This window comes from Microplitis mediator, chromosome 8 (assembly GCF_029852145.1).
Source record: "Microplitis mediator isolate UGA2020A chromosome 8, iyMicMedi2.1, whole genome shotgun sequence".
NCBI lineage: Eukaryota > Metazoa > Arthropoda > Insecta > Hymenoptera > Braconidae > Microplitis > Microplitis mediator.
The window spans coordinates 20,570,596-20,642,684 of record NC_079976.1 but is presented as its reverse complement, the minus strand read 5'-3'; the positions used below and the strand labels follow the sequence as shown (position 1 = coordinate 20,642,684).

General features: G+C 35.7%; 3 protein-coding genes across 5 annotated transcripts; 2 read left to right on the top strand and 1 right to left on the bottom strand.

The window, feature by feature from the left end:
* The first annotated feature begins 25,174 nt into the window (after positions 1–25,174).
* LOC130673007 (uncharacterized) lies at positions 25,175–34,609 on the top strand. Its single transcript, XM_057477852.1, has 2 exons — positions 25,175–25,667; positions 32,762–34,609. Exon 2 carries the CDS (start codon positions 32,772–32,774, stop codon positions 34,482–34,484), a length of 1,713 nt encoding a protein of 570 aa, XP_057333835.1. The 5' UTR covers positions 25,175–25,667; positions 32,762–32,771; the 3' UTR covers positions 34,485–34,609.
* A 21,685-nt stretch (positions 34,610–56,294) lies between these two features.
* On the bottom strand, positions 56,295–57,419 carry LOC130673917 (uncharacterized). The gene has a single exon (XM_057479133.1). The coding sequence runs from the start codon at positions 57,417–57,419 to the stop codon at positions 56,295–56,297; it is 1,125 nt and encodes a 374-aa protein (XP_057335116.1).
* Positions 57,420–62,394: 4,975 nt separating this feature from the next.
* LOC130672937 (uncharacterized) lies at positions 62,395–64,858 on the top strand. 3 transcript variants are annotated; one of them, XM_057477750.1, is made up of 3 exons: positions 62,395–63,970; positions 64,053–64,263; positions 64,628–64,858. In XM_057477750.1, the coding sequence occupies exons 1-3, from the start codon at positions 63,949–63,951 to the stop codon at positions 64,629–64,631; spliced, it is 237 nt and encodes a 78-aa protein (XP_057333733.1). In that variant the 5' UTR covers positions 62,395–63,948; the 3' UTR covers positions 64,632–64,858. The 3 variants fall into 2 exon arrangements, 1 of the variants encoding a protein (XP_057333733.1); XR_008990796.1 differs by having other exon boundaries at positions 64,107–64,263.
* The last annotated feature ends 7,231 nt before the right edge of the window (positions 64,859–72,089 follow it).

The following is a 72,089-nucleotide window of genomic DNA, read 5'->3' as shown; positions in this document are numbered from 1 at the left end:
AGGAGCTTGGCATTGAAATGGAAACAACTAGAAAACAATGCAGAATTTGAAAAAAATTTATCAATGATAATTTGTAGGAAATGAAATTGTCTACAAAAAAAATCTCACGACATTTTATGATAAGTCCGATAGTTTCGCCGGAAAAGTAAAAAGATCTCGAAATTTACTCTAACTTGACTTCGAGCTCCAATAACTTTTGAATAGATGGATTTATGAAAAAATGATAAGAGACTATTTTTGTAAAGCGTTCAATTCCCTACGAAAATATTAGTCCATCGGCTGAAGAGGAGGTCCCGTAAACATTTTTTTGGCACCGGGTAAATCCAACTGTTTCTTATGCATTTTGGGCCAAGAATCACGAAAATCGGGTCCATTTTGTTCAAAGGTGGTGCAAACAATTGTTTATAACAATTTAATTGTTTAAATCAAAATAGCTCCCGAACCACTGGTTTGTTGGGGTAGTGTACAGGAAAAAAAATGTTCAGAATAAAATTATACACAAAAAAGGAATCATATGTTTTTTTTTCATCTCGATATTTCGCGAGATATAATAAAAAAACGAGCCGGCACTCGGACCTCTCCCTCTCGCACTAGCGACTGCCTATGTGCGAGCTCTCTCTCCGCCAAATCGCGTCAGATGCTTAATAGGCCGGAATCTTCCGGTTTTCCTGTTTTGTTCACTACTGATATAAACAAATGGATTTTTTCGAAGTCCAGATTGAGTTCAAAAATCGATAAATTTTCGATACTACCAATCGACACTATTTTACCACCAATCGACAGGAAAAATGCTGTCGATTGGTAGTATCGACATTTTAACGATTTTTTTTTTTTTTTCTATGATTTTTCATGTAAAAAACTCAGGAAAATTCCAGCCTATTAAGCATCTGACGCGATTTGGCGGAGAGAGAGCTCGCGCATAGGCAGTCGCTAGTGCGAGAGGGAGAGGTCCGAGTGCCGGCTCGTTTTTTTATTATATCTCGCGAAATATCCGAGATGAAAAAAAACACATGATACCTTTTTTGTGTATTTTTTTATTCTGAACATTTTTTTTCCTATACACTGCTCCAACAAACCAGTGGTTCGGGAGTTATTTCGATTTAAACAATTAAATTGTTATAAACAATTGTTTGCACCACCTTTGAACAAAATGGACTCGATTTTCGTGATCTTTTGCCCAAAATACATAAGAAACAGTTTGATTTAGCCGGTGCCAAAAAAATGTTTACGGGACCTCCTCTTCAGCCGATGGACTATAATGTAAATAACTTACAAAAAATTTTAATAAAATCAATTTTATTCAATATTCAGAACTTTTTTTTTTCTACATTGTTCCGGGGGTACCCTGTGATCAATTATATTTTTTACAATATAATTTTCATCAAGTTTGTTCTTTAGTTTAAATCATAATGTCAGCAAAAAATTAAAAAAACCCAGTTTTTAATATTTTTCTCGGAAATTTCATATATTATTGCTCAGACCTAAGTCAAAACTCATTCGAATCCTCGTTGCGATCACTGACATTTATTTCTGCCTCAATACAGTAATTTCATAGAACATAAACGGTAATAAAAATTTAAAAGCCGCTTCTTAATTCATGATTTTCGATCCTTAACTTTTCAAACTCTAGCATAAAACGTAACTTGTTAAAGCTTATAAAAAGTTAATGAAAAAAAAATTACACGTAATAGCATTTTTGAGCTCAAATATATATTCACAACAATATTTTCAAGATCCTTGAGCTAGAAAACAGCGGGATGTTTTGGGGCTGGCCCGCAGGGCCAACAGACGCCTGGATTTGGTTTTCATATTTCGGATATATTCTAAAATCTATTTTATATCCTATTTTGTAATTAAAAGATTAAGGTTTTACATAAAAAAAGTTTTATTTAATTTTATCGCGTACGAGTTAAAATATAATAAAATAATTATCAAATTGTTCCAGTATTGAAACATTTACCTCAGCTTAATTGAAAACTTACGGTGGTAATAATATTAATTTATTTGGTGTTGTTTGATATATTTTCCTTCACACTTTTCCCAGGCTTAGGACTGGCAGTAAAAAGTAAGTTCTACTGGCGTGTTTAAAAATATTAAGAACCCAATGTTCTTGTTAGATGTTAATATCAAATATATCTCTAAAAACAAGATATTTTTAGTGGCCAAGCCGTCCAGTTGTCATTATTTCTTAAAACTAACATGCAATAATTTTACAAAGTTAAATTAATGAATAAAAATAAAATTACTTATAGAACATGCAAAAAAAACTAATAAATATGAATGATGTAAATTTTATACTTTTTGTTTCTTACCCTGAGAAGGATTAGTATCGACTTCTTTCAACGAGCACCTTTTCCGTTTTGGATGCCGTTTTACATCTTCATTTTTTACCTCGCTATTAATGGTGCCGCTGGTAGAATATAGTTCCTCCATCCATTGACTTCTGTTCCGGTTTGGAAACTTCCGGATCGTGACCTTTTTTTTCCCTCTTGTATCTACAACACTGAAATTATATTTTTGATTAACCTGCTGTACAGGCTGATGTCTTACCTCTGTCAATTTCAATTCCGTTGGATATATCGGCTGGCCGTATTTTTTGCAGATGTGCCTATATATATCAGGAAAATTTCGTTGAATTGATTTCCCAGGAGTTGGTGGTGGTTTTGACGTATCAATATTCTTCTCATCATTGACAAGTACTGAAACAAATGAATACGCTGAGTCAACCATATTAACTGAAATTCTTTGAATGAAATATCTAAAAAATATCAAAAAATATTTAAGGTTATTGTTTAACACTGCGATATACACGTTCACAAGTTTCACGAAGAAATAATAAAAATGGCCGCATGGCTATACTATAGACCAGTTTCTTTCCCCACCACCATAATATTAGAATGAGCGCATGCGCCATTAAATGTGCGCATGTGCCAAAGCCACCAAAACCATCATTCAGAAGGTGGGAGAGAGAACGTGGTGGGGGAACAATCTCAAGCTTTCGTCGAGACGACTGGATCAATGCGCCTTCATATAGGTGACCGCTTAATTAAGAACCTAAAAAAAACGTTAATGCTAATAAAATAAATTGAATCTTCCTTTATTAACTTTGTGTTTTACCATAATTTTACCAATTTCAATAAAGGTTTAATATTTTGAAAAAGAGCGATATATGATCGCTTTCGCGCTTGAGGTGTGCAATAGATAATTAAAACTTTTCTTCCTCGTAATTTTTGAAAACATATAAAGGTTAAATATTAATTGTATTATTATATGACTCAAAAAGATATGCGAGTGCAGGCACACCGTAGTAGCAATGGATAGAGCCAAGCTGTGAGAACCACTTGAGCTCGAGCAGCTAGCGTGAGTCGAACAATAAAGTAGCGCGGAAAACAAATCTAATATAAATTGTTATTTAATAAATATGATATTTGTAAGTTAAAAACATTAAAATTTGATTTTTTCTGAGAATTCTCCGGTTTTTTTTTTCTTTTATGTATCTAATATAATTAAAAATCATGAAAAACATTTAAAAGAATTAAAAAAAAAAATTGAATAAAAGAATTTCGATGTACCAGGTGTGCGTTACCAAATTCATTCGAGCAAAATCGATTTCACATACAAATTAATTTCTAATAAAATTGAAAGATATTCTTTCTAACCTTCCGCTAAGAAAATTTAAAATTAAAAAAAAAGAGGGAAGTTATTGGTTTCGGTCCGATTTTCGAAACTCCAGTTTAGACTAGATCTCGACGTTTCGACGTTCTAGGGAGTTATTCTGACTAATTTCAAGATGATGTCCGCGTGTAAGTATGTGTGTACGTACCTACGTACGTATGTATGTATATATTCTGTAACTTTTGAAGGGATAAACCGATTTAGATCACCAAGATAGCATTCGACGCGGCTTGTTAATTTCTACAAGCTATGAAAAATTGAGCTCAATCGGTATGCTGCATTCGGAGGTATTTCAAAAATAAGTTTATCTTTATTTTTTTTGAAATTTTTCAAAAACGACTCGATAAATCAATTCCATAACTTAATCAGTTTTAGAACTCAATAAAACGCGTTGATCACCACCTTCACTGTCTCAATCGGTCAATTCATTTAAGAGTTACCGTTAGCGAAAAAATGGTAAAAATCGTTTTTTTTTTTTTCGAAAACAGCAGCATAAAAAGCTTTTTCGAGCTCGAAGAGGTTGACAGCAGCGCAAAATATAGCGGCTGGCCCGCAGAGTCAACCGATAGACAGATTTTTTTAAATGTAGACACAGATACTTACACATAAAAACAAACTTGAAAAATGTTTTGAAGTTCCTCAGTTAATAAATACTCAAATTCGTGTAAATTTTTTCAAAACTCATAAATTAAATTGAAATTTTTCGATTATCTAATCAAAAACTCTTAAAATCAGTGTACATGAAAGTTTGATAATGAATATCTCTTAAACGCTTTATTTAATAGCCAAAACATAGGATACCATTTTTATAGAGCAGTTAAATTCCTACAAAATTTTTTAAAAACATTTTTTCGTACAATCAATTAATGATAAGGTATGAATTTCTTTCTGTTGGACTGAGAAAAAAATATAAAACTGCGATGCGAAGGATCTTTCGATTAAAATTAAGAGCTCATATTTGGTGAAAATTCTTCTAAGTTGTCAAGCAAACGATTTTTTCGTGGCACGTGTAAAAAAAAAAATATTCGATTTTTTTGACCCACCCTGGTGTAGGATTATAGATGTGGACATATAACCATACACGAACATGTCAAAAATTCATATGTTCTTTTGGATTTCTTATATTTCATTAATTTGATTATAAAGCAATCAAATTTATAGATATTTTCACTAAATTACACTTCTCGATGAAATAGTTGTAAAGTAGTAATGTCCCAGACAGCATTTAAGTTGGAATGACTGCTTTACGACGTCTTTTTGAAGGCGTTTTCAAAAAGTCTTATAATGACTGCTTAAATGTGTCATTTTTAAGAAATCTTAATTGAGAGTTCTTGAAGACTCCATAAAAAAGACGTCAGTTTTGTGAAGTCTGAATGTATTCTTCTTTTAACTTATTTATGAAATTAAAATTAGGAGCTCTTTAAGACGTCACAGTAAGTTCATACGAAACTCTTATTTGCGAAGTCAGAAATAAGAACTCATTTGAAAGACGTCTTATTATTCGCTAGGTGGCTTATTTGACATTTTGAGAGCTTTTTAAAGACTTTCTTATGATGTTAATGAGACGTCTTAATCATAAATAGGATTTCTTTCAGAACTTATCAAGACGTCATTTTGCTATCTGGGGAATTTCAAAAGATTGTTCGAGAAGAATTATCTTATTAGGTATTTACTCGAAATATTATCTGTTTTAATTTATTATATTGTCTAAATATACCTAGACATCGGGATAGTAAGGTTTACATATTGTCTATACGAATTAGGTTATTCCAAGTTGAGCGCGAGACCCAAAATTTACCTGAGCCATGTCCGACGTAAGCGCCGGATCATAATCCCCTTGCCTGACTTGAGCACAGGGTCGTAATCTCTTCGCCCGACTTTAGCGCAATTAGTCCATCGGCTGAAGAGGAGGTCCCGTAAACATTTTTTTGGCACCGGCTAAATCAAACTGTTTCTTATGTATTTTGGGCCAAGGATCACGAAAATCGGGTCCATTTTGTTCAAAGGTGGTGCAAGCAATTGTTTATAACAATTTAATTGTTTAAATCGAAATAACTCCCGAACCACTGGTTTGTTGGAGCAGTGTATAGGAAAAAAAATGTTCAGAATAAAAAAATACACAAAAAAGGTATCATGTGTTTTTTTTCATCTCGGATATTTCGCGAGATATAATAAAAAAACGAGCCGGCACTCGGACCTCTCCCTCTCGCACTAGCGACTGCCTATGCGTGAGCTCTCTCTCCGCCAAATCGCGGCAGATGCTTAATAGGCCGGAATTTTCCTGAGTTTTTTACATAAAAAATCATAGAAAAAAAAAAAAAATCGTTAAAATGTCGATACCACCAATCGACAGCATTTTTTCTGAAACGGATTTTTTAATTTTTCGTAAAAATTTTTTTATTCACATTGTTTTTTTTGTTAAAAAAAGTTTAATAAATTAAATAATATTGTTGTTGTTCTTTGTTGTAAATAAATTAAATCAAATTATTATTAGTTAATATTTTTGCATGCAAATAAATTAATGATTTCTTAGTTCTGTGATACATATATACGCAGCAAATAAATTAACATCGCTCTACAAAAAAAGTCTCTTATAATTTTTCGATATTTTTATTTCTTCAAAAGTAATTCGAAGTTAAAGTTAGATTGACGATAAATTTTCACATTTTTTAAATTTTTTGACGCAACCATCAACTTTATCCAAAAATTTTAGAGGACATTTTTTGTAGAGCATTCTATTTCCTACACCTTATCTCAAAGAAAATTTTCGATTTTTCACTCAAGTCGTATGTTATTTGCAATTAACTGAAAATTTTCTTAAATAATCTAAATTTTGTTGCTTAAAATTAATTACATCAAATTTACAGTTAACTGCGAATCACTTACGACCGATGAGAAATATCGAAAATTTTCTTCGAGATAAGTTGTAGGAAGTAAAATGCTCTACAAAAAATATCCTCTAAAGATTTCGGATAAAGGTGATCGTTGCGTCAAAAAATTTAAATAATGTACAGATTTATCGTCAATCTAATTTTAACTTCGAATTACTTTTGAAGAAATAAAAATATCGAAAAATTATAAGAGACCTTTTTGTAGAGCGTTGAATTTCCCATAAGAATATGTCTTGAACATTCAAAAGTATTGGTCCCACCGTGAGCTACAAAATTCCAAAGCTTAAAAAATAAATTTTCCCATGTTATTTAAACGGGAAATAGAAAATTGCCATGCGGCAGTTGTTTATATTAATATTAAGACCTCAAACTTTCACAGTATTTTTTTTTCGTCATTTCCAACAATATTTTCGATATAATAAAGAAAAAAAAAATTGGTTGATTCTTTTCAATCAGTCTAATATATATACTATTTTTCAATTGAATCTTACTCAAAAATTCCAATTAAATTCAATCAGAAAATAATATTTTATTGTTTTCGATTGAATTTAATTAAAATTTAATAGTATCATTGCAGTTAGTAAAAAGAGATCTTTGTATTTATTGTGATTTACATATCATGTTTTATTGTCATTATAATGTTTCATAATTTAATAGATTAACTAATACGAATTGTAAATCATGTTGATATTGAAAACAATGTCGACGTATTTTTGTTAGTTTTTCAATTATTGATTCTTCATTATCTATCTCAGTAATTCCTAAATACATGATTCTTTCATTTTTGAGTAGCTTTCCTTCTTTAGTCATCATATTATCAGGCTGGCAATAGCCTATCGAACGTGGTACTTGCTTACCAAAGCGTAGGACCAGGTTCGATTCCGGCATGCACCAATGAATTTTATTTTCACAATACTATTTATGTGCATTACATTGTCAGCTCCCTGGTGGTGGAATACCGACAATTTTTCGACCGAATTGAAGTGGCGCCGACTTCATTACAAAATGATAGCGGAACGCAAAAACTCGATCGAATCTGCAGGGCTCTGCTGCTTCTATGACTAGGCTGGTGGGTGGGGTTTCTTATCAAAGAAGAACACCTGTATAGGCCGAGCATTGGTGGCGGCAGAGGCCCATAAACATTCGCAGAACCTCTAGCTTTGGTGTAAGCCAACGTGTCAAAGCAACGATAGAGGAAGTCCTCCACCACCAACGTTGCCCTTGGATAACAGGCATCCTCCATTGTATAAGTGCCTTATCCTACACAGTGGGCTCTGAAGGATGGACCACAATAACACCCACATTAACTTCTTAGGAGACATAATTTCGGATGACAAGACCCCCCGATGACAAGGACAAGACGTATGATGGCCGCGGTAGCTGAAGGCTAGGGCTCATAGTGACGGGAGAACGACGGTGGGCTTAGCTAACGCCAGGTCCCGGTTCTTCCTGAACTAGTGAGGACTGCTGACAGCGGCTGTGTCCCGCGACATGCTTCCTTGGACTCGGGGCGGGGAATCACCGAAATAAAAACTATGTCTCCTCCACCTATAAACTCACAAACAATAGTATCTACAGTAGTCAAATTATAAATAGTTGTCAGAAGGACAGTGGGCTTAGCAAGTTCGTTGTTAGGTGGACTGGCAATAAGGCAAGGCCTAATAACAATGATCACCAGGACCGCGATCCTCTCCGATAACTATAAAATTGTCCTCACTGGGCCCGGGTACAATGGCTAACACAAGCTGAGTGCCCGGTTAAACCAACTAAATTCAAATTCATCATATTATCTATCATTTTTTTCATATTTTCATGTTCTTGTCTTTTTAGTGTCACGATTTGAGGCAACGTGTCAATAAATTCCAATAAGTTTTTTGACTCAATTATTCCAGGGTCATTTAAGTTTTTATCAATGGTACTCCATAAAGATTCAATATGACAATTACGTTCTATTGTCTCTTTTGTTTTTTCACGACTTTCATAAGTTCCTGATCGCACTGCCAAAAAATCTGTTCGAGCATGTAATGCTACTGTTTTAATAACTCCTGTAAAAAATATAAAAATTATATTGTAAGATATATCTATATCTGTGTATATGAAATTAGATTTACACTAAATGTAAGAAAAATTTATTTGGATTAAGAACATTTTTTCTTCAAAATAATATTTTTAATTCAAGTAGCTCTGTTTTTTAAATTTAAAGAATTATTTTTGAATCAAATATTTACGTCTTGTGAATTAAAAGTTTTATTATTTTAAAGTAAAAAACGATATCCCTTCACAAAAATATTTACCAAGAATTTTTTTTTATCGATGTAAGAAATAGTGACAAAATATTTTTCTTAAATGACTTTAATAAGATTGGATCAATGGATTTGAAAATCTATTTAGCTTTAAAATTTAATAAAACGCACCGATTGTTTCAAAAAAAGTGTATCAAATTTGTTCACTGCTATACCGTAGTATGATTTTTTGAGTATGTAATTATGAAATTTTAACTCACTATTTAGTATTTATACTCTTTTTTATATAACAAACTTTAGTTGTTTAGATGTTAGAGATTTTATTAAACATTTTATAGTTTCTAGTAATTTTTTTTGTTGGTGGATTATAAAATATTTAGTTGAAACAACCAAATATATGATTGGCAATAGGCAATCAAATCATTTTGTTGTCATAACTAAAATTCAGTTGTCAGAAGAAAATTCTTTTCTCAGTGATAGGATGCGTTTGGAGATGTCAAAAATAAAATTTTTTCAAAAATGTTTTTTTTTGGATAACTTTTCATTTTCCCAATGGATTGATTCCAAAATCTAATCATCTCTAAAACTTTTTAAGTCGCGTCGTATGTCACCTCAACCATCAAAATTGGTTCATCATTCGTTTAAAAAAAACTGTTAACGAAAAAATGAAAAAAAAATTTTTTTTTAAGTTCTTATGGAATTTCTTAAAAACGACTAGATAAATCAATTTCTGAATTTAATTAGCTTTAGAACTTGATAAAACGCGTTGATTGCCACTTTGACCATCTCAATCGGTCAATTCGTTTGAGAGATTATATTCCCATACAAAGTTTGGAAATCGGCCCTAGATTGGGCCAAGAATGTCGATTAATAACTCAGCAACGGCAATTTTTATCGGCCGATAAACGGCTTATAGCCGGGATGATGACCTCGGTCCATCAATGGCGCTTGACTATCGGTCGATTAATGGTAGCCAGCAATCAGCCCAGCAAGCAAATAAAGGCCCTAGGGGTATAAGCATGGTGAATTTGCCCCCGAAAGGTATCGGCTTGATACTGCGGGGATTTTTAGGTACTAATAAGATATTAAGATCCTGAGAGTTTCAGCTTTTGAAACCAATCGGTCTTCGAGAAAAAGCCAAATATGTAAAAATCAGATAAAATGAATATTCTCAGAGACTATTTTATCGATTGACTTATACTCGGGATATGTTTTGGGGGTCGATAGTAGCTCCTCGGGAAAAAATTGGGAGCTTGATCGGTCGACAACAACCTCGAAAAAAATGACTTTTTAGTTTTAATTTCGACTTTTCACGATGTTACGGTTCTGGTACAATTATGAAATAATTTTTTTTGGATTCCTCATCCAATTTTCTATAGACTTAAGTGCTTTTAAAATTTTTAAGAAAGGTACGCCATATAGAAAAAAAAATAAAAAACACTTTTTAAACAAATACTTACTTTATTTACATGCTTAAAGTGTGAATCATTATTTTTCTAGTTTGTATATGTTCTTGAATGTTATTTGCAAAAATAATCTCTGCATCAGCAGTTAAATTTTGTCATATCATATAATATCAACTAAAATATTATAAACATTATACACATATAAAACAGGAAATAGATTTTAGTTTGTAAATTATAAATACATAACAACAAATGAAAGATATACTTGAGGAAAAAAATGTATAATCATATTTTATCAGTCTTCATCACTATCCTCTTCAATCACAGGTGAAATACTGTCTCTATCAAATAATTTACTAAGTATTTACATCCAATTGTTCTCAGACCATTTGCACACTCACAACTATGCCTCAATATGCTTTTTGGACCAATAGCATTTTTTTTATACTCAATAAAACATCTATAAACCTTTCTATTAATGTGTCTGGATTGAACTTGAATTTTGAGTATATTTGACTGTTCTTTCACATATTGAATAGTGAAATTACCTGTTTCATCAAGCATTTCTGCTAAATAGGAAACAGCCTGTTTCAATATGTATAGTAAGCGTCTTACTTCCGACTCAGAGGGTTGGTAGCCATGAAACCCGATATATTTTAAATTATAAACACAAAATTGTTTCAACGGGTATTAACAATAATCAAAAATATAAATAATAATGTTTCACTTCACAATATAAATTGTTGACCAACGGTCAAGTAACGCAAAAACAATAATTATATAAAACAAATGTTCCCTTTTGCTATCACTCGCACGGGATAAATAATAAATATAAATAATTTATTATAATAATTTTTATGCGCACAATATAAGTGTATCACAATAGTAATCATTAACTCAAAATAAATTAGCACTGATAATAAATTAAATCGTTATCGCAACATAATAACGCACCTACTGGTGATATTACCATAATTGTAAAATATTGTCCAATAATATTCAAAAATGACAAATGAATAACGTAACTGTTAATAATTATTTACCGACAAACATATGAACGGTCACCAATAGTTATTAACTAATACCAAATAATACTTGTAACTATCAGTAATTATTTACCGTCAATCCTATACACGGTCACCAATAATTACTTATAATAAAATATAATACTTGTAAGTATCAATAATTATTTACCGTCAATCATATACACAGTCACCAATAATTATTGAATAATAAAATATAATAAATATTACTTCCCAAGTTTTGGATAAATTTCCGTTGGGACAAACAAGTACGCGATTATATATATGTATATAATGGAATTTACTATAAGTATTGCGCTCTCTCTCACTCACACGTGAGAGATATACGAATGGCCACCAACGCGGGACAAATTACACGCCAATGTATAGAGCACAAAGGTACTTACAGTCTTCGTTGTAATATAAAATGCGCACAGGTTCCATTGGCATCAATTATTATTTTGGCAATAGTTATTGCAACAACTGCAATCACGCCAATTGCCAAGTGTCCAATACACTTTATAAATTTTAATAATGGCCAAATGGCGTCCCAACAAAATATTTTATGGCAACAGCAACACACCTTGCTCTTACAATTGCTTATCCACGTCTGACCATGGCAGCACGTGAGTCCCATGCCGACACCTCGGCCGGCGCCATCTTGTAATGTTTTCTCATTTTAACCAATGGAGCACTATATCTGTCGCATGTTAATTTACTCATTCCCCAACAAGATGCATGACTTGTTTTTGGCATGTAATTTGTATATTCCCGACATTGACTGACCATTCCCATATTTCAGAGCCAATTAATAATATAATGTTATAAATAAATCTCCCATTGTTTTATTTATAAGACCCGTAAATAAATAAATTTACTGAGGCCAACTGTTGCGTTGCCGCGCATGCGTCAACCAACCAAAATAATAATAATAATAATCATATAATAAATAACTAAATACGCAATTATTTATCCCAGCGTATATAAAATCCATTTTACCGTTTATAACATTCAGTAAATTTTACTGAGGTGAACGCAAATTTTACCTGGGAAATTAAACAAATACTAGAAACACAGTAAATAAAATAAGATAATACATAAAATAATAATAATAATAGTAAGATAATAATAATAGTATATGAGACGTGTTGAGCAGCGTGTGCTGCCATCTGCTGCCTCATCCGACCTAATGCGAAGATGCCGCGATATCTAAATATCGTGACAGAATCCCTAATGAAAATTCCTTGAAAATTTTCGTCAAATGTCTGTCAACTTCAGGCTATTCCGTTTTCGACGAGAATTTGTGTACAAATTGCTGTAAAATTTGACGTAATTTGACTACCTGAATTCGAATGTATCTGGAGTCACGGCAGTGTCTCGTGCCAAGTACACGTTCAAATACATATGTGTATTGTGTATGCGTGTACTTGGGCGGCGCGAGACGACCGTGTCTCTAACTCCGATAACTGTCTTCCCAAATAGTTTATTATTAATTTTAAATTTACATTAGATTAGAACGATTATCAGATAATTTTGTTCAAGCTTTTCTCTGAGATAAAAGCCCTAAACGCAAAATAAAGACCCAGATCCGATTCTTTACTTTATGAACTAGCGAAGTGCACTCCGGTTTTTCGATAACTCCCATTTGTTTACGAGAACAACTTGGACAAATTTTTTCCTATTTACTATACAAGTGCAACAAAGATAGTACCGTTCATCAACTTCAGTACGAATAGGGAAAAAAATAATAACGGGTCTTAAGCGTCAAAAAGAAAACTCAAACAGAAATTTGTTTTGGGGGTATTATTATTACACTTTTTTTTTTAATACATGTAATAAATTTTGGTTACCCCCCCTCTCCCACGGCCGCTTCTGGTCCTCCGCCAATTTCCATTGGCACCACGACGGTTCCACACCGCCCGAACCCTGGCTACACCTCCAGCAGCTCATCGACGTGGATTGTCTGAAAAACATAATCAAATGTTTACATTTTTTAAATCTAATAAAAAAAAATAATATTATCCTTGTTTAGAAAATCTCATAAAATTCAATAGATTCTCATAAATTCCAATAGAAATTTTATAAAAATGAATGAATTTCATGATAAAATTGTAACGAGTAAAATAAAAAAGGTTTAATTAAAATTATTAATTAAAGATTAAATATATAAGCCGAATTAATTATGACTAAGTATTTTAAATACCAGAAAATCAGAACTCAGATGAATTCGCAATTCGTTATCAATGATATATCACCACATTGATAATTTCAAATAAACAGTTACCCCTTTTTGCTCAGTTTAGCTCGCCGGAGTCCAGGGTTCAAAAGGGGTCTTTAATTTATAGCCAGTTTTATAAATAAACAAATAATCAAAACTTTATTTAACCAAGAAACAAAACAAAACCTTTTTACATGAGCTCCGATGCTCATCTACTACCCTTACAATAAATAATATCCATCATTTTAACGCGGGTTAATAACAAAATGTCGCTGGTTATTAATATTTCCACGCGGTCCCGTAACACACAAAATACACACACACACACACACATATACCAAAATTTACGCGGCCTAACATCGCGGTCTACCCCTTCCCGGTTGTTTCAGGGGAGTCTGGTCGACTACCCCGTCGGCCCTACACACGTTCCTTCCCCCCCCCCCATGAGGGTAAGTGGATGGTCTCCAACAGACCCTCACCTACTCGGCTCACAAATACCTACCACCCCTTGGCAGAAGGCCTCAGGGTGGAGTCCCTCAACCCTCCATGAGAAATAAAAACTGCACTTACCTGGTCCGGTCGGACGCCTGGTACGAGAGTTTCCGTTGGTTGTCCGGGAATGGTCTTCTCAGACAACGTCTCTGGAGAACTAGGTTGCCTCTACGGGCTTAAATGCGCGGTTTTATCATTATATCTACCCGCTGTAGATATGGACGGGAATAAATTCCATTGCCCTCTGTTGTTGACATCGAGAGTATATTGTTTGTGAAATTTTTCTAAGTCCAGAGTTATAAAGTCGACGGAAATCGAGAGAAAATAATTTTATCAAATGTAAAATTGAATTTAAAGAAAAAGAATTCGTTTAAGATGTTAAGTAAATACTAACTACCGAGAACTTAGCCATGCGAGCGACGGTAATCCGGGCGGACGGATAGAAAATGAAAGAATGAACGATTGAAATATTAGAGTTTATTTTAATTTCAACTAATATTTCTTGTATTTCAGTTCATTTTTTAATTCTTTCAATCTCTTGAATCTTTTAAACGATTCATTTGAAATCTCTATCAGCGTTTCTATTTTATTTCCTTCGACTTTGCCTGCTCAGGACTTAAAATAATTTTCGCTCGGGCGCGCATTCACATACTCATACCGTACATCCATATAATTTTATATTTCGCTAGATTCATTCAACTTAAACTTTAAAAACACAGCCATATAAGTATAATAATAACTCATTGCTAAAGGAAAATAATAATGTTTATAATAAGAAAAATAAACCCAATAGCGTATAAAAAAATAATACAAGAAATTGAGCGTCAACAAAGTATGAGTTTTAATAATAATAGTATAAGAAAAATAATAGTCATATAAATAAGAAATAGTATTCAAGTCAGAATAGTAATAAGAAATAGTAATAGTAAAGTAGTAATTAGTTGTTTAAGCAGAAACACATAGTATTATAACTTTTAGTCCTAGTTTTAAGTATAGTAAATCATACTAGTTTTAAGTAGTTATAGTAACAATATAAACGATAAGTAACCATAGTAGTAAGGAATATCAGCACAAATTTTCACACACAAATCACAGGTGCCCTCAAATACTGGTCATCTCCATCCCACCATCACAAAATGCTATAGTTAAGTATAGGCCTTATTATTTATACATACAGCTTTCAAAATCTGTCAGATTTTTTAAGTAAAAATTCTCCAACTTACCAACTGCAGCTTCTTGAGCTGCTGGTAGTGCTGCTTCTTCAGCTGCTGGCAGTGTTGCTCCTTGAGCTGCTGGTAGTGCTGCTCCTTGAGCTGCTGCAGCTACAGCTCCTGCTACCTGAGCTGCTGCTCCTTGAGCTGCTGCAGCTACAGCTCCTACTGCCTGAGCTCTTGCTGCCTGAGCTCCTGCTGCCTGAACTCTTGCTGCCTGAGCTCCTGCTGCCTGAACTCCTGCTTGACCTGGTAAAGGGATGTCGGCTACAGCAATATCAGGTCCCCCCGGCATCTCTCCTCTACCTCCTCTACCTCCACCTGCCAGGCGTAGTGGTGATGGTGGCGGTGGTGGTGGCGGTAGCTGCATGAAATTTGGGTTGGCCCGTTGGAACGGTGGCAGGTAGTTGAGTAGACTACGTTTACGGGCCAACCGAGTATAAGTCTCAATGGCTGCTTCAGCAGCGGCTCGAGCATCCTTTAGCTCTCTTTCTTCTAAAAACAAAATCCCATGAATATTACTTTAAAGTGACTTCGAACATTAAAGTCGATAAGTCCATATATATATATATATATGGTAGAGCACTCGGCGCGTTACCGAATTGGTCTGGGTTCGATTCCCAGTTCGGGCTATCTATATTTTTCTCAATTTATCTATAAATTGTCTTATTGAGAGGTTTGCATGTTTAGGTTTCCACTATATAAAATGGTGTATTACCGTAAGAAGGACGGTGTGGCTCAATAAGTTATAGATCAAATTGAACGGAATATAGTATAGGGCCGGATAGCTCAACTGGTAGAGCACTCGGCGCGTTACCGAATTGGTCTGGGTTCGATTCCCAGTTCGGGCTATCTATATTTTTCTCAATTTATCTATAAATTGTCTTATTGAGAGGTTTGCATGTTTAGGTTTCCACTATATAAAATGGTCACAGAAATTAAGGGATAGAAAAAAAATCCGAAATTTTTAGGTGATTTTCAACATGCTGTAACTCGGTGAAAAATGGTCGTATAAAAAATCTAAAAAAAGCAAATTGTAGCCTCAAGTTTCTAGATTTCAGATCTGGACCTCAAAATTTTTTATCATGTACGGTTCCGGAGTAATCATGAGAAAACCAACGAAAAAAAAATTTTCAAAATTTTTGCTGGTCTTTCAATACCTCTATGGGCGACAATAAATTTTTTTGAATAATCCGACTGTCTGACTTTCCTCGGAAATTTTATGCCCTTTAATTTGGTGGCCTTAAAAAGTCTCTACGACGATTTGGCGCCGAGTTATCATTGATCAAAGCAAAAAAGTCCATTTTGGCTTTGATAATCAATAACTCCGGATGTATTGGTCGTACAGAGAATGGAAGCAGGGTTTTGAAAACTGGAAAACATTCTCTATAAGGCAAAATTAGTGGCATTTGATAGAAAAATTTTTTTTAAAGCGATATTGTTTGGTAAAAAACAGGTCAAAATTCACAAATTTAAGGATATTCGGAAATCTTGCTATAACTTTGGAAATAAAGGATGAACAAAGGATATCTTCGACTTTTTTTCAACCTCAAAGTGTCCTGAAAAAACCCTGAAAATTTCAAATCGCTGCGATTTTTCTTTCTTAGTGCCCCGAAGCTTTAAATTTATCGATTTTGTCAAAAATCACCATAATTGGTAGTTTCTCGGTTTTTGTTCATTTTTTCGATTTGAAAATGGTTTTTTTACCAATAATCTTCATTTCTTTGATCAAAAAGATCGATTATCGAAAAAAATTGAAAAAAAAAAATTTTTTTAAAAAATTTTTTTTTTTTTCAAAATTTTTTTTTTCAAAAATTTTTTTTTTTCAAAATTTTTTTTTTGTTGTATCTACAATGATTTATCATTGTCAAAAAAAATTCCTAAAATTTTTTTTACCGCCGGCATTAGAGTTACCCAAAGGGTATGTTTGTTAAGTTGACATTTGAAGCAGATGCAGTTACAGCGGTAAAAAAAATTTATATATATATATATATATATATATATAACTATACGGATGTCGATCACTTTTGAATACACTTACCATTAAAATTTTCTTGGTTGTCCATTTTTTTCTGTAAATAAATAAATAAATAAATAAAGAATTAATAATTAAATCACTTTTTTATCTTTGTAATATAATTATTAATTGTATTTCCAAATTAACAATTAATTAGAATATTTCTTCACTTTAAATGTCTATAACAATGAAATAGCAGACCTCGCATGCTTCTTTATTTTTTAATAACCTTAAGTTAATTGTAAATGTAAAAGTTTTTGAAATGCAATCTACATGAAAGCTTCGTCCATATTTTAAATTTTTATTTTTAAAAAATTGTTTATTTTTTAATCGTCTTCTACATTTAATTGTCTGCTACTTCCAGAATTATGGATATTTAAAATGTTTTAAGTAAAAAAAAATAGAAGAGAACACTGTACTTACTTCTTCGTTGTTAGCGAATGAATGAAATGACCAGATTTTCAAAGTTAAATTGTTGGTCCTTTGTTTTAGTTTTTTTTTTTTGCGCGCAACTTATAAAATTAACATCAATAAACTGATCAATTGAACTGTTGGCTCGTATGATAATCTATAGTTGTTACCGTCAGAGTTCTTTATTCAAAATGTTTGTATCACATGATGACGATAAATTTGACAACAGCCCTGATAGCCAAGTTCACGATAACTGGCTGCAGCAAATTGTCACCAAGTTGGCCACAAAAATTGGCATTTCCATAAGTTGACGGTTATAAATCGCCAACTTTCTAAAAAAGTTGGTGGTAAGAGTTAACATTCCAGTAGTTGCCAGAAAGTTGTTTTCAATTTTCTCAAAAAGTTGGTGATATGATGGCCCTTGATGGCAACTTACTAACATTAATTTTCTGATCAAAAAATCTGGTTATCACGGAGCTGACAGCAATTCTAGCCTATGTAACTGTTGGTTATATGATGACTAAAATTCAATTACCCACGTAGCCAGACTTTTTTCACGTTTACGTGAAATTAAAAATTAAGGTAGCAGAATTGACTTCGATGAGGAACTCCCTAGGTGACCAACATTTTAACTCAAAAATTGAAATGAAACATTTGACATCTCGATGACGTCTAGTACCCATGAAGAATTTCAATTCAACTATTGCATATAAACTTTAAGTTTAATACCAGTTAAATTTAATACTACTAAAAACAGATTCTCTGTATAACATCGCGCCAAGTACACGTTTAAAATTTTTTATAAATAAAAAAAAATTCTTTTTTATAAAAAAAATAAATCAAATCGAAAAAATACCAAGTACCTAAAATATAATTCGAAATCTTTGAAAAAATTTTCATAAAATTGAGAAAAAAATTTACATGTACTTGGTGTGCGTTACTAGAATTTATTCAAGCAAAATCAATTTCTAGAATTTATTTTAAATACAAATTAATTTTTCATAAAATTAAAAGATATTATTTTTTTTTTCAGTTTAAAGGCACACCAAGTACATTGAAATTTTTTTTTTTCAATTTTTTTCTCAATTTTATGAAAATTTATTCCAAGATTTTGAATTATATTTTAGGTAAGTAGTTAAACAGGGAGGCTTTGGGGCCAGGAATCAAAACATTGTCCTACTTTACTGGCCTAAGATAAGTACCGGATGTCGGCAATGTAGATTTGTTTTATCGACATTTGAGCCGGGTGTTGGTAATGTAGATTTATTTTTATCGATATTTGGGGCCTTTCGCGTTGTTGATGATAATGTAGATTTATTTTATCGATATTTGAGGCTTTTTTTCATTATTTATGGTAATGTAGATTTATTCTATCGATATTTTGGGGTCTATTTCTTATTGATGATAATTTAGATTTGGTGGGAACTTGATCATGATAATGCCGACTTGGTTGAGGCCCAACCATGGTAATGCAGATTTTGACTGAAACCTGATCATGGTAATGCAGGTTTTGTTTGGGGGTCTTTTTTCTCTTATCGATAAGAATTGATTTTGGGGCTTAGCAGATAAATAAGGACTTTTTACTGTCACGTAACCATTCAAATTAATTACTATTAAGAATTAAAGATAGTATTTAAGTTCAAATTTGAATGGTTACGCGGGCATTTCGTTACCACGCCGGTGCTGAGACAGCGTTTGCTCACGCATGCGCGCGGCGTGACTGAGAGCACATGTGTGCCAAAATTTTAATTTATGATTTAAAAATAATTATATTTAATATTTATTGTTTACATGGAAATATTTATTATTTCGCGTTATCTGGGGGACATAACGAGTGGTCACATTATGCCCCAATCATTGTTTTTATTTTGTTTCGATTAAATTTGATATCCAGGTATTGAGGAGATGAGGAATATTGACCGCAGAGGAGGGGAAAAATCAATATTTTCTCCTGCAATATCGATGTAGGAAACATGGTTTAAATAATTATTATTTAATTAAATAGATATTTTAAAATTATGATTTTGGTACGAATAAATACTATATAAATGTATTTATTTAATATGTATCATTCAGGTCCGGGAAAAATGTTTTATAATTTATTTGATCTAAAATAGGCCCAGGGCTAGATAACAATAATAATAATAATTAAGGGCGATTGTTGCGCCACGTGGGTGGCCAACAAGTGGCCGGCCCAAAAAGTATTCAGAAAGGTACGGATAAGCAAAGTGAGTGGACGCTGTCATTGTTATCAAAACAAATCACGTTGCTATTACATTTATTCTTTTGCCGACAATTAACAGTGGTTAATTAGTCTAAATAAATAAATTCACCGGGTGAACTTGTTGTCAGTTCGAGTCTGTATTTGGGTTTATTTAAAGAAACAATATCGAGTAAGTACTCTCGTATTCTCCTCTTATGCATTGTCGCTGATAACCTCCCCGGGAACTGTTGGTATTCGCGACGCAAAATTCACGTGTGTGTATAACACACCCGTGAATAATTTGGTTAATTTTGTATTGCGTTTTCCCCTGGATGATACATTTACACATATAAAAAGAATTGAATATATTAAAATAAATATATTTTGTTTAAATTTTAATTTAAAAGTTAGAAATTGCGGGCGTACAGCAGTTTGCTGTATCGATATACACACATATACATATATCTATACTTGTAGCTATAGCTATACGTCGGCTCTGGATAGAAAATTCCTGAGTCGACGACGTAATAGTTCAGAGAAAAATTCCTGAACAGTAATAATAATTATAAAACGGAATTATTATTATTTATTTTATTATTTATAATTATTATTATTATTATTTAAATAATTACCCGATATATTATTATTTATTTTGCTTTTCTGTGTATAATTTTCAGTTATCATTTACCCCAGCGGCCAAGTAATTTATATTATATGTTTTTGACTGTAAATAATTATTGAAAGAGTGACAATTATTTATGTTATAATTTCAGAAAATTGGTGAATGAGAGTGAGGGTAAAACGTATCTTTCTCCCCCTATAAATTTTAAAGGGGCAATTCGGATAATTATTGTGATTATTTTATTTTTATTAATTAATTTTGATGACTTGTTTATCCTATTTAAAGGAAATTATTATAATATAAACATTTGGGTTTATATAGATGCTACCCTCAGGGGTTTATTGGTAATTATAATTTATATTTAAAACTAAACTATTGTATCAAAGACTTATTTGGTATTTTTATAAATAATTTAATCCAACAATTTTCGGGGAAATACTCAATATTTATTTTTCCTGGGTCTCTTTCCTGCTGTATTTAATTATTTTTATTATTTTATATATATTGTAACGAGGTTTATAAATACCTCCTTATCGTGCCATGATAATAGGCAGTTACCCTGGGTAATTACCATGTGTTACCTGGTTTACCCACTAGATTACACTTAATTATTATTATTATTTAATAATCCCTCTCCACTTGTATTTCAAATGGAAGGGATGCGCATCACGTCGACGCGATAGCATCGACGTGAATCTATAAAAAGGCCTACGCGCCAATAATTATCAGTTTATACTCAGTTTATCTCATTTTCACTTCCGTTATGTCATTATAAATATAGTTTACATTTTAACCTTTTTTTAATTTTTAACTAACCTGCTTATCTATTAGTTTCTAAGCTTTACTATTAGATAACTCTAGCCCATAGCTTCACTATGGAAGACGGAAACCCCGTAGGGATTTACCTTGGTTTATCCTGTGTGCTTTCACACATCCTAGCCTGTATCCTTGCGCTACAGAAGGCGGAAACCCCGCAGAGGTCATACATTCCTATTTCCTCGTACGAGTTATTCGTACAATCCAGCCTGCATCCTTGCGCTGCAGAAGACGGTAATCCCGTGGGGATATACATTCCTATATCCCCGTATGAGTTATTCATACACCCTAGCCTGCATCCTTGCGCTGCAGAAGACGGCAACCCCGTAGAGGTGTGCCTTGCGCAGCCTCGTACGACCTTGGTCGTGCACCACAGCCTATAGCATTTCCTATAGAAGGCGGTAACCCCGTAATCCACCTTTTTGTGTGGTTTTTAATAAACAATTGTGGAGCTTAGGCCACAATTGTTTCTTTTAATTATTACCTGCTATTTTCTATTTACCTGCATCATTGAACCAGTTGTTTATAAGTAAGTATAACAATTCTATTATTTTTTACACCTTTTCAACTTCTCGTGCTTATCACTCTTTGGCTTGCTACATAAATACCTGTAATCTCATTTCTTTTCATATAATTTATAACGCCCCACGATTCCCGATCCTTTATGTGCAGTTTGCATATATAAATTCAAGGCCAACCGGTCGTCTGGTCCTTACGAACCGGGTAACACCAGGATCAGTTACCAAATAATTAGCTTACTAGCTAAAAGGGACACGGGCCCATTTAATTTAAATGGGTAACGGACGGTTGATTCATCCCCACTAGAGGGGTGGACCTCAACTTCGTTTCAGTGGCGCCCGACGTGGGGCCACGTTGGCTAAAAAAGATTACAGGAAAATTATATTAACTTATTTAAAAATTAAAATAATTACTCCCACGTTCGGTCTCACTTTAACTACGTTTCAGTGGCGCCCGACGTGGGGCCCACATGGCCCAAAATATTACAGTAGAGTCATTAATTATTAAAATACAAAATCTGAAATTTAAAATCATTAGCTTCAACCCCATTCATATTGCAGTAATACCTAATACATACAACATTAATACCGTTCAATGACGCCCATAAGGCCCTGTTTGTATTAAAACTTAAAAAAAAATCTAAAATCAGTAGAATCACCTGGCCAACCAGTGTTAAACATAATTTATTACCTTATTACTTATATAAATTACTCTTTTATGCAAGCATCACTTGCACCGTAAAACATTATTAACTACTTGAATCTATTATCATACTCTATTTAAAAGAAAGTGATTTATTTGATAAATTTAGTATCCGTAGCAACTTTTCATTTAATTATAATAGTAAAATCATTTAATTATAATATTAAAATCATTTAATTATAATATTAAAATCATTTAATAATAAAAATTAAAATCATTATAATTTTTGATCAGCTCCTTCAGAGCAATAATTAAATTACGATAAAATTATAAATACTCTCAAAATTCTGGGTAAAAATGTATGACATCACCCAAAATAAATTTCAAAAATGAGACGCTTTTAAAAAAAAAAAAAATAGTTCTTGGAACTCTTGGCGTCGCATTCCAATATCTCACGTGATCCGACTCGCGGCATCACGCGCGAAATATTATTTTCAAAACCTGGAAAAACTCAATACTCAATAACTACCAGATTGTACCACCTTGGTGATAATCGTATTTTATAATAGTTATTTAATTTTATAAACAACTTTGAGTATCAGCAAAATATTATTTAATTAAATGGTTTTGACCTAGTTTGATTACGGCTTCACCGCTTCAGACTATAATCCTGAAAATTACTACGTCGTTCAAACATTGTATAAATAAAAATTATTTATGTAGCTGCGCTATAAAACTTCTTCAAAGTGTTTAATAAAAAGTTATTGTTAACCTTGTGGCCTCACCACATAAATAAAATACTATCAAATTAATTAACATTTATTTAAATAAATAACAGAGTATTAAAACCGATTCGTCGGAAAAATACCAAAAATACCTGTGCACGTGATTGTCTCATGCGCACAGTTACCAGGAACCTGATAACGTAAGCCCTTCTGGCATCCGATATAAAATAATATTAATTTAAAATTTGTTTAAATAATCGTATAAGCCCTTCTGGCTATCAGACCTGGAAAATGGAGCTCTAGTTCCAATACAGTCATTAAAACTGTACAGATCATTAAATGATCTATAAATTGTAAATCATCTTTGATTATTTAAAATCAAATCATAAGTTATCATGCTACAGAGACTAGATAACTAATTATTGGATCATGCTATCAGCATGAAAGTAAAATCTCTGAAAAACCACGAATTTACGTACGTTACATGACACTCACTAAAGTTCATAACAAATAAAGATAAATAAATGTTAAAGCATAAAATTATAATTTTTAAATATAAAATTCTGCGAATTACGAAAAAAAAAAGAGTTGAGACCCGCTTAATATAATTTAGTATATTAAGTCATTAGAGAAATTATAATTGACAGACTATACGCTGACCCCCCGCTTTCTACCTGACGTGACGTCACTAGCACAGATCAAGCGCATCGCTGCTACCACCGCATAATCTGACCTGACGCCATACAGTACATATCGTACTTAAAAGCACCTGTCCATCATAATTTTACTCATTCTCTATCGCAACAAACTCCACATAATATTAACATATCAACAAAAACACAACGCTTATAAACTTTGTGACCTGGTTTTTACTGTTATAACCGTAAGTACGAATAAAATATATATTTGAATTCGTGAACTGGGATAACTCTCAGGAACACCTGTATCGATCCATGGTGTATAATTTTGTATTCCTTCGTATATTTATTCAACTAACCGCTCAGTGGCTATTTGAACAAATATACTAATAACCGACTAAAAATAACCCCTTTGAAAAAAGGGAGAGTCGAGAAATGAAACTGGAGCAATATTTAATTACTCCAGGAAAATATTAAACTCATATTTATGACTTTAAAAATACAAGCGATAAATAAAATCTGATATTACCTGTAAAATCTTTGAAAGATAATAACCGGAGATAACGTAAAATATACATCATAAAATATTTTACTACTCAGTAGAAAAAAAAAAAAAAAAAAAAAAAAAAAAAAAAAAAAACTGAGCAGCAAATAATAAAGTAAAAATATAAAAATATCAGATCCAAAAAAGAAAAAAAAAAAAAAAAAAATATATATATACATTTGTAATTAAAATTACAAATTTAAAATAAAACCTGAAAAAAAATCGTGAACATATTAAGTGCTGTTTTTCGATATCTTACAGATAACCAGAAAAACTGCAACCGATTAAAAGAAAACGCTGTACCGGAAACGGAAGTCAATGACCGGAGCAACTCTGTAACGGAGATCCTTTCTGCGGCCCTGCTCAGCGTACGTGAATATTTTCCGGACACACACATCGAAGCAACAGCAGTGTAGCTGCTTCAAAATATAGCTACTTCAGCGAAAGCGAAAGTAACGTATAATTGTGAGCGCGCATGCTCCACAGTCAGCGCGCCAATCACAGACTCCCTCTTCCCCTGTGTCCACTCATACTCAACGAAAGTAAAAGTATTCACCCAATCCTTTGTCATCCCAACTCGAACTACGACTAATCGATACTATAGCTATATAGACTACTTTATACGCTATAGCACATACAACGTATTTACCGGCATACAACCGCAGCATAAATTGCGTCTCATTCGTTTAAACGAATAATTATAAATTAAAAGAAAACTTTTACGTTAAATAGTATCATTTAAATATAATTAATTATCATATAAAATAATTAAACATTATAATCCTTCTGATTATAATTTATTACTAACAGGTAACAATTATTTTACTCACCACGTGGATTTAAACTATTATTTCATTCATTTACTGAGACAATGTGAATTGTCTTAGTCGCCTTCAGCCTTGCGGTTCCCGCTTTTTTTCCGTCTCGTTGCCGTCTAATGTCACATGTCATAGTGCCGTGGTCACATGACAACCCCTTACGTTGACGCATGCCGTTAGGAAGAAGTGGGGACAGTCAGGAGGCGAGCCCGATGCCCAAAAATTATCCGTCACCACTTCGATCCTGGATCCGTTAACGTTCATACGTTATTAACTATTATACTTGCAATATTTTATATTCTGTAAACTGCATAATTTTCCGGGCAATTAACTTGCAACCTAGTATTCTTTCTTTGTACTGTTTATTAGTAATTAATTATAATTAAACTTAAGCATATTTAAAATATTATACGTTACCGGCGATATATTCGCGGTAATAATATTATAAATTAAATAATAAAATCAGTGTATTAATTGGCGTGCTTCCACGTGGCCACTGATTGGCACCCGGCATTCCAACCAGGACCAATATTGTACTTTGAAGGAATTTAATTGTAAGTAGTTGAATTTGTTACGATTGGCAATAAAATTGCATATTATCCTGATAAATTCCCTATATTATTCACCACCTTATTCTATCCCTATCCTATATTACTGGTAAGAGTGCCTAAAAGTTTGATTTAACTATTCTAAATTGAGTTACAAGTAGTAATTTGATTATTAATAAAATACTCTAGAATAAAAATACCATCTATAATAATATAATAAGCCGTGAGGTAAGTTGATGAACTTTTGATACGTTGCCGGTCTTGAATAAGTGCGGGTCTTTTGCTTTGCAAGAACCCCAGCCCACTGCTCTGTCCAGCATAAATAAAAATTTGTTAGAGGCCAGCCTAAGCCAGGGTTCAACCCGCGAATTCTGGTAGCTGCTGGTAAAAGTCGCGAAGATAATAGGCGATTTGTCTCAACTGGCGCTCGAACAGGGACTTTGCAGTAGTTCAAACCAGCAACGAAAAATTTTATCAATTTTTCTCACGGCTTTTCTTAAAATTTTTACCAAAATTTCTAGTCATTAACTAAATTTCTTACCAGTATTAAAAATTTTATTTCCCTACATTCATCTCTTCATTATTTTTCATCGTTCATTATTCATCTAATTTCATAAAATATTTAATTACTTCCCCTATTTATTTATTTATTAATCCTATTTATTTATTTATTATAAATTATTTACTTATTTATTATAAATTATTTAGAAATTGTCATTGTAATATTGTGTGCCGGTTTGGTTCCATAAGATTTTTGTGCGTTGTAACCTTGAGCATATACTAGCTATACGCGTCGTGACACGAGACAGTAGTATTTATTTGCTTTACAGCTTACAGTCTCTACTCAAGTATAAAGACAGCCTAAAGTAAATATTAAAATAAATACTTAAAATTTTAAAATAAAATTTTGTCCGTAGTAAATAACTTTTTTTTGTGATACAAAAGAGTACAAACGTTTCCGGTTTAAAATAAAATATCTTTTGCTCGACAAAATAAAATAAATAATTAAACAAACTTCAAATAAGATCTTTGCAGTAATAAATAATAATTTATTAGTCATCAAGTATTGTAATAGTCAAAATAAATTACTAATTGTTCTATTCAATAAATTAATCACCTTTACAGCTTTGAATTAAATTCTATTTTGATAACGGTTACTGAAACAGATTTATTTATAATCTGATTAGTCTGGATTAAATAATAATATCAATAATAAAATCTTAATATATTATTTCTGCAAAGAAGTTATTTTCGTTTGATAAAGAAAATTTTTTTTTGTTGAAATACGATGCTACCAAGGACACCGATTCCGCAGTCACTTCCTTCGGTCACCTCCGCTGACAACCCTGTTAATCTTTTACATTTTCCCACTACGTCGGGCGCGGCAATTGCAAGTACGAGTGCAATGGACGATCTCGTCAACCTTATGCCAAACAATGATTTCCACAACAGTACTATATGTACCCAAAGTCACCCTGTAAATCATAATCATAATGTTTCGACTACCAGTGCGACCGGTAACGTTAATGTTAACCCTCACAACGTTAGTGGGGTTGCGCCAATTTCTGAAGCTCAAAATACGACCTCCGTCGCCGTATTACAAAACGTAGTTTCGGGACTACGAACAGAAATTGAAGCCCTGCAAGCCGAACGTCAACATTTGCTTCGGATTTCGAGTACGGTTTTACGACCCCCGGGTGCACATTTACCACCCCCGAATTTTCAGTCGAATGCGTCAAGTATTTTGATGCCGAGAGAATTATTTCCCACTGCCACTGTGACGTCACAAGCAGCAAACCCTCTCCCTACCAGCTACGTCAACTCATACCCACATGCATTCATCCCGGCAACGCAAGCGAGCGGGCAGCAGCCCGTCATGTATAGCTTACCTGCGCGTGAACCGTACGCGCACTCGATGGTCCCACCACCAATTCATACATTACCACCACATATGAATTTGCAGCCTTCACTTCCATGCACATACACACAATCACACAATGGTAATAACATACCAGCATACGCGCCCATGTACTCACGACCCTCATATCCACCAGCACAGCAGTCAGCATGGTGTAATACATACACAGTTCCAGCGGGAAATTCAAACACGAGTGGTTCTAATTCTATGCGGTTATATGATCTTAGTCGCCTCGTAAAATCTTGGAACATTTCGTTTCCTTCTCGTGATCGAACTTCTCCAATTGACGCAAAGAAATATTTAAAAATAATCGAGCAGCGGATGGTCAGCAACGACATTTCCTTCGAAAATTTTCAGGCAGTGGTAACCAACACCCTTAGCGGCGACGTACTAGAGTGGTACCATGAAAATGAAGGTTTATTTCATAGCTGGGCGGCTTTCAAAGAGTTTTTTAAGATTTGGCAGGTTCAGCAAACAGATGAGGCAGTGTTGCAGGGGATTTACTCGGCTAAACAAAGCAACGACGAGACAGGAGTTGCATTTATTAATCGCATGCAAAGTGCTTTTGCAAAGCTCGAAGATCCGTTACCGCAGGCTAAACAAATTCGAATCATAGTTTCGCGATTCAACCCTCACTTTTTACAAAAATTCTCGGATACGACAATAATGACGTACGCAGAATTGTATACACGGGTTAGTGCTTGGCAGCCAACAGCTGATGCGTTGAACCCTTATTTCAAAACTTCTAAAGAAAATAACAGTAGAATTAAAACGCGTATACAATTAAATTCCATCAAAGACTCAGAATCCGATCAACTAAACAGTATCGAGACTTTACAGCCGTCCACTTCACCCGGTAATAATAATTTTGCAACCAACAATTCTAACCGTAATAATTTTAATAGAAACAACAATTTTAATAGAAATAATAATTTTAACAACAATAAAAATTTTCATAATTCTAAATACCCTCAAAATCCAGCACAGTTAGATTCATCTAATAAAAATTTAAATTCTGAGTCTTCCACCTTATTAAGTAACTTTGAGTCTATGATGAAAACCATCTTAGAAAAGCTAGATCAGGCTACTGTAAATACGTCACCGGGAAAAGTCAGTTCAATCCCAGTATCATCGAATTTTACACCAAAAGCTCCTGTCTGCGGTCGTTGTGGGAGAATTGGTCACGTTGCTGAGGTTTGTTGTGGTCCAGTAACGGATGAATTGCGTATCAAGGCGGGATTGCCCCTTCGTTCTCGTCCCTCATCTCCAAAAAACGAGTAAGTGCCCTGGTAGACACCAATCACGTTACCAGGGCCTCTGTGTCAATTGAAAATTCGGATAAATCGAGTGAAATCGGTAACGTCACACCTGAGTCGTCTAAATTAAATCCTGATGCTCCTGAATTCATGATCAGTAATGGGAAATTCTTTCTAAATTATCCTATTGCTGCAGATGCTCCAAAATCAGTCGGTCACGTTTCGGAAAATCCCAACGTCGATTTAATTGACTTTACAACTCCTCTCGATCAAATTATTGACAAGCTGGCAGATGCAGAGTCCAATTGGGAAACGAGTTCTGAAGCGTCACAGCAAATTTTACATGTCAAAACACCAAAAATCAAGAATTCGATAAAAACGCTGAAATCTAAAATTAAAAAATCCATAAACCCGTCGCGTAATTCTAAAAATAATATTAATAAAGATCGACCAAAAGTTTTAATCGAAAATTCATTAATTGATTTAGACACTGAAAAACGGCAACGGCAAACGGTCTTAAATCTCGAGAATGACTCACATGCAGACGATACCCCTCTCTGTGATCTAAGAGAGGATATTAGTCCTTTATATGACTCAGAGATCGACGAGTATCGCTCTGATTCCAGTGAAGAGATTGCTTATGCCCCAAAATTCTCGATATTACTGAATGCCGACACTAAACAAAGTACATTACTGCCGATCCTCAGTAATGGTAATTATTACAGTCTCATGACGTCTTCAGCGAGTCTTAAAGCACCTTCGACAGTCAGTCGCATGATCGCTAAAATTTCTATCGGTAAATATGAGTTGGAAGCATTACTGGACAGTGGGAGTGAGCGCAGCTATATTTCTGAGATTGCTTATGAACAAATCAAAGAAAATCAGCTGCAAGATCTCACACCTGACCCCACTAGCACTCATGGGGTAACAATGGCTAACTCCAAGTCCACGCAAACACGTGGTGGAGCGCCATTTAAAATAAAACTTGACGGTCACGATATCATTACTTGGTTGAGTGTTTTATCTGAATTATCTACTCCAGTCATCCTTGGTCTTGATTTCTGGCAGCTAGCAGAGATTCAAGTAAATTCCAAGGATAGTACTTGGAAGTTAAATACCAGTAATGTTATCCATTCATTTTTTTTTCGGTCCGGATTCACCAATCTAACGTCATTAAATGCACTTTCTTCAGTTGAACGGGCCGATCTTGAACGATTCTTAGCCCAAGAATTCGAGAAAAATAAACAGGTCAAATTGGGTTTAACACACTTAGTTCAACATCGCATTGAACTAACTGATGACACTCCGGTGCGTACCAAACCCTATCGTAGAAGTCCCCCAGTAATGAAAGCGATGCATGATAGAGTAGATGAATTACTTGCGAAGGGTTATATTCAGCCTTCGAATAGTGCTTGGGCATGTTCGCCGGTAATGGTACCGAAGAAAAATAATACCTGGCGCATGTGCATCGATTACCGGCCATTAAATAAAGTCACGAAAAAATCTGCTTATCCGTTACCGATCATGCATCGTATTTTGTCAAGTCTGCAGGGTGCTAAAGTAATTTCAGTACTTGATGTCAGTGATGCCTTTCATCATGTTTTAGTTGAGCCAAATAGCCGTCAATATACAGCATTTTGCGTAGATGGCCGAGGTTTATTTGAATGGATCCGGATGCCGTTTGGTCTTACAAATGCCCCCAGTACTTATCAAGAAGTCTCGGATACGGTACGACGAGAAATTGTTGATTCATTAAAAACACGATTTTCTCACATCGAAGCTGAAAATAAAATTTTTGCTTATCTCGACGACTGGATAATTATCAGCGATGACTTAAAAGAACACAAAATCCTTCTTCAAGCTGTCTTTGAAAGCTTCCGCAAGGCTGGAATAAAGATGAATGAAGAAAAAAGTCATTTTGGGTGCTCTGAAGTTCATTTCCTGGGCTTTATCATCAATGAAAAGGGCTTGAAACCCGATCCAGCTCGATTAGAACCGATCGCAGATTATAAACGACCCACTAACCGTAAGGAACTGCGAAGATTTAATGGATTAGTTAACTGGTACCATAAACATCTTAAAAATGTCGCACAAGTCCAAGGTCCTTTGAACAAGCTGACCAGTACTCGAGTTCCTTGGGAATGGACAGACGTTGAAGAGAAAGCTTTTGTTGAAACGAAAGAAGCTCTGTTAAAAGCTGCAACATTGTCATTACCTCACCCAGATTTACCATATCGTTTATATACCGATGCTAGCAACACTGGATTAGGTTCGGTTTTAACACAGTATGATCCAGAACTTGATCGAGAAAATTTAATTATCTGTCTGAGTCGACCTTTAAATAAAGCAGAAATGAATTACACGACAACAGAGAAAGAATGTCTTGCTGTCGTGTGGTCCTTACGGAAATTACGCGGTTATATCGAGGGTTTACCAGTCACGGTTTATACCGATCATTCTGCATTAAAATGGCTTCACTCGCTAAAAGATCCTGCAGGTAGATTAGCCAGGTGGGCTATTGACATTTCTGCTTACGATATCGAAGTTGTTCACTATCGGGGTACGCAGAATGAAGCTCCAGACGCGCTTTCACGTCGATATGAAGAACCAGAGACTGCCAATTTACTCGTTTCAGATTCTAATTCTCCATCGCTGTGCGTAATTGCGCAAAATTCCGCTTGGTATGATGAAAAAGTCCGCGTTGTCCAAAAATATCCGGACAATTACCGTGAGTGGAAATATGAGAATGATAAATTGTATTTTTACCGTCCACTAGCTGTCAAGGAAATACTCGGTGAATTAAATCCTTGGAAAATTGTCTTAACTGAGCCAGAAATTCGTCCAGCTATCGAGAAAGCTCACTGCGAAGCCCAATCAGGCCATCTCGGGATCGATAAAACTTACCAACGGATACGGGATAATTTTTACTGGCCAGGAATGTTTAAAGACGTGGCATCTTACGTCTCAGCTTGTGAGACTTGTATAACGACCAAAAGTGATCAGACAAAACCGCAAGGATATATCGGCACGAGACCACCAACCCAACCTTGGTCCATTATCTCGATTGACACCATCGGCCCATATACTCGTTCAACTATGGGGAACCAATATGCTCTCGTTATCGAAGATTTGTACACTCGCTATCTCGAAATTTTCCCTTTGAAACAACAATCGGGTAAAATTATAAAACATCACCTAACGGCTGTTTTTAATCATTGGGGCCCTCCTTGTCAAATTATCTCTGATAATGGCAAAGAATTTATAAATAAAGACATAATTAATTTAATTAGTCAATTTAACATAAAATTCACACCAACCCCTATCGGTCACCCCTGTGCAAATCCCGTCGAACGCTGTAATCGCACAATTAAACCTATGATTGTCGCGTTTACAAGTCAAAATCAAAAAGATTGGGATGAACATCTCGATGATTTAAAATTCGCGTACAATACCTCGGTACACACTGCCTTAGGAGTGTCACCATTTTATTTAAATCACGGACGTGACGCACGACTAATTAACGATACCGATCCTCTCGAAAATCTAGACGTATCTGACGTTACCGTTTGGCAAGCCCGAATGGACCGTGCAATCGAATTAAGACATTTTGTTGAGCAAAATATGTTGAAAGCTCGGGAACGTACGCGTAAACAAAATAAACAAAAATTTTCTGATACTCCAATAGATTTAAAAGTCGGTGATGAAGTTTATTATTTAAATAAAAAATTGAGTAAAAAAGTAGATGGTTACAGTGCTAAATTAGCACCAAAATATTCGGGACCCGCCATTGTATCTAAAATTTTAAGTCCTCTAGTAGTTAAATTACAAGATAATGCCGGTAACGATATTGGCACATATTATTACAATGACTTAAAAATTCCTAGACGGTCTCGAAGACGTAACTGATTAGTATCGATATATTTCAGATCATTCATCATGAGAGTAAAATTATTTGGCGACTCAGATACCGAGGCCTCACTCCATGAGTCTGGGGATGAAGTATCTGATGTTGAAACATCATCAACTCATCCAGTTACACCACCATCTGCTTCATTATCACTCTCATTAAATACCACATCAGAGTTGTCGCATATTACTGACACAACACCGTCAATTTCGTCACCGGCTACACCAGTGATAACAACAACCGTTGCATCATCATCAACATGGTCTACTGGGCTAGTATCATCAGCTGAGTCCGGAACTTCTTTGCCACCATGGCAAACAACAACTGGTATCGAGTTTGGTCGGCCCTCATCTGTATTATATGTACCGAGTACTACTACTCCTACGTCAGCAATGATTGAGACACTTACTAAATTCATGAAAGATGAATTTAGTAAATTACATGCTCGTATTGACCGTGCCACCAGTCAACGTCCTACGGTCACGCCAACATCATCTGGGATATCAAGATTCGATACCCAGTGGATGGAGCGTATCGACGAGAGACTCGAAGATCTGCAAATAGTGGTCCAAACTAACACTGAGCAAGTAGCAGAACTCAAAACACAGTTGGAGTCCCTAAAAGTACCTCCAACTGCTCCAGAATTAAATACCACCATGCATCTTACTGCTCAGCTTCAACAGTTATCGGAGCAAGTTCAGAAAAGTCAGCAGATGATCTCTGAAATTAAGCTGCCCAGTCCAGAAGAATTTCTACATAAGTTTCAAGCCGTCACCGCCAAAACACCGTCAATTACTACTGAAATTAGTTGTCAGACGTTACCAACACAGTCTGCCATTCCAGTGGAGTATGATATTGGGATCACTCCAAATAATAAGTCGATGATATCGTTACTGGCTCAACAATCGTCAGCGTGTGGTCCAAATCCTGGACTGAAAATCCGTGAGGGCGCGTATCAACGTCCATCACCAGAAAATGCCAGATTTCCACCATCATCACTGCTTGCCCGGAGAATGGCCCGCCAAGAGTTGACTGAGAAGGAAGTAACGACACTGAGAGCTTCTGGTGCTATCTCCAAGGATATTAAGACCAAGATCCAAATGGTAACGTTCGCCAATTCGTTACCGTACTCGCAGACCACTCCAGCTCCAAGATATGAAGTCTCACTGCCACCGAAAGAGGCATACAAGCAATTCTTGTCTGGCCTCAACTCTACTCTACCATCGAACTCTACAGCAGCTGCTACGGATACATCACAACAGGTTGTAATTCACAACGGTATCCACTTCATGGATTTTGCCACCTTCTGCAAGGCTATTGAGAAGATCTGCGTCACCGTCAAGCCTCGTATATGTCACACAGAACTGAGAGAATCCTGGACACAAACAGTAACGACACAAGCTCAGTCGTTGTACATAACCAATGCGTGTCAAAACTGTCGGCAACGGGATCATAAAATTGCCGAATGTCGGTTACCATGGCGGCCTGACATGTGTCATGTGTGTTATCAGGACCAAGTTACAACGGCAACGTGCTTCCGTCCTCACGATAAACAGTATAAAGACTATCTACGGGGACGTTGTCAAGGCTGTGGTATCCCAGTCCAGCTATTTGACCCTCACTGTAATTCCTGCAACCGAAGATACCCAGGGTACAAGGATTGGATCGCAGCGAAATATAGTCGAGAAGAAATTGAGCAGTTTCATCGAAGTCATCTACGAGCTGTTAAGAAGACCGATTAAAAATATTTTACTCTACTACGTTACCGATTTAGATTGTAAATCTAAATAAAATACATACACTTAATCATATTCATCTCATTGATTCATTTTATTATTGTTGCCAATTGTAATAATTTTCAATTACAGCTCCGAGTCCTGTAGCAGTTGGCAGCAGAAAAATTATTATTCTTTTTTTTTTACAGCCCAAAGGCTGTGGAACATAAAGATTTAAAATTATGTTATCATCTACAATTATTTTAAGCGAAAAAAAAAAAAAAAAAAAATAATAAATATTTTGAATTCTATTTTTTTGGTTAGAAAGATTGCAGATCCAGGTCGAAGTCCCAGGATCGAGGTAGGCGTGAGATTAGGGGGGCTGGGCTGGAAAATTTGGTCATAATACCCCTAACGGCTGCGATCTTTTTTTTTTAATATAAAAATTTCAAACTGGCAATTCACTTGCAATACTGGTGATTGACCAGCAATGTTCTTTTACTTTTAACTGGCAATTTACTTGCAATACTGGTGATTGACCAGCAATAATTCTTTTAATTAATATCTGGCAGTATTCCTGCAATTAAAAATTTTTTGTTTACATACTGGCAAGTAACTTGCAATTTTGGGCGATCGATTCGCACCACTGTAAACAATTTAAAGTAAATAATTTTTTTTATGTATTATTATTGTCGGACAACCTAGACGGAAATCCAAAAGGGTAACCTTGGCTTGGTGGGGGGGATTGAGACAATGTGAATTGTCTTAGTCGCCTTCAGCCTTGCGGTTCCCGCTTTTTTTCCGTCTCGTTGCCGTCTAATGTCACATGTCATAGTGCCGTGGTCACATGACAACCCCTTACGTTGACGCATGCCGTTAGGAAGAAGTGGGGACAGTCAGGAGGCGAGCCCGATGCCCAAAAATTATCCGTCACCACTTCGATCCTGGATCCGTTAACGTTCATACGTTATTAACTATTATACTTGCAATATTTTATATTCTGTAAACTGCATAATTTTCCGGGCAATTAACTTGCAACCTAGTATTCTTTCTTTGTACTGTTTATTAGTAATTAATTATAATTAAACTTAAGCATATTTAAAATATTATACGTTACCGGCGATATATTCGCGGTAATAATATTATAAATTAAATAATAAAATCAGTGTATTAATTGGCGTGCTTCCACGTGGCCACTGATTGGCACCCGGCATTCCAACCAGGACCAATATTGTACTTTGAAGGAATTTAATTGTAAGTAGTTGAATTTGTTACGATTGGCAATAAAATTGCATATTATCCTGATAAATTCCCTATATTATTCACCACCTTATTCTATCCCTATCCTATATTACTGGTAAGAGTGCCTAAAAGTTTGATTTAACTATTCTAAATTGAGTTACAAGTAGTAATTTGATTATTAATAAAATACTCTAGAATAAAAATACCATCTATAATAATATAATAAGCCGTGAGGTAAGTTGATGAACTTTTGATACGTTGCCGGTCTTGAATAAGTGCGGGTCTTTTGCTTTGCAAGAACCCCAGCCCACTGCTCTGTCCAGCATAAATAAAAATTTGTTAGAGGCCAGCCTAAGCCAGGGTTCAACCCGCGAATTCTGGTAGCTGCTGGTAAAAGTCGCGAAGATAATAGGCGATTTGTCTCATTACTTATAATTTATTTATTTAATTTAACAGATCATATAACCTGGATCCTTTATCCAATATCTGAACATTATTTATCTACAAAAAATTTATTATTTGGAAAAATATACATTTGAAAAATATACAACTATAAAATAACCCATCTATAACCTGTAAGTATGCAAATTGTTTATCTGCCAATACATAAATGGTAGCTGAACTTTATACTATTTGATAAAAAGACAATAAAATAAATAATAACTTTTATTCGACCATCACGGAGATAATAATACGCGAAAAAAATTCACATCGTTGAAAAATACACTCGCAACTACAATTGACAATACCACTTAATATTACGTGACTAGAATAATAAACGCAACTGGACAACACATTTGACAGAATTTGCAACAACTAAATAAACTCAACCGGTATATTAATAACAAAAATATTACGTGATAAAACACAAATCGAAAAAGATAATAATAAAAATACCACGCGACCTACTTTCAAATATGGGGCACCGACAAGATAATATTAACGCGATACTTGGAGATCCTAGCGATCTTTATAACACCGAAAGTGAATTCGAAAATCCACAACTTCCTATCGACGCGAATATACAAGTAATCGAAGGTGACCGAGGTCAAATAACACCTAACGGGCGCGATCAGCGAACCCTATCATCATCAATACCCTCACCACTCAATCTAAATAACTTGACGACAATAATTGACAGTCGGTTCTTATCAAATGACGCTATTATACGACAACTGAGCCTGCAAATAGATGAATGCATAAGAGGTCACCATGACTCTCAAAGACAGATACGACATTTACAAAAGAACATGGACGATGTACAACAAAATTTAAATTTGATAAGTAATCACATACGGGAGACTAATCAAACCGTAGGTCTGTACGCTCGTTGTACCACCTATATGTTAAAGAGAGCGCGTACTCGTGGAGACCTGGGACTTGAAGACCTACGACTCCTTGACGAAATACAGTCAGACAAATTCCTGGACACAAATGCTAATCCTGCAGACATCACTGCAGAAATAATCCAAGAGATTGCTGCCGCGCGTAACACTCGACCTACTTCTCATCCATCGGGTCCACCACCACTGACCAATTCCCCTCGCGCTACCGTGCCAAACGCGAATTCTAGTTACAACCAACAACCGCGAAACGAATACCATCATACGACCGGCAATCAATCTGCGCACGGGACTGAATACAACAATCAACGAAACTTCGCTAAAAATGTAGCCGCGGCCGAAGCTACATTAAGACAACGGGGACTGACCTACCCCAGCTCTAACTTAAAGGCTCGAGAATATTTACGAGCTTTAACCGATTTCGGGAAAGAGATGGGACTGTCTGAGGCTGAACACCTCACGCTAGCTAAAACTGCCATGTACCAAGCTGAGGGATACTGGGTGAGGCAATACCAGCACACATGGCATTGCTGGGACGACTTTGCTACATCGTACATCGAATATTTCACACTCGGCAAAACAGACCTAGACATCAACCAAGAAATCATGACCACGTATCAACAGCATCATGAGGACCCGAGAAACTTCATCAAAGAAACCATGATGAAATACCAGGAGATGGCCAAAGCACCGTCAGAAGAAGACCAAGTGCTAGTCATAAGAGCGAGGCTAGCATACGATATACAAGCACAGATTGACTCTCTAGCGCCACACACCAAGACGTACTCGCAATTAAATTCAGCAGTAAGAACCGCATTACAAAGACTCTCTCAGAGAGCCAAGGCAGCAGCTGAATCTAAAAAATTTGCGAAACACACCAGAAGAATACAAGAAGACATATCGTCAGATACTTCGGACTCACAAGATGAGAGTCTTGGTCGACTATCACAATATTATACGCCACCTGAAAAAAACAAGACACCAAAAAGGGTTCAATTCAAAGACCGAATCAACAGCACTCCACGCAGATCTCGATCACCCAAGGGTACCCCTAGAGGAGAAAACACCTCTACTATCTCACCCAACTACACATGCAGAAATTTTGGAGAGAAGGGTACACACATCATACTCGATTGCACCAATCCACGAGTGGATTTATGCGTAAAATGTGGTAAAGTGGGAGTGCTAGTCACTGAGTGCGACTGCAACTCAAAAAACGAGTAAGTGGTATGCTCAATACACTAGAAGGGGCGAACGCATACCCACCACCTTTAACGCCTCTTCAACCAATTACACAAGCTCCTGGGATAACTGATGCGCTGTGCCACAATATCGGTCAACCCTTAACCCAGGATAATAAATTTATATCCGGGGGCATCAGTTCCGATTACTCCTCTGACTTGTGTACATCAGATTATTCAACCGACGACATGGGCTGCAAAATAAGTGCCGAAAAAATCTGCTCACCGGACCGCTGTTTAACTGACGCTAACATAAACAACGACTCAGGCTGCAGCCTAATCTGCGTCAACCTCGCCTCCAAAAAGAAAAGGACAGCAGACAAATCTACCAGCATGTCCGAACTTCACGACTACAATACACCTGTGGAGTTACCACTCGACACTCCACCACCACCCGCAGTAAGTCGATCAATAAACTGCACTCTCACTTTCATCACACGTTCATTCATCGCGATACTTGATACGGGCGCGAATAAAAATTTCATCTCGCGAAAAATCGTCGAATTAATTCCTCATAATATTCTGAAACTCAAGACCGCTAAAAATAATTCTACGTTCATACTCGCGGACAATACGATCGCACGCAGTACTGAGAAAGTTTATCTGAGTTTCATTATCAATAAAATTGACATCGAGGACTGGTTCGAAATTTTTGAAGACATGCCCGACGAGATAATAATCGGATTAAAATTCATGACGCGACACCACATAAAAATTAATACCGTTAACTATACGTGGACATGGAAACATACGGACGACACTTATCACAGTTCCTCTACCAAATTACCGGGATTAATTTATCGTACTATCACCGCGGAACAAGACCGATTAAATAAATTCCTCGATCGCGAATTCGAAAAGATGAAAGATGCAACCCTCGGCACTATCACCGTCGTCGAACATAAAATCGAATTAACCGATTCAAAGCCCATTCGTGTCAAAAATTACCGCAGAACACCGATCGTGAGACAAGCTATGCATATGATTGTCGATAATATGCTAGCAGACGGGGTGATACGACCCAGCACCAGCGAATGGAGCTGTCAACCCGTAATGGTGCGAAAAAAGTCATTACCAGGACTTCCACCTTTTGACGGAAGTAAGCCGGAACATTGGCGCATGTGTATCGATTTTCGCCCGCTAAACGCGGTAACTAAGTTTGTTGCGTATCCCATGGTTCGCATGGATACCGTACTCGAAGTTGTACGCGAGGGAGAATATCGATCGACGATTGACTGTAGTAACGCGTACTACCAAATATTAATACGCGAAGAAGACCGTCATTTAACAGCATTTGCAGTCGAAGGTAAAGGGTTTTACAAATTCGTAAAAATGGCGCAAGGCTTAAAAACTGCCCCCGCGACGTACCAAGCTGCAATGGACGAAGTCAAGAAGGCGTTTCGACGTCTTTTGCAACACAAATCGTTACCGGCCTATTGGGAAAACTTTATTCAATCATATATGGATGATTGGATAATTGCTACGCCCACCTTTGACATACACCTGTTAATACTTGAGCTATTATTTGACACATTTCGACAAATTGGACTAGACATAAAACGAGAAAAATGTAACTTTTGTCAAGAATCAATAAAATTCTTAGGGTTCATTATTTCTCGTGAAGGAGTTTCACCGGACCCAGAGAAAACTGCTGCGATCAGCACATATCCGCCTCCGACAACTCGGAAACAACTACGGAGATTCCTGGGGATGGTAAACTGGTATCGTCGACATCTAAAAGACGTTACTCGGGCACAAAACCCGTTAAACAAATTGACTAGCGACAAAATACCCTGGCAATGGACGGAGACAGAACAAACCGCATTTGAAGAGTTAAAACAAGCTCTTCTCGACGCTCCAACCTTGTCAGTACCCGACTATACATTACCGTTTTTACTTTACACCGACGCAAGCGACTCCGGTATTGCCGCGTTACTAACCCAGCAAGGGGAAGATCGCGAATACGTAATCACCGCAATATCGAGACCGTTAAACAAACATGAATCTAACTACACGACTACTGAACGTGAATGCCTTGCCGTCGTGTGGGCCCTTAAAAAATTAAGGGGATATTTAGAGGGATATCCCGTAACGGTAATAACTGACCACGCCAGTTTAACATGGCTGAAAGACATTAAAAATCCCCGCGGACGACTAGCGCGATGGGCCATGGAACTTTTATGTTTTCCAATCACCATGACTCACCGCAAAGGCACCGAAAACGAAGCCGCGGACGCGTTGTCTCGAGTTTACGATGACGCTGACGTAAAAATCGATAACTGTCAACACCGTACTTTATACCGAGCCATTAGCTATGACTGGTACAACCGGAAAATACAAGACGTAACCGACTTTCCTAATCGATTCCCACAATGGAAAATAATTGACGATAAACTATATTTTTATCGACATCGAACGCCGTTTAATTATTTACAAGAATCACCCGAAAACTGGAAACTTGTTGTACCTGAAGAAAGTCGTGAAGAAATATTAGCACAAGTACATGACACAAATACATCCGGACATTTCGGTATAAACAAAACGTACGAACACCTGACTCTAAAATATTACTGGCCAGGAATGTACAAAGACACACGTGACTTTGTCAACAAATGCAAAACCTGCCTCTTACACAAACCTGATACAAATCCCCCTAATATTCCTGAGGGTCATCGACCTATTACTGAACCTTGGGAATGCGTATCGATCGACACAGTCGGACCACTACCGCGTTCAACTCACGGCAAAACACATTTATTCGTGTTATGTGACGTATATACTCGCTACCTTGAACTAAAAGCAACATCTGAACCGACCGGTAGAAAAGCAGTAGAATTTCTACGCGATGTTTTTAGACGATGGGGACCTGCACGTGTCGTTATCTCTGATAATGGCACCGAATTTACAAACAAAGACGTAACTTCATTTTTAAACTTAACGCAGACTGCCCACGAATTTACTCCACCTTATTCTCCTCAATCTAATCCAATTGAGAGAATAAACCGAAATCTAAAAACCATGATCCGATCTTATCTAACCGACAAACATAATAAATGGGATGAGTGGCTACCTGAGCTAACTTACGCCTATAATACATCCATTCACAGCTCCCTTGCATGCAGTCCTGCCTTCCTCAATTTCGGCAGAGATCCTAGATACCTTGAACTGCACCGCGACGTATCTTTAATACCTGAGGTAAATAAACCTGTGGAGCGTGAGCAACTCATGAATTTATTAGATGAGATTCGACATTTTGTCGAACTAAAAATGCTAAAGGCACAAGACGTGCAAACCGCTGCGCGAAAATCTCCGCGACCTGAAACCAACTTAACAGTTGGTACCGAAGTATATATTAAATCAAAAACTCTGAGTCGAAAAGCAGAAGGGATCGCTGGTAAGCTCGTTCCACCCAGAAAGGGCCCATTTTTCATAAATAAATTCATATCAGCAAGCATGGCTACCATTTGTGATGAGGATAATAAAATTATCGGCACTTATAAATTATCAGATTTAAAAGTGCCTAGAAGGTCTACACGTCACACTTGAGTAATTAATGTACCTTTTTAATTTCACAGAGTCGACCGCCTGAACAACACCAAGGGGCGAGACACTTTACCACCTACGCCATCATCGAACGTGAAACATCACTGTGAGCCAATTAAACCTGAAAAATGACCGAAGAGAGCGCTCGTCGATCCAGCCTACGAAATTATTGGAGTAACCCCGTGTTCAAGGCACCTGCATTTATTGGTCCCAATATACCGACCACTCCAAATTTATTATATCGATTCCATGTGACCAGAGAACACCGACGCACCATCGTGTATGAACAACCTAACAGCAAGTTAGTCGAAATCAGCGACATATCATTTGTCAATCCAGTACCAAAACCAGTAATTGTTACAACGCCACCTGACTTCACGACCGTACCATTTGTCGTGCCATTGACTATCAGAATCGGAAAATCTACGCACGAGAGCCAGTATGACCTGCGTGACACTATATCAGAAGAGACCTGGAGAACTTATTGGCGAACATTGTGCCAAAAAGTCGAAGTATTACCACCAGCTACCAGAACAGTGGGAACCCAGACCGCTGAAACCAGATTATCATCGGTACCCGGGTCAACTGGATGTCTCCGATGTAAAAGGAAGGGACATTCCCACCAAGAGTGCTCCAACGCCAAATTTGGAGACGATTATTGTACAAGCTGTCTACGAGTAGGACATAACAACAACGCCTGTCCGTACCTGTCCTCATCATCCGCTGGTTTCGAGCTGATGAAAGAATTTTGTCTATCATGCAAGACGCAACACCCATACTTTGACCCTAAATGCAGAGCCTGCAGAACTCGGGTGAACCTGAGCAGAGAAGACAGAGGGGCCGTGGACATCCTACCACCATAATCACCATCATCTGCATCAAACCAAGTGTCTCGCACCTGAGGTAACATGTTCAGTGAGTCCATTTATTTATTTTTATGTTTTATTTCTATTTTGATTTTTCTGGGCTTCACCCGAAATTTAAAAAAAAAAAAAAAAGAGAGAAAAAAAAAAATCTTATATTTCATTTAATTACTCAAGTTTTATTTTGTAAAAGATTTGTTTGTACCTCAGAATGCGAAATGACCAGTATCTTATTAATTAACAATTTAAATATTACTCATATCATTAACGATATCACCGAAAAAAAAAAAAAAACAATAATAATATGACTAAATATATCATGCTAAATAAATATATATGTGATGTTACAAATAAATTTAAGACTGTTTAAGAATAACAGTTAAAATAGAATTTATAAATGTTAAGAGGGAAAGAAAAGATATAAATAATATAATATTATATAAGACTATTTATTAAGAAGGTAACATTTAATTTACGAATAACCAAGTATTTTATACCGAGATTACCTGACATCAAGTTAAACATGTGATAATTTATTGTAACTCGTTTATTATTTTGTAATTTACTTTTATTTTATTTAAAAAAAAAAAGGATATTGATGAATCCTAAGGATGTTACCTGATATATAACGTATTAAGTACCGAATATTATTATAATTAATTATTGTTGATTGTCATTAACTATTGATTTGTAATAATTGATTATTTTCTTATTATTATTTTACAGAATAATTGTACGTAATCGCCTATCATCATGGTACTTTTCAACTTGTTTTCGACTGAAAGTCACCGAGTAACTTCCAGTCTGGCCCGGGGGTGTAACGAGGTTTATAAATACCTCCTTATCGTGCCATGATAATAGGCAGTTACCCTGGGTAATTACCATGTGTTACCTGGTTTACCCACTAGATTACACTTAATTATTATTATTATTTAATAATCCCTCTCCACTTGTATTTCAAATGGAAGGGATGCGCATCACGTCGACGCGATAGCATCGACGTGAATCTATAAAAAGGCCTACGCGCCAATAATTATCAGTTTATACTCAGTTTATCTCATTTTCACTTCCGTTATGTCATTATAAATATAGTTTACATTTTAACCTTTTTTTAATTTTTAACTAACCTGCTTATCTATTAGTTTCTAAGCTTTACTATTAGATAACTCTAGCCCATAGCTTCACTATGGAAGACGGAAACCCCGTAGGGATTTACCTTGGTTTATCCTGTGTGCTTTCACACATCCTAGCCTGTATCCTTGCGCTACAGAAGGCGGAAACCCCGCAGAGGTCATACATTCCTATTTCCTCGTACGAGTTATTCGTACAATCCAGCCTGCATCCTTGCGCTGCAGAAGACGGTAATCCCGTGGGGATATACATTCCTATATCCTGTATGAATTATTCATACATCCTGGCCTGTATCCTTGCGCTACAGAGGGCGGAAACCCCGCAGAGGACATACATTCCTATCTCCTCGTACGAGTTATTCGTACAACCCAGCCTGCATCCTTGCGCTGCAGAAGACGGTAATCCCGTGGGGATATACATTCCTGCATCCCCGTATGAGTTATTCATACACCCTAGCCTGCATCCTTGCGCTGCAGAAGACGGCAACCCCGTAGAGGTGTGCCTTGCGCAGCCTCGTACGACCTTGGTCGTGCACCACAGCCTATAGCATTTCCTATAGAAGGCGGTAACCCCGTAATCCACCTTTTTGTGTGGTTTTTAATAAACAATTGTGGAGCTTAGGCCACAATTGTTTCTTTTAATTATTACCTGCTATTTTCTATTTTCCTGCATCATTGAACCAGTTGTTTATAAGTAAGTATAACAATTCTATTATTTTTTACACCTTTTCAACTTCTCGTGCTTATCACTCTTTGGCTTGCTACATAAATACCTGTAATCTCATTTCTTTTCATATAATTTATAACGCCCCACGATTCCCGATCCTTTATGTGCAGTTTGCATATATAAATTCAAGGCCAACCGGTCGTCTGGTCCTTACGAACCGGGTAACACCAGGATCAGTTACCAAATAATTAGCTTACTAGCTAAAAGGGACACGGGCCCATTTAATTTAAATGGGTAACGGACGGTTGATTCATCCCCACTAGAGGGGTGGACCTCAACTTCGTTTCAATATTTAACAGTGCTTATTATTTTTTGATTTTTTCTTTTTCTAATTTCATTCGATTGTTGTCCGCTTCGAACAAGCTACTCGCTCGGATCAATCCTCGCAAATTTCCTCCTGATAAATTATTTTTGTCCGTTTTGTATAAACGGTCTGGCGCCTACGTGCACTAATCCAGCCTGAGGAGCTGGTCCAGGCACACCCTTATTTTATTTATTTGTAATTTAATAACATTATTATTTTATTTAAAATTTAAATATTAATTGAGGTCATATTTATCATCATTTTTATTTTCCGGACTTTGAATTTATAATTTTTTTTTACACACGTGGGTGACCGTATACGGTACTGGGGTTGTTCGCATCTCCGTCGCGGATTTTAAAACAGTGTTCGTTATATTACTATATATTTTCAAATTTTTACTGCTTTATGCAGGATTGGGAAAGGGATTTGGTGGGGGGCTGAACATTCGAGAACGTTCTCGAATTTTCCCGCACATATTGGTGGGGGTTTAATTTTTAATCCTGATTATTCTAAATCATTTTAACAGCTGTTAGGGGGCGGGTTATGGACAAAAATTTGAAAGTTTTTCCAAGAATATTTTTTATTATATTAGAAGTAGGGGTTTGAACGGTTGATCTAACCGGTTTTGAACCAATCATTTTTTGCTTTGTATTCCCAAATTATGTTTTCTGTAGAAATCCCCACAAAGAGCATTTTTCAGAGGGGGAGTAACCATTATAAAAGCTCTAGCTTTTTAGTTCAATCCTCGTAGTTATAGCTGTGCTAAATGGAGGAACTTAGTGATAGTGAAATACATTTTTTACGTATAAGTCATCCTGGTATGATAGATACTGATGAAATAGTAGAAAATTATTTTGGTGACGTATATCCTGAGTTTATTAGTTCCTTTCTTCGTGATCTATTTTCTTATTATAAAAATTTGGATATCATCAGAAGTCAACGAGACACATCGTGTCCAAGTTGTATTGCTCTTAAAGATTCAATAAAGAGCTTATATAAAATGATTCAAAATCTTGAAAAATTGCGGACAGTCGTATCGTCGATAAATAAATCACAATGGAGTATATAGTGGATTTTGTTGGTTGTATAGTTCCTAATGGAAAATTTATCATCGAGGAACTCTGTGTAGTTGATATTAATAACCTAAATAATGCAAATGGTGTTTATCAGTGCAAAATTTGTGTATTCAAACCACCTATTTAGTACACCGACACTGTGATTGTACGACAAAGTGAAGATCAAGATGGGAATCGTCATGGTATTCACTGGGATACTGTTGATCATCCTTATGAATCATTGAAACCTATAGTAAAACAACTAGTTCAGAATGCACGATATTTTCATGTACAAGAACCAACAATGCAAAAACGACTCGAAGAAATGATTGATTATGCAGTCCCAGTTATTGATTTAGAACTAATGAGATTCTTTTCAATTGATAATCTCGGAAATATGAATAGACCTCGATGCGCATTCAGATTCAACCACACTAAACTCGGACAGTATGCCTGTTCATAGAGAACTGTTCAGCAGCTAAAACAATGGTTTTTGGAATATTGGGGCTGTAAGCCATCCTATGAGAAGTCAGTACAGTTATTCTACCAACTATCAGATTTGAGAAAAATGGATGCCGTTGACATTGCTTGTCTGGATGACGTGTTCATTCTTCAATTTGCTCGATCTCAAATACGCTTCGTCTGGGATAAACTACCAATTAATTTAAAACAGAACTTTAAAATTATGGACTATAAGTTTTGCATTGAACACAATTAAATTACAAGTCCTGATTAAGATGTTCCGGGAATTAATCTTTATCCTTACAAAAAAGATTGTACTAAGTGTAAAAAACTGAAAGATGCATTAAAATAATTATAAATTCATACTTATGATTTTTTCCAACTTAAATATAATTATATGTACTTATCATGATATATTAATTAATTAATTATGTGTATTAGGTATAAGCAAAATAGAATTATTATTAAAACGTATTTTAATTGTGAAAATTTATTTATTTCTCTCAACCTTGTTTTCTAATACATTTATTATTAAGTTAATTTTTTTACAATACTACTTAATGAATTGTATTCAATAATACGATCATGCAGAATTAAGCAGTATGCTGATGTCTGATCAGGAAACTGATCATTTGATTCAAATTCAACACGAATGTCCACTGGTCCAGATTTGATTGATTCATTTTGTTCTGAACAACCGATAATGTAGAGTGGTGCTTCTTCCAAAAATCCTGCTTTAGTCAACAATTGTTCCGGCTCTTCATTATAGTATGACGTTTGAAAATTAGTATACATATCATACAATAAAGCATACTGATTGCGATTAATAATTAGATTTAAATTTCCATATGGGTATCTTTGGGAATTAAGGAGAACTTTAACATCTCGGATATTACAACGATCAAAGTGGCTGGAATTTTTGGTCACAATATTTTTTCTTGCAGTTTGAAATCCTAGAACCAGATGTCGTAGTTTCTCCAATTGTGTTGAAGTTTTAATAGGCCAAACATGTTTTGTTGTTTTCGGAAGTAGTGAATATTCGAATAATTGCCATGTACGACAGCTTAATGGAATAGCTGGATCATTTAAGATGAAACTTAGTGCTTGAATCTTCTGCTTATCCGACATTGCAATGTATGGAACATTCCATTCCACTTTATTAAAAACTATTTTAACTATTTCAGCAGCGTCACCAGCAGCAGCAGGTGTATGTAAATATGCATGAATATCAGTGTTTGATCTGATAAGAATTAATTCATGCTTGTGTTATGTCCAAATAATTTTTTTTTTATTTTAATAATTATTTTAAAAAATTATTTCTGAGCTCCTCTTTGAAAAGCGCGCGAAAACGCAGCGTCAGCTTTTTCACCATTTTATGCGGCAAAGAATAGTCGGAATACACCTGCAATAAGTTTAACGAATAAATAATAAACTGTCGTCACTTTCCACCAATGACAATGATTATAAATTCCCCATCAAATCACCAACCAAAGTTGATAAAAAGCCTGAGCACCCATAGCTCAGGGCTAGTCGGTTCTTAAAATTTACGGCCCGCGAAGATTCGAACGTCGAAATTTCGTGCACTCTTATTTATTTATTTATTAATTTATTTATAAACAAACAAACCCAACAGCCGTAGCCATTAACAGGGTTAACAATTTTTACAAGTTAGTTATTCTTAAAACTATTTTTTTAACTGACAATGAAAACCAAAAAAAAATTAAATAATATATTCGGATTACATCGATCCACTCACAGTTACTCGAGTAGGTGAGCATGAAGATGAAAAATAACAAAAATAAAATATAACAGATTTGTAAAAAAGAAAAAGAAAAAGAAAAAGAAAGGGAAAGATTTGATTTGAGCCCAAGTGTTCATGACTTAACGCCATTTTGCAATTAAGTTAGCTAATGATGCGGTCACATATCCCGGAACCCTCTTATTGCAGGATTCCGCCCTACGCGTTGAAAAGTCAATAAGAGGATTTTTAATATTTTCAACATAAACCTTATTGCAGGAATCCGTTTCGGCGTTGAATAATCAATGAGGCATTTCTTAATTTATCTAGACTAATTCTTATTGCAGGAATCCGCTACGGCGTCGAATAATCAATAAGAAATAGTCAAAGATCGTAAATTTATTACTAACCTTACTGCAGGAATCCGCCCTAGGCGTAGAATAATCAGTAAGGCATTTAAAACTAAAATCTTTTGCATCCAATTATTGCAGGAATCCGTTTCGGCGTTGAATAATCAGTAATTGAATTCAAATTATTATTAATAATCCTCAAATATTGATCAAAAATTCGATCTGACGCAACCGTAGTAATCGTGCGTCTATTACAATATTTGTCGGATTTAAAAAACCATCCGGTGCGATCGAACCAGTGATGCAAATCTCGTGAATTTGCGATTCCATCTCGCGCCGAGTTAATTTGCGCATAAAACCACTTTTCGGGTGTGTAAAAAGGACGCATTAAATATAAATTAAAATCTTAATAAAATATTTGTCAAGGATAAATAATCCGATAATATAAAGTAAACATAAAATTGTAAAAACTAGAGTGAGTAAGTGACGTATAGTTGAAAACGTTGTAATTTGAACCATCAAAATAAAGACAAAGTTCATCACTCCAACCTTGCGGTTTTCATTCGAGAGTAGTACATAAGGTCTTATGTACTTATCCTATAACCCAGCCGCGCCCACTCAACCCAAATCCTAGGAGGAAGGTCAAGCGAGCTGCAACGTTCTGGAGGGGTAAAATCTGCCGTACTAGAAGAAGTTACATCGAAAGGTAGGTGAAAAACTAATTTTTCTATCCATTATAAAATACTTTTGGCTTAAACAAGAGCACCAGTCTCTTCGAAGACGTTTGGGTTCTTAATTTTCGAAAAGATCCACTATAAATAATAAATTATAGGAAGATAATTTCTTCCTCGTATTCTTTATTGTTGTCCGCACCCTCCAACCCGCTTGTCCAAAATTACTATCGCTACCAAAGGGAGAAATCCCGGATAAATAATTAAAATTTAAGCGGCGGACATGACATAAAGAACACTGGTGGCAGCGGTGGGATTTTCGAAATTAAAAATCCTTCTTTTCAAGCCACAGGTATCATTTTTCTACCAATTTTGAGATTAAAGGTAGATTTGTGGTAATTTTCCTTTTTTTAAAAAGTCTAAAAATTTCAAAATTATATTTTCGTGGCATTTTTGAAAGTGCCACACCCTGTCTTCGTGGACTTGCCACACCTTAACGGTTAGCAACTCCACGCATTGCGAACTCAGCGTTTTCTGCCCCTCAATCGCGTTGCGAAACTCCTGAGTTCACAGTCCGCGACTTCGCGATCAAACCGCAGAGTCAGCGAAAAGTCAAACATCGACTTTATTGTCCCAGCTTTGAGCTGTTGAAAAAAACTCTTTCTCTCTCTTTCTGACTAAGTCAGCAATTTACATTCCGAGTTTAGCGACTCATAAAATTGTCGCTTCACCATCACCTTAGGGTGTAGTCACCACCATTACTCGTAGTAGACAACACCGGAGGCGAAGAAATCTAACGCCTCCCCCAGCTCACGGCTTACAAGCAGAAATGCCCGATAACGAGAAACCCCTCATCCGGCTGGATGCTACTTTGCACGATGCAAACACCCCACCAACCCAGTACGATATGGCCAAGGATCTCTATCGAGAGCTACCTAAATTTAACGGTGAAGGCCCAACTTGCGAGCAAGATTTCAGAGAATTTGACGCAATCGTACGAAGCTGGTTACCATGCATCCTCCCAGACCACCATAACATGTTCGTTGCAAAAATCGCAAAGAGAATTTCGGGTCGTGCTAAGAGTATCATTGAATATACTCCGATTCACAGCGTTGAAGAACTTCTCGACGCTCTGGGCGAGAGGTTTCGCCATGGCGATCCTGCTCTTATCTGGCACAAACGTCTAGCTGCAGCGACCCCGACGGACGGGGAAACTATCGAAGACTTTTATTTCAGGTTACGCAGAATGATCAAAGGCCTGTGAAGTTGCACTACCAACAGAAAATTGAGATGCCATCATGTCGCAGCAAGAAAAAGTTGCATTCAACCTTCTTTATTCCGCTTTGCCTGACCTTCCAAAATGTCTTGCGCGTCTAAAAGATCCCAGAACGCTGAAAGAGCTTTACAAAGCGATTAAAGAAAAGCGAACTCGCGAATGTTTGCGACCTGTTCGGAAACGCGATTCTAACGAGTTTTCGCGTCATCCTCATAAAGACCGTCGAGACTATGACCGAGACTATAACAGACGCTACTCGAGAGACGATTATCAGAGACCTCGTCGAGATTATGACGATTACGACGACCGCAGAGAGACTAGAGGACGAACATTTACTTACTCTAAAAATAACCACAGACAGAGTAAATATGACACAGACGACAAAGACAGTGTAGACTCTGACGCCAGTGCAGAGTCCGCAGACTACTTAACTTACGCTTACACCTCAAGTAAAGGGGGACGTAGTCAGAACCGTGACGATGATTCGACTCCACGAACGTACAAGAAAAGCCCTTCACGTTCACGTACAGAAGAGCAGTTTCCAGCCAGACAAAAGACTGTGACGTTTGACCCTGCTGACATAGACACTGAAAAACTGGAACATCTGAAATTAGACGCTCCATGTTGCGACTGTCCGTTCTGCCCTCACCGCGACTCGTCTAAATCCGCCCCTAGGAAAAACAACGACGATCATTTAAACTTGATGGGCGCTCGACAGGCCGAGGCGACTGCGAGTATGCCCCGCGAGCCTCGCCGATCCATGAGTGCCCAGCAGAGGCCTCAGACTGCGAAGGAATTCAAAATCCTTCAACGCCCGAAGCCCTCGCACTAGTAATCGGTAAAGGTCCGAGAGTCTGGATGAAATCTCCAGACCTCTTCCAGGGTGGTTGTAAAGTTTTATTGGATACAGGTTCTGACCTGAACCTCCTTTGTATCGACGCTCTGGGGAATGATACCATCTTTTACTCCGAAAACGGAGGTAGAGTGGGCGGCATAGCCACCAGCAGTATGCCAATCATCGGAACTGTGATGCTCAAGGTCTTTCAAGTAGATGTTTGTTTCCAGGTTGTACCTAGATCACCTGGAGGTTACCCGGGTATGCTTGGAAACGAATTTTTCATCAAAGAACGAGCTGGCATTTCCTTTTATTGGAATACGCTGGTCCTCAAAAATCGACCTACCCGTCCTATCCCTTTTACAATGGAAGACGACCCTGACGGAGGGTATATCTTGTCCCTGGGGACAGGTCCAAAAATATTTGATTCATGTAATTCTCTTCACGGAGAACTACAATGTTTCCTCATGGATACAGGGGGGGGATGTATGTCTGATTAATTCTTCTGCCCTTAAACCCGAAATTAGAGTAGATCGTGGTGACACCATGCTACTCCGAGGTTTGAATGGGCATCCCATGAAAACGGTCGGCACTGTCGAACTGAAAGTTTTGGGATCTAAAATTCGATTTCATGTTTGTGAAGGTAATTTACCCTTCAACGGCCTTGGCATATTGGGAAACAACTTCTTGAGAAAAGAGCAAGCAGAAATCTCATATCATCACCAATCTCTGAATTTATTCTCGCGACCTTCCCGACCTCTATACTTCAGCCTAGGAGTAAAACCATCTCGTTCATATGTCATTCCACCCCGTATGCGAATGTCTGTCTCCCTACCTGTCCTGAATCCAAAAATCAGACAAGGCTATCTCCGTAAGATTCCTTTTAAAGAAGGACTCTTAATGGGCGAAGCCGTTGTTTCTGTGGATGATGGCCAGGCGATGTGTATGGTGATCAACACAACATGTGACCCAGCGAAAATCGAGATCGAGCCTCAAATGCTTGAAGAATTCGAATTCGATCACCTCGATTCATCTGACGAATATTTCAATACTGCTGAAGCTCCACCCGAAACGAACTCACTTTCTAAGCCAGAACGTGTCCACTTAATCTTTGACAAAATTCTCACTGACCACCTCAGTCGTACGGAAAAGAAACAAATATTTAGACTTATACAGAAAAATCATGACATATTTCACCTTCCGGGTAATCGTTTGGGACGCTCCAAAAAGTTCACTTGTAAAATCGAAACCACAAGTGATACGCCAGTCCGAATCAAACAATACCGTTTTCCTTAAGAACATCGCAAGGAAATCAACAAACAAGTCGATAATTTACTCAAACAAGGAATTATACGTAAATCGAAATCTCCGTATAATTCGCCCTTGTGGATCGTCTCTAAGAAATATGACGCACAAGGTAATAAAAAATGGAGAATGGTTATCGATTTTCGAAATTTGAATAAGAAAACCATCGGGGATGCTTACCCCCTACCACTCATAATTGACATTCTAGATCAACTCGGTGGAGCGAAATATTTCAGCGTGTTTGATCTTGCAAGCGGTTTCCATCAAGTGCCAATGGATCCCAGGGACGCTGAGAAAACTGCGTTTTCCACCCCTGATGGTCATTGGGAATACTGCTGTATGCCTTTTGGGCTTGAGTGCGCTCCAGCAATTTTCCAACGTATGATGGACTCCACTTTGAGTGGTTTGAAGGGAACTGAATTATTCATTTACCGAAAATTCATTCCTCGCTTACCCAGACTTTGATCGACCATTCATATTAGCGACTAGTTCGTCTGATGTTGGCATCTCGGGTATCTTGAGCCAAGAACTCGTTAACGAAGATCAAACTCCCGAAAACCCAGATGTATATGTCGAGAAAATTGTCTCATGTACATCTAGAGTTTTGCAAAAAACTGAAACCAGATATACACACAACGAAAAAGAATGTTTGGCGGTTTTGTATGCAGTGCAACAATTTCGGCCTTACCTCTATGGTAAGCCCTTCCCTATGGTAAACCCTATGGTAACCTTGTATACAAGTAGTCCTTGTATGTCCTGGTTACAGGATAGCCAAACCGTTACAGAACGCCAAATTAAATGGAGATCTAAATTAAGTGGATATAAATTCACTGTTGTTGTTCGGCATAAAATCTCTGAGCAATATGCCGAAGGATTATCTTACAATCCCGAAGGAAGATCTCCGGCAGAGATTAATTCAGAAGAAACACCCATCAAAGAAGCTGTAATGTTACCGCTCAAGAAAAATTCTTGTCCTGACGACGAAGCAGTAGCAGCAGTAAAACGAGGTCGAAAACCGGGAGGTAAAAATAAACCCCGTGTCAACAGCGCTCCACAACCTCGTGATACAATTGCATCTCGTCTACGAATGAGACGAGCTACAGAACTGAACCCAAATCGGAAAAAGGTAAATTATTGTGAAATAAGTACTGCTGAACCTGACGTTTCAGGGTCTATCGAAGACGACGTATTCGAAGAAAATCAACCAGGTCCATCATCAAAACCCCAAGCTCCAGTAGACCCGGAACCAGCGCCTGAAACCAATTCTGAAGAAACAGATGAGGAGGAAGAAGAAGCAGTCCGACTCATGATCGAAGAGTATCTGATGAACGAACAGGATAAAAGTTCCAGCGATCAGGGGGATGGAAATTCGCCCGTGGCGATCAATCGACAACAAATGCGGATAGATTTGAGGAAATCAGTCGAACGTTTCAACCGAGCTCTTGAACAACGAACCGGTAACATCCCAGATAAAGAAGCGGATTGCTCTGTCCATCCAGACGACTACTACAATCCACTGCCAGTAGTCAGCCCTCAGATGGCCAAAGAAGTCAGAGAATATCTTGAACAGAGTTACCTACCGCACGAACATGACGAGAATAACGACAGTGATGAGTCTGCAGAAATTGACGAAGAAGAAGAAGACGAATTTTTTCGTGAAAACGAAAGTACAGTCGAAGACGAAGATTCGAGCGACGCCAGCTGCTCTGAACCAGAAGCCCAAGTGGAGACAAATCCAACAACTCCACCGTTGTCGCGAGCTACCAAACTTCGCGAAAAATATTTGAGTAGTGGTTCAAGTCCATCTACTCCCATGTGGAAACACACTGTGTTGAGAGCTGCACAGAAAGAGCATAAAGGGCTGGAATACGATGACCATTCCAAAACCTTCTATTGGAATGACGAGGTAGAAGCAGACAATCGAAATTCTACCGTCATAGCAATTCACCTTCTACTTGTCGAACCTTAAACACTGAAGATTTTCCAGCTGCATCTTCCAGTATAGCACACCCGGAAACTCCCAAGCGAATGGGGGAAGTTTCTCCAAAAACTAATGATAATGAAAAAACGTTGCTGAACGAAAACCAGCAACCCAAATCACCAAATAAAAATTCTACAAATGATCGGACGAGAAGGGTAGAGAGCTCTTCTCAATTAGACCAATCAGAGACCACACAATATGACGAAGCCACGGTGATTCAAGTAGAGGTACACCAAAAACAAGACGACGGAAATGAGCAGGCAAACGAATCTGATCTTCGCCATGTGACACATCCGGAAGTTGTTGACAAACAATTGGGGGATGAGCCGGCCGTGAATGACGATTTGCCACCTAAATTTCCGAATCAAGCTCCATGGTGCGCCTTTGACCCTTCATCTTCGGACATAGCCGAAGATTTGAGTGGTCAAAACTACTCACCGCCTGAAGTTTCCTCTTCATCTGGTTCTGAATCTGACAGACCTCAGAAAGTGCCTAAAAATCAAATTAAATTCAAAGACAGTCGAGATGGAATCACGTATGTGAGAGATCACATGGTGCATTTCCTGTCTCTGGATTGTGAAATAATGAAACCAGTTTCAAGGCTGTTGAGAGATCTCACTTTCATCAATCGAGAAGACCTGAAAGCGGCTAGACCGAAATTGGGTGACGTACTTGTCACAAAATTGGGTCAATGCTCAGTCTTTACCGTTTTCGTCAAGAAAAATCAGTTTGAAAAAAATCGACTTGACAAATCGAATTGAAGGACTACGAAACTTGAGAGCGTCCATGTTTAAACATGAGATTTATACGTTCCGCATAGCGAAACTGGGGGATGACTTCGACGATTTGAACATAAAGCCTTATACATAATGAGTTAATTAGATCCTTATGATAGTATACTTGATAAATTTAATTTTGGAGGTTATAGCATCATAAATAAAACACCAGGAAATTTAATTATTTCTTGCAACGTTTCGTGCACTATATTTGCACTTCATCAGGCAATCTAGGATACAACAAAAAATTTAGTATAAATATAGACTGTTAAACCATAATAACATGTAAATAATCATTCATACCATAATACAAGCATCCTGGCTCCGTCCACTTAATACTATATTTCTTGTCATAACTCATAGGTACAGGTTACGCTAACAAATTAGTCAAAATTAATAATAACAACAATTCCTTTGAGCGAGCTATTAACAAAAACTAACAACAAAATTATGCAGTTGAGTTGCAGTGGTCTAACATCAACCTCGCCATCTTAGTCACTATACATTCACAGTTGTGTGTGTGCACAGCTGTGAGCAGTTTACCGCGAAGTAGCACCCTCTACAGTATTATATTAATTTTTGTAACCAATCTTTCAAATTTAAAACATACTAATAAATGCTAGTAGAAATAATCAACATAAAATAAATAATAACTTGATAATCAATTAATTGAAATGTCAAAATTTAAAAATTTTTTTTAAAAATTTTTTAAAATTTTAAAAAATTTAAAAACTTTAAAAAACTTTCTCAATATAAAGCCTTTACAATTTTCAGAAACCTTTTAGAATTATTCATTTTTATCCTTTATAATTTTTTTTTTTATTAAAATCCTTGTAAAATATCTTTAAATAACTTCCGTAATCATTTATAATTTTAGAAAATCTTAATATCTTTAAACAGCTTAAAAAAAATTTTAATTTTTCTTTCAAATATTCCAAAAGGTTTCCTTTTTCACGTTAATTAATCGCTGAAATTCGCACACCAGTCCCTTGCTTTTAGCGACGTGACACATTCTTAAAGGTGTCCAACAAACCATTATACAAGTAACTTAGATTGTTCAAATCTGTTTTCAGATTAACAGTGTCATTCAAATAAATAAACACCATCTCACTAACACTTCTCTTAAGGTAATTGTCTTCTCTGTCTAAAATAGAAACACTGTTGAAGTCGAAATTATGACCAGTATCAAAGTGATGCCGTGCTAACGCCGTCTGCTCACTCTTCAAGATGTTCACTGGTCGACAATCCAACCGATGTTGATTAGTTCTATTTCTTAGGTACTGTTTGGTCTGTCCCACGTATTTCTTTCCACATTCACATGGTATAGCATAAACCAGCTCGGACATAAGATCTTCATTAACTTTGTTCTTCAGTCTCGTGTGAATACTCCCAACTGTTTTGATGTTATAGTTTGCTGGTTTCCATTCAGTACCAACAAATGCCCTCGAGATATGTTGTGATAACCCTCTGATATAGGGAAATTTGAAAAAATACTTGTTCTCTGCTGTTCTGACTCTCTCCTGGTTCTGTTTGAATTTATTTACACATACATCTATAAATTCAGGTGGATAGTTATTATTTTTAAGTATCTGCTTTACCCGTTTTATGTTCTCTTCATGAAAACTGTCATGGCTGAGATTAATTGCCCGATGCAATAAGCCCAGAGCAACAGATATTTTTTGAGATATTGGGTGGTTCGACATGAAATTCAGTAGTCTCCCAGAACTCGTAGGCTTAGTGTACCAATTCGTCCGAAGACAACCATCCATGCTCCTAACCACCATAACGTCTAAGAAGAGAAGACAACCGTTGACTTCAACCTCCATCGTGAATTGAATTTTGTCATCAACGCTGTTGAAGTAGTTAAGAATGTTATCAACTTCTTCCCTCGGGATCGTCATAAACATATCGTCAACATACAATCTCATATATTTTACCACAAACGGTAGTAATTCAGACACTTTCTCTATAACGTACTGCATCACGAAATTCGCTAACGCAGGGCTCGCTGGTCCTCCCATACTTGTCCCATCTAGTTGAAGATAAAAGGCTTTTTCAAAGCTAAAATAACCAAGATCAAAACAGCTATTCATCAGTCTACTAAACAATTCTTTTTCCATTTTAACGATGTCTGATAATGAGTAGGGTGGGTCAAAAAAATCGAATAATTTTTTTTTGACTTTATACTCTGAAAAATAGATTCGTAGACACCTAAAAAGAATTCTCTCAAAGTATGAGCTCTTAATTATAACGGGAAGGTCCTCCGCTTTGCGGGTTTCTATTTTTTTCGAATAATCAGATAAAAAAATTTATATCTCGCTTCCAACTGCTTGGAAAAATATTCCGTGGCATAGACTTTGTAAGAAATTGAACGCTCTACAAAAAAGGTCTCTTATGATTTTTTCAAAAACCTAACCGATTAAAAGATATTTCTAGTTGAAGTTTGGCTATTTTAAGGAAAATATTCGTTTTTATTATGAATTTTATAAGTCGATGAAAAAAAATTATTTCGGATTGCGGAACTCATGATTTTGTAGGAAATTTACTGCTCTACAAAAATGGTCTCTTATGATTTTTTGATTAAGTGAAGCCGTTACGAGATATTCATCGTCAAACATTAACGAATATCAATATTTCCAGTTTTTGATCAATAATTCGATAAATTTTAATTTAAACTATGAGTTTCAGGAAAATTTACATAAATTTAAATTTCTATCATAAAAGTCACTCCTACAGGAGTTATTTGTTCAAAAATTCACTAAGAAGTTTTTGTTCTAATGATATTTTTTGTAAGCTTTATTTGTAATAATTTAAAATGTCAATTGCATTGGCATTTCATATTATTACGGTTGTTTAGTATGTATTTTCAAATTTTATTCTACCAATTATACATAAATTTTTTTGTGAGAGAGGCTTTTTGTTCTGAATTACATTACTTCTTCTGTTGGTACTCTAACGCTAGCGCCACCTATGTTGTTTTTCTTAACTATCTTCGTTGTCTACTTTTTTATCAGTACATTTTCAGTGCTCCAAAAACTCATCATTTCGTATACATGATAATAACAATTTTTTCGAAATAAGTCATTTTCTCATCATATAAATTCATTTATTATCAATAATTCTACAACGAATAATCAATGCTTGACAAAAAATGAAGAACAATTCCAGTACTTATTGCAAGTTGTCAAAGAACATCAAAAAACATTCGAAATAAGTCATTTTCTCATCATAAAAATTCATTTATTATCAATAATTCTACAATGAATAATCAATGCTTGACAAAAAATGAAGAACAATTCCAGTACTTATTGCAAGTTGTCAAAGAACATCAAAAAACATTCCCAAATTGTAATAAAAGAAATTATTTATAGTAATAGCGTACTGTTATGTTAAAAATATAGACAATTATATTGCAATTGATAATTCAATAAAAAATTTATCTATAAAAAAGTTAAATACTGGTTGTTTCTCACTTGATTCAATACTTTTCATATTAAATTTGACAAAGAAATATGTCATTCACTTCAAATTAAACTAATCATCGGCTATATGTCGAAAAAAATGCTCTAATTTCTTGTTTTAATGCAATCAAACAAGCTCAAGACTGAAAACAATATTAAAAAAATTGTTTATAACATTTCTTTATCGATCGAAACTCAAATTTATGTAAATTTTCCTGAAACTCATAGTTTAAATTAAAATTTATCGAATTATTGATCAAAAACTGGAAATATTGATATTCGTTAATGTTAGACGATGAATATCTCGTAACGGCTTCACTTAATTAAAAAATCATAAGAGACCATTTTTGTAGAGCAGTAAATTTCCTACAAAATCATGAGTTCCGCAATCCGAAATAATTTTTTTTCATCGACTTATAAAATTCATAATAAAAACGAATATTTTCCTTAAAATAGCCAAACTTCAACTAGAAATATCTTTTAATCGGTTAGGTTTTTGAAAAAATCATAAGAGACCTTTTTTGTAGAGCGTTCAATTTCTTACAAAGTCTATGCCACGGAATATTTTTCCAAGCAGTTGGAAGCGAGATATAAATTTTTTTATCTGATTATTCGAAAAAAATAGAAACCCGCAAAGCGGAGGACCTTCCCGTTATAATTAAGAGCTCATACTTTGAGAGAATTCTTTTTAGGTGTCTACGAACCTATTTTTCAGAGTATAAAGTCAAAAAAAAATTATTCGATTTTTTTGACCCACCCTAATAATGAGTCACATTTTTCCTCGATGATCTTATTCACTAGTCTTTTAGGTACGTTTGTGAACAGAGAGACTACATCAAGCGATACCAAAATATAGTTTTCCGGCACCCTGGCATCTCTTATGAATCTGACAAACTCAGTGGAGTCCTTCACATTAATATTATTAGGGCCAACCAATGGAGACAGCAATTGATGTACATATTTACCCAGCTTATAATCTGGACCTTTGATGCTACTTACAACCGGTCTCAACTTACATCCTTCCTTATGAACTTTACGCAGTCCGTAAATCCGTGGAGAGACAGCATTGTGGATTTTTAAGGCTTTGGCTCTAGTATTATCTATAGCTCCGCTTTTTTCAAGATCATTAACTAGGTTATTCGCTACATTCTGGTAATATCTCCTGCAACCGCGATTTAATTTGACCATTTGGTTACTACAATGTGAGTTCAACCCATTTATTAATGAAGCTGAATAGATAATGAGCAAGTTTAGAATGTCTACGTTGAAGTTAAAAAAAGCGGAGCTATAGATCGACGAAACAAATTTCCAAACGCCGCCACTTGACCGTAACCAGAGAGCTCCATGGTTCGGTTTCATCGGCACGATTTCTCGAGAATTGTTTGGGACCATGGATTATGAAGACAAAGAACACATTTATAAGGAAATTAACAAGTTATACCAAGATAATGCCGAAATGGTGCACCTGGTACAGAACGCCACTCACATCGTCAAGAGTGAGATTAATACCATCCTTCAGAGTGAGGCTCAGATGCAGTCCAATCTGAACAAACTTGCGGACGTCACTCACGCATCCATAAACGCAACGCTAAACTCCTTAGAAAAAGTCGTTTATGTCACGAAAGTCCTCATGCTAGGGGATGAGCGCTTCGAGATCGCCAATCACCACCTACGAGTCCTGAAAGAGGCCGAAACCATCATCGAAGAGGCAAAAGCCGGCAGACTCTCTTCTTAAGCGATATCGCCAAAACAACTTTACAAAGCAACGGTCGACATTATGCGGAAACATCCTGATTTAAATCCACCTCAACCGATTGACAGGATGGACATCTCAACCTTGTCAGCAGTATCGATAGTAAAAGTAGCAAGGGCAAAAGGTTATTTACTCATTATAGTAACCTTGCCTCTGTTCCACAAGATTCCGCTACTATCGTGTGAAATGAGACCGTTGCCAAAACCAGAAAACGTGAACGGAAAAATTCAAACTTTGACCATTTTAGCATCCAAAAGGTTCTTGGTTACAGATCCAGGCCTGCGAAGATTTTTCCCGGCAGACTCTGAATATATAAATAAATGCAGAACCATCGGAGAAGATCTATCGTGTCGTCCCGATATCCCATTCCAATCTACAGAAGATCCTGAAGAAGTCGACTGCGAAATGAAGCTGCTCTTGAAATCGACAGAAGACTTGCAACATCCGCATTATCCCCGATTGCAAAACTACGTGGATAAAGCTCAATCAACCAAACTGTTGGGCCTATTCGACCTGCAAAGAGAAAAAATTAAGTCTCAAATGCCTGGACCCAGTCGAAAAAGACTACTACACCAATAGAACAGGAATGATCCATATCCGGGGCAGATGCGAATCGAAAAACGGAAAATACTTAATCAAAAGTATAGATGAAGAAATCACCCAGCTGAATATCACGCTGCCAAAGTTAAATTTAACTTTGGAAACACTGTCAACAAATTTAACAGCTGAGCCGAAAGTTTCGGGGTTTCTCTTCAAAAAGAACATCGACCCGTTAAACACAATCGATAAATTCCAACCCTGGGGAGCAGGATTGGAAGAAACAGAAAACCGGATGTCTGAAATAGCGCTGCATCATCAGGAGAACGAGATACAACGTATGATGACGGCGGGAAATATGTCCATCCTTGTCATCTTGTGTGTCATTCTCATCGTTTCAGTTTTCCTCAAATGTTGTATCCGCTCAGGCAAGAGGCGCTGCTTCACCTATAGGAAAAACAAGCAGCAAGGCGAGGTACTACATAAGACAATAATTGAAACCAAGTGTACCTCTGATCTCATACCAAAGGCAGTCCAAACTAAGGACCAACTAGAGGTCATCGAACTCCAGGAGCATCCGTCGACATCAACTCGTGTCTCCTTCTCCGCAAATCGGCGAACAACTCCAACTCGTACATCCAGAGGTCTCCGTCTCTCCGACTTCAACGCACCGATATAATCAACCTAAACAAGATAAGAACAATGTATAATCAAACAAAATTTCACGTGGTAAAAATAGCAATCCTCTTCTAATTATTTAGAAACTGACCCCGAAGTAATTTTTGGGGCCATTTTGGAAAACATCTACAAATTTTTGTATTTATTTAACCATATCTATGGTTATCTTTGAATAAGATTCCTATTTTACCACCACTTTATTAAAAACAAAAAAGAGAAACAGCAAAATTAACTAACAAACATTTACTAGACTTAAGTTTATATGATAAATTTTGGTAAAAGAAAAAAAAATCTATTAACAGATTCTTATATTTAAGGGGTTAGGGGTAGTCAGAATTTTCAAAAAATCGATTTTTTTTTTTTGCATTTTCTTAAAGTATAATATTTTAAAAATATTGTGTGAAAATTTGAAGTGAATCCGACAAATTCTTTTCGAGTTATTTAACAATGACCAAAGGACGCTCGGGTGCTACGTGGCATTCGAGAGCAGGTAGCTAGAAACAGCTGCAAGCAACCGACCTTTCGGGTTTCATTGTCATGAATATCTCCCCATTTTAATGTATTTATAATTATATATATATATATATATATATATATATATATATATATATATATATATATATATATATATATATATATATATATCCTTCTACATATATTCACAATTTGTAGGTAGTACAAGAACTGAAAAATAATTTTTGGTTGCCAGTATACCTGTAGTCGTTGCACTGATCAGTCGATAGTTTTGTGATAAATTATTTCTCAAGTGAATTAAATTATTAACCATGGGACGTGATTCTAGAAAGGTTTCAAGAGAACTTCGGAGTTCTGAAAAAATTAATAAGTCGCGTTCAGTCAAAAGAAAGAATGTTTTTAATCCGAAAACAGCCGAACGTGATGAAAGTATTCAGAGTACATCTTCTAAAAAATTAAAACAAAACACTGAAGATGATGTACCTGAAGACAGCAGTACTGAATTTCGAATAATAAATTTTATTCAGGTATTCACTGCAATTTCTGCTCTTATAAAATGTAAAAAATGTGATGGAAATGTAGTGTTTCAAACAGCAAGTACACGTGGGCTGGGATTCAAAATTGTAGTTGCATGTAATAACTGTGGAAATGAATATATTCCTTCCTGTTCTTTCGTTGGGCATTCTTATGAAATAAACAGACGTTTCATTTTTGTAATGAGAATACTAGGAATAGGATACGAAGGATTGTGCAAGTTTTGCGGCCTGATGGACATGCCGTCTTTTTTAGATAAATCTACGCATACAATTTTACTGAAACAGATTTTGAATTGTAGTAAAGCCGTCGCAGAAACCTTCATGACGAAAGCTGTGAATGAAGAAAAGCAAGCAATGCCAACAACTGAAAATGAAGATATAAATCATCTAACTGTATCGGGAGATGGAACCTGGCAAAAACGGGGATATACATCGTCATTTGGAGTTTCTTCTATAATTGGCTATTTTACTGGAAAGATTCTTGACATAAACATTAAAAGTGCATATTGTAAGCTATGTGAGTATTGGAAAAAAAAACAAATACTGTTGAGTTCGAGGAATAGTATCAATCGCATGAAGATGTGTGTTCTGCTAATCATCAAGGGTCTTCTGGGAAAATGGAGGTGGATGCGATGGTCGAAATGTTTTCGTATTCTGAAACTAAATATGGAGTTAAGTATGCCAACTATATTGGTGATGGTGACTCCAAGACCTATTCAGGAATTATAAAATCAGATCCTTACGAAAATACAACTGTAAATAAAAAGGAATGTATAGGGCATGTCCAAAAGCGGATGGGGAGTCGATTACGTACGCTGAAGAGTAAACAAAAAGGTCTTGGTGGTCGAGGTAAGCTCACAGGAAAATTAATAGACAAACTAACTGTGTACTATGGTTTAGCAATACGCCGGCATTGTGATTCTATTGAAAATATGAAATCTGCTATAATGGCAACCTTTTATCACTACGGCTCGAGTGATGAAAAACCGAATCATGATATGTGTCCAAAAGGCGAAGAATCTTGGTGCTCTTACCAGCGCGCTGAAGCAAGAGGAGAGCTTGATACCTTTTCTCACGATTATTCTCCTTTACCTTCTGATGTTTTAAAAGCTATCAAGCCTATATACGAAGATCTTAGTAATGAAAATTTACTTTCAAGATGTGTAGGTGGATTCAATCAGAATAATAATGAAAGCTTTAACCAACTAGTATGGAAAATATGCCCAAAAACGGTAAATACTAGTTTTACCATCGTACAAATAGCTGCATACGTTGCTATGTGTATATTTAATGAGGGTATAAATTCATTATTAGTCTTGATGAATACACTAGGACTTAATTGTGGGCCTAATTCTCATCGGTATGCAGAAAGAATGGATGCTGCACGTATCAAAGTAGCAGATAAGCGCGCTAATGATAACACCCGAGAAGGTCGATTGCAACGTAGGCACCAGCAAATCGATATTTTGGAAGCTGCTATGTCGGCTGAAGAGCTATTATATGGTCCAGGAATAGATGACTCAGTGTAAGTTATTAAATAATTCTTATAATTCGACATAAATCCATAGCAAAACTTTAAATGCGTTTTTCTCAAAACTATGTTTTCTGAACTGGTGATCACTGTAACTTAAAAACTGCTCGGTAGATTTCAATAAAATTTATTGTACTTTTGAAATACATTAAAAACTCGTGCCTGATCGAAGGATTTTTTTTTTTTTTCAAAATTTCGATTTTTTTTTAACAATAAACTGTCGGTTTTTTTCTCGAAAATTTGAAAAAAATTTCCTGAGGCCGCCATTTTGTTAATTTCGAAAAAAAAAAAAAAAGCTTCGATCAGGCACAAGATTATCTATTAATAAAACTAATTTTTCTTGTCCGATTGATTTTAGATGAATCTCCAAGGACTTATGATGATCACCGCAAAGGACTTCGGGAGGAACGGGCTCTACAAAAACAGCGATAACTTTTTGAATTATTAATTTTTTTTTTTGAAATTTTCGTGAAGTCAAATCGAAACGTGTTCTAATAAAGCTATGTTTTTATTTTTGTCAAATAAAGTAATTAACTACAAAAAAAAAATTATTGAAAATCATCATTTTTTCATACCCCTGAGTACCCCTAACCCCTTAAATTATTAAAGAAATTTAAAATCACCTGAACATTCGAGGAAACTGGATAATTGGTAAACTCCTGTTAAAAACCGCGAAATCACCTTTCAAACTAAAGCAAATTATTTAAACGTTTACCTTTCACAGCGCATGCGCGTATCCGAACGCAGACGACAGCCGCTGACAAATATTATCACGGCCTTGATAATTTTCTTACAGGACGTCATTTCTCTGCCAAATTCTCCTTTTAAAAATTTACACCCCATGGAAACTCCTTAAAAAACTCCTTTTCACCGCCTATAACAAAAAATGGAAGCAGTAAATAGATAGAAATTTTTCTTTCAAAAACTAACTTCAGAATGTTACTCACCTCAAACTAGTCATATGTTCCATAATAAACTAAAAACACTCACCTGGCGAATTTAGATAATTGCACCGTAATAAAAAAAAAAAAAAAAAAAACTTTAAACTCAAAAAGAAAAAGGAAAACCAAGTTTTCTTTACGTATACACTTGCATATTTAACCATATTCAAGTTGTATACGGTTATTTGAAGGAATGGGTGAATTTTTGGGTTGAAAGAAGGAACACACGATCTTTAACCTCATTTTCTCTTTATTAAAAAGAGAAAACCGACAGCTGAACTTGACTTGCAAGTGGTAACATCACTTCGGTTACCCAGCGAACGCTGGTGATCGCTGAATTGCCCCATTTTCTTCCTCCATCTCGAATTCCTCTTCTTCCGGGTCATCTTCTCCATCCTCCCTAAAGAGCCAGGAAATAGATTTCCAATCCTCCATCCAATCATCCAAATCCTCGTCCTTTTCGCTCCAAAGATGCTTACTCCATGCCAGGAAAAGCTCACGCTTTAGACGGGATGGGCAGTCCGGCAGAGAACCCCGACTCAAATAATACTAGACAAACAAACCGACATTTTAAATAACACTTTAATCACGACCAACTAGACTTTTCACTTCAACACTTACGTGTAGCAAATTATTACGCACACCACAAATATTATAACACTCACAAGTATGAATGTTGGGAGCCCAAATTGCAAAAATCCTCCAAATATAAATAAATTCGGAATAGGATCTTATAAAATAATAAATGGGATCCCCAAGGTTATACTTCTGACCGAGACTTGCACATTGTACCAGTTTTAAATTAGATGACTAAATGCCCGACTTAACGCATAAACGCACCGTCAGCAGTAACAAGACGCGCTAGCTGTGAGAACGGTTGTTGAAGTCACACAAACTAAACTTAAGAATAAAATAATGAGAATGATTCTTAAAGATTAAAGAAATAAAACGCTACACATTTTTAAAATTCATTCGCAATTTATTCTGTCAAAATTCAAAACATTAACGCCTTTTGAAAAGCCAGGCGATAGTAGAATCTTTCAGAGTAGAATTTAACAAACGCAAATTATTTCTGCATCCTCGAATGTGACGGATATATCTCAAAACTTCCATTATATAGCTGTTACCAATGAGAGCATCGTCCGTAAAATACCAATGTAAATTGGTCACGACATACTAAAATGATCAAAAATAACATTTTTAAAGAAGCCCTCTTTATATAATATATATGAGTATATAAAAATACCTCTAGTAAGGTAAGAGCGCGACCATCCGCTCCTATCGGGGGCAAGGGTGGTGCTATCTAATGGATCCAATCAACCTCATACTGATGAGAAACGAACAAAAAGATTGGATCCGAATCTAGATACCAACGAGCTCGCACCTCAATCAAAATTTCATCCAGTAAAACCGGTAAAAGATCCATTTCTGGATCAGCAATCTCAACAGGTTGGCGAGTAAAACACATTTTTAATGTTAAATTCTAAAATTATGAATTTCAGTGTTTAAATAAAAATTTTTCAAACAAGGAGTTACCAAATTCCTTATTTTTAAATTGAAAATGGGTTTTAATACCGACTTACCCCTCAACTGTAACGAACGTCCACTAGCTTTAAGAATAACACGATGTAAAACACTATGTTTAAAATTCATCTTTTCTCACTCTATAAAAGAAAAAAAAACAAACATAATAATAACCGTGGCCTTGCTAAATCAGCAAATTAAAAACTGACCGCGAATAAAACAAAGCGATATACGAAAAGGTAACGAAAAGAATTCTCAAAACTCCCATAAAAACTGAAACATCAATGGGTATATTGAGAATAATCTCTAAAAAATCATTCCACATGCATGCTACTTATATAAGTGACCTTCATTCTTAAATTTTCAGGATGAATTCTTCAACATTATCCTAAAAAGCCATCAATTATTCAATTTATTTATGATATAAATCATACCACTGATTTATACACGAAATAAGCTGGTTTAGAGAATAGTCCTTTCAGTGACTGTAAGATGGAGACACTTGCCGGTAAATCTGAGATCAATTCAGCGGTCGATATTCAGCATCACATTGATGTCACACCGTCGCGAGAGTTGCGAACGCGGGCAAAGAAGAGACCGATTAGCGACAGCTGTCGTTCACGGTCGCGCAACGCTCTCTCTCTCCCTCTCACGTTCCGATTAAACCTATCGCGCGCTCTCTCCATCCCACGCGGCCAGAATGGAAAAAAAATAATAATTTAAAATTACGTCTGAAGCTAAAAAGGATTTTTAAACTGAATTCACTTACCTCTTATTAAGTAGAAACTTAATATCTAGAGTAATTAAATAATAAACTAACTTATACAATAACTTACTTTATGAATTAATGATAATGTACTTGGTAAAAATAGAAAAAAAAGGGGGGTGGAAATAAATTATTCTGAAACAAATTTTTGCAGAAGTCCTTTTTTTTTTTTTTTATTGATACCAGTTTTATTAAAAATATATTATTTTTCTTTTTGAAAAAAAAAACTTGGATAAACATTTTTTTTTGTTTTATAATAATTTGTGGGAGGGCCCAGGGACGAATCACTCCAGCTCCCTCAAGGCTCGCGTCCAATCTCTGAAAAAAAAAAGAAGAAAAACTTAAAGGTTTTTCGTAATCAAAAAAAAAAAAAAAGGAAAGGAAATCTTTCCTCAAGAGGCCTTCTACCGTCTCCATAAGGCAGACCGAGAGAATCTCGATCTGCCCGTGATTTGGGGCCAACACCTCCTCCAAGGGCCCAGACGTCTGTAGGGCGCCCTCGTAAAACCACCGGGCTTCTACGAGCTCCGGTGGAAGATGTCCTGCAGCCAGCAACCAAACGTAGTCAATGACTTCGAGGGCGTTGGTCGGGTTTATGTACCCGACCAAACTCCCTACCATCACCCCCAAGGTCAAGGTCGTCTACAACAAAGGTTGAAATTATTATTACGTTATATATATATATATATATATATATATATACATATAAATTACTAATAAACAAATTACGCTCACCCTCGAACCACCACGGTGGATGACCCACTGTAACCACGTTGAAAACCCATTATATTGTTCCTCGGTGGTGTACATTTTTTTTTTTTTTTTTTTTAAATTTGGTTTTTGTTTTTATTTGTATCAAGTGATCGTTCTCTTCTAACTGCTCGTTTCGCACTGAACACACCGAGAGGCGATTGGAATGCGTACCGAGATAAGGCGGTAGCCGGAGATCAAATTCGCTCGTACAGACGCGGCAAAACGAACTCGCAATTAAACATCGCTGGCTCAATGCAGATTTGCAGTTAATCGCGAACTATTCTCTCCAGCTTATTTCAACATACATACAAACTTTATATTTCACAAGGTCACCTATATATATATAAGTATATGGGTATGCATCATATGCATGGGGGAAAGATTAAATAAATAAATGTAACCCTACTTTTAATTGATCATAGTCTAGTATTTAATCCTTATATTTATGAATAATTATTATTTTTGGTGATGGAAATCGTAGATTTTAGGGGAAAAACTTTATAAATTTGTACTAACTAACATCTATATACGTGTATTACAACGTATACACCATAAATATTGGGAAACTCAGATGTAATCTTCTATATTTTAAATATTTTCATATATTTAGCTGTAAGTTTCTTTTTTTTACTCAATTTGTAAGTGTCATCGCGAGCTTCTTAAAAGAGGGGACATATGTTTAGGAAAGCAACAGAGTTTTGCAACCCTCTTACTTTCCGGGGGATTGTTATGTCCAAATAATTTTTTTTTTATTTTAATAATTATTTAAAATAATTATTTCTGAGCTCCTCTTTGAAAAGCGCGCGAAAACGCAGCGTCAGCTTTTTCACTTTTTTATGCGGCAAAGAATAGTGGGAATACACCTGCAATAAGTTTAACGAATAAATAATAAACTGTCGTCACTTTCCACCAATGACAATGATTATAAATTCCCCATCAAATCACCAACCAAAGTTGATAAAAAGCCTGAGCACCAGGGGTGAGTAGTTACGCGTAACGGGCAGTTTCCTACGTATTTTACGTAAGCTACGTAAAATACTTTAATTACGGTATTATACGTCGATTTTTGTGCTTCCTAGCAGTCATTAATAAAATCTCCACAATTTTTGAATTTTAACTATTTTTCAACGGCTTTACAGGCGACTAAGTTAGATATTTTAGTCTATCATAAAATGAGTTTATTTAGAAAAAAAAATTTATCAATCATTCTTAAAAGAAAATGATTTTGTAATTGAAAAATTGGAAAATAAAAATGTTGCTCGGTGTTTAAAGTGTAATTGTCAGTTAAAGAATACTGCACAAGTTAGATTACAGAGTCACCGGTAAATATTTTTTTGATAAAAATATATACTCATTTAATTTAAAAATAATAACGTGTCATTTTTGAATAATTAATATTACATTTTCTTCATTTATTTTAGAAATGCATGTGGTGCAAAAAGTACTAGTTGCTTGGACAAAACTGACAAAACTAAGGTATATTAAAAAATGATACTGAAATCACCCGACACCTGACAATTTCAATGATTTTCATGAAAAATTAATTATAAAAAGAAGATTCTTAAAAAATTTGCACTTGTAAATTTTTTTACTTTCTAGATGTGGAATTTTTTTTATCAAAATTTCTTCACAATAATTTTGAGGTTATAAAATTCCAAAGAATTAAAATATGTTTTTTAATTTCAGTATCATATTAAAAAATAATAATTATATTTGCAAAAAAAAAACTCAGTTCCACTCTGAATTTTAAATTAATTTTTCTTTATATTTTTACAGGTGCAAGGTGCATTAACAAAAAAAATGTCTGCTGAGTTTTCATTTCATAGACGAATTGATACAAACTCAGATCTTCTACCTAATCGTGCTAATGATTTATCAATTATTGATGAGAAACTGACACAATTTTTCATAGGATGCAATATACCATTTAGCGTTGTTGAATTAACTCAATTTAAAGAGCTTGTTAACTCTTTGAATCCAAATTATAAACCACCATGCAGAAAAACTCTCTCAGGTACGCTACTAAATAAGCTACACAACAAAATATCAAGTGAACACAGAAAAATTGATGAATCTGAAGGAGTAATAGTAATTGATGGTTGGAAAAATTCGGTTGCAAATACATAAAATGTTGTATATATAATTCATACAGCATATGAATCAAGTTTTTTTTTAAATTCTTGAGATTTTACATCAATGTCCGAAGATACGCAACAATTAACCAAAGTTGTTGAAGAAGCTGTCAATATGGCCAAAACGGACTATAACAAAAATATCTATGCCGTGGTTTCTGACAATGCTCCAGTTATGACAGCAATGGGTAAAGCTGTAAATTTATGGCACGCAGGATGTAATAGTCATAATGGCAATTTACTTGCCAAGGATCTTACTGATAAAACGTTTGCGGAATCTATAAATACAATCTTACGTGCATTTAAAGCTCCGAATTTAGAAAGGGAGGTAATAAACCTTGGAGGAATGAAAATGAAATTGGCTTGTGAAACTCGTTGGTGTAGCTATCGTGATGCATTTCGATGTTGTTTTAAAAATCTAGACATAATGAAAAAAATTGTGAACGATAAATTAAATGAGGAGTCTCTCAATAAAGTTAAAAAGCAAAATAGAGAAAAAGACAAATTATTTACCTTAAATAATTTGCTTTCTGACGATTCTTTGATAACAAAGTTGCAAGATTATATAGTTTTATCTGATCCTGTCTGTTCATTAATAAATAAATGTCACCAATCAAAGTGTACTTTACCTGATGCTGCTGAAGAATGGATGAAGTTGAATATTCCGACTGAGAATGAAAAAATTCAAGAGATTGTCAAAAAACGAGTCGATAAAGTACTTACGCCTATTTTATTAGCAGCAAATTTATTGCATCCGGTTTACCAAGGTAAACAGTTTCTTCATGTAGAAAAATACCGTTTAAAAGCTCTTGAGTTTATGAAACAAGAGTTAAATGAAACTTCGTACCATGAATTACATGCGTATCAAGACAAATCTGCAATTTTTGGCACTTTATTGAAAAAAGAAACTATTCCTCCACAATTGTTTTGGCAGATGACTGAAAATTTATATCCTAGTATATCAAAATTAGCACAAAAATTGATTAATATTCCAGCATCATCAGCACAAATTGAACGATTATTTTCCAACTGGACATTTGTTCACTCATCTCTACGAAATCGATTAACAGTTGAGCGCTCCGAAAAATTAGTCGATATTTATTATTCATTAAAAATGAACTCTGGAACTTCTAAATAATTGCAGATTATTTACATAAAATACGTCAATTTTACTATAATTTGATAAAAATTAACGTCTAATCAAAATTTTCATGCTTAAAAATTGTACTAATAACAACTCTACGATTGTATTTTTACCTTTAACCGTTTTCCTGATTTTTTTATAAGTTAATTAATCGTTATATATTTTATAAGTGTATGATTTCATTAGGTAATAAAAATAATTTTTCAATTTTAAAAATGAATAAACATAAATTAAAACACGAATTCTATAAGATGAGATCTACCAGCGTTTTCATATCAACAAACTATCAGCGCGTCGACAGGTTGCTGACCTTAATTTTTTCTATAAGGTTGCTAACAATATTATTGATACTCCAGACATTCTTGACTGTTTTGAATTTGCCCCTGTAGGCGCATCACTCAGACGTAAACGCTTGCTTAAAACTTCTAACTCCAGGAAAAACTACGTAATCAATGGCCCGCTAAATAGATTGGCCAAATCAATCAACACTTTCCAGGGCGAGATTGATTTCTATGGAGGTACATACTCTGCCTTCATGAACAATACCAGGAGGCATCTGC

What these genes read in the sequence shown, in the direction of transcription:
- LOC130673007 (XM_057477852.1), top strand. Translation starts at nt 32,772, where the DNA reads ATGAGAGTAAAATTATTTGGCGACTCAGATACCGAGGCCTCACTCCAT.
- LOC130673917 (XM_057479133.1), bottom strand. Translation starts at nt 57,419, where the DNA reads ATGGAAAAAGAATTGTTTAGTAGACTGATGAATAGCTGTTTTGATCTT.
- LOC130672937 (XM_057477750.1), top strand. Translation starts at nt 63,949, where the DNA reads ATGGAAAATATGCCCAAAAACG. An exon ending in GGAAAATATGCCCAAAAACG is followed by an intron (nt 63,971 to 64,052) that starts GTAAATACTAGT and finishes ATTCATTATTAG; the next exon opens with TCTTGATGAATACACTAGGA.